This window comes from Vanellus vanellus, assembly GCF_965231255.1.
Source record: "Vanellus vanellus genome assembly, chromosome: 6".
In the NCBI taxonomy this organism is placed as follows: domain Eukaryota; kingdom Metazoa; phylum Chordata; class Aves; order Charadriiformes; family Charadriidae; genus Vanellus; species Vanellus vanellus.
The window spans coordinates 65,476,527-65,548,615 of NC_138911.1; the positions used below are offsets into that span (position 1 = coordinate 65,476,527).

At 45.8% G+C, this 72,089-nt stretch overlaps 1 protein-coding gene across 1 annotated transcript; it reads left to right on the forward strand.

Moving 5' to 3' along the window:
* Positions 1 to 4,014: 4,014 nt before the first annotated feature.
* On the forward strand, positions 4,015 to 53,752 carry PRIMA1 (proline rich membrane anchor 1; the record flags this gene model as incomplete). Its single annotated transcript, XM_082485598.1, has 4 exons — positions 4,015 to 4,107; positions 10,348 to 10,498; positions 34,320 to 34,449; positions 53,653 to 53,752. The coding sequence occupies 4 exons, from the start codon at positions 4,015 to 4,017 to the stop codon at positions 53,750 to 53,752; spliced, it is 474 nt and encodes a 157-aa protein (XP_082341724.1).
* Positions 53,753 to 72,089: the final 18,337 nt, after the last annotated feature.

A 72,089-nucleotide genomic window follows, 5' to 3' on the forward strand; every position in this document is an offset into this window, starting at 1 on the left:
GCATTAGGTATATGGAGCAATAAAAATATCTTTAAAAGAATATAAACAAAAGTATTTTCAGTGCAAGCCAATGTTCAAAGGGCAGCGACGCTGTACATTTACCAGCCTATTGATGGTATTTTAGACTCAAACCCCAAAATTGGCCTGAGAGAGACAGTGCTTTCGGGCTGCACGAAGCTTTGAAATCTCAGTGCTGAAATGTTTTCCATCTGTTTTGGCTAGCTTTTCACCAGGTTGGACACTCTTCTTGAGTTCATTGACTTGCATCCAGAAATGTCATTAGCAAAAAAAGCTTAAATGGATTCTCCCTAGGCCTGACTGACCACAAAGCTTGAGAAGTGGTCGCCTTCGCTTCCTGTGCCGGTGGCTCCAGCTAAAAGCCCATTCCCATGTATCAGAAGGCATAGGGACAAAAATCTACCTAAAGTCAGATTGGTGACTATCTACTGATTGTAATGGTGTTTTGACAAGTCAGCCTGGAAGAGAACCTTCTCCCGTGCCCTCTGAACACTTGAATACATGTTGTAAGCTCAATCTATACTGACAAAACAAATAGCCTCTTAGAGTCCATTATAACCATTATGGCTGCTTAGATTAAAGGAACGCGATAATATTTGTTTGTACAGCTAATCAGTGTTGCAGTCCTTACTAATGTTTCCTGAGTAGTTGCTGTATTGGAGTGTTAATCATGGTTGTTCTGATTATCAGCAATTGTTTAAAAAAAAAACACAAAGCAAACACAATAAATACTCTCAAACCAAAGATGAAAGGGAAAAAGAGTAATGGTCATCATTCTATCGTGTGTTAATATTCATCTTAAATTTTTGACAGACTGCTTGGATGATACTGTTGGGGGGGGGTCTGAAAACAAATTTAAAAAATCTTTTCAAATAGCTTAAGTTTTTATTTTGAGCTGTGACACTTACTTAAAATGCACTTTTCATCTCCAGAAAGCTGAGCCAGAGAACGGACCTGTGCTGATCACAGCAGCGAAGGACCTGGCTTTGCTCCTGATTTCTGTGATGTCCTGAATGCATCGTGGAGGACAGGACCCCGTTACTGCCTCCGCCACCAAACACACCGCTGCCTTCAGGTAGCTGGGTTTGGCCATGCCATTTTGACGGGCAAGGGAACCTGGTGCCGGTGTGCCCAAGGCAGCAGAGGAAGTCGTGGCTAGTAGGGGGACTACAACCCAGGAACCCCTGGTTGTGGTTCAGGGATGGTAGCCTTAGCCAACATCCAGCTCAACACTGCAGTAGTGTGACCGCTGCAGACAAACCATCACGTTCTTCCTCGCACCAGTCCTGGTGCTACAAAACACTTAATGTGTTATTAAGCAAAACATATTTCAAGCCTGTCATTGATTCAGGGTCTGCAGTCTTACAAGCACCATATCATTTATCTTCCTTGTAAGCGGGAAAAAATCCTGGACTCTGTTTTCTCTCCATAGAAACTACAGAATAGAAGCCAACGCAACTAATGAAAAGCGCTGGTGTCATGTGGGCAAGAACAGGGCACATATTCGGCCCTTTCTTCAGCCATTCAGTCTAATGGGAAATATGCCTGTGTGTGGACCGCATGACTGGGGCCAAAGACCGGATTTAATATATCCGCAGCCCAATCATTTTCCCAATTACCAGCATGAAACAGAAAAGATGCTGATTACCTGGGCCAAACTCTGCTCTTGTTTGTGTCAGAACAATATCCCTGATTGCGCTCGCTTCCGTGCGACTGCAGGTCAAGTTTGGCCCTGTGTCCTCAGTTCCCTGGGTTGTCTTTGAACCACAGGAACAACGCTTCGAGACGGCTACTTGGTCAATTGCTAATGGCAGGAAAATCCACAGTTCTTCTGACATTAAGGCATTGTAAATACTGAAAGAAAAGGAATCTGTGTTGTATTTTTCCGGCGTACAACGCCTAAAGCCTTATCTCTCATTCTGTCAGGAACCAAGAACTATGTATACAGATGGTGCAATTTATTATGTTCTGTACTGTGACCAAGTGCTGAAATACCTTCAGGAAATCACCAGAAAGCCTGAAAAGCTTTGCTGTCTCTTGTGACTCCAGCTCACTAAAACTATAATTGAATGAGCACAATATTTTAAGCACTGCATGTTACACAGTAGACTTACAGAAAAGGACGCCATCTTTTTCAGCATCGTTACAGACAAAGTATTTGCTGTAGAGTTACTGCCTGTACCCAAGGTCGTAATGTCTCTGTCTCTTTATATTCTGCCCTTACAAACCCAGAAGGCAGGGACAAATAAATGCCTAGGCTCAATGGGTCTCCCTCGACTCAGGTGTAGCGCCATTAAATTCCACTATGCTGGTCTCACTTGTAAGAGGTTGCTGGCCCTGATAGTCCTGATATTTAAACCGGCATCTCTCAGGGCTGAAATGAATGGAGGTTGGTGTAACGGTGGTATGAAAAGAGAATTTTAGCCCCGTATCGGCTCAGAAGTTAATCTATTTCCATTCCTGCTTCACTGAGCAGATTTTTATGAAACTTTGCTCAGTGGGTGCCAGAATTACAAAGAAAAACTAACATCAGCGTCCTCAAACTCATTGATCTCTGGGTATGAAATATAAACCCTAGGCCTGATATTTTGTGCAAACCCATTTCCTTACTTCATTCAGAACACTGGAAACAGGACCCCTGTGCCACTGACCCAGCAATAGACACTTATGGGCATCCTGGTACACACCAAGCCCAACTTGCAGCAGCGACCATCATTCACAGAGCAGCTGTTTTGCTCATTAACCACTTCACTGGAAGGGAAACCACCTTCATCTTCGATTTTCTACTCTTCATCTCTGATTTTCTACTCTTCTTGATTTTCTCCTGCTTCCTCTTTGGGGCGAGGCCGGGCTGCGGTGCCTTGATATTAGGGGGTTCTTTATCCACTTCCCCGCAAGCGCTGTTAAACGTTCCCACGCGCTTTGTTATTGCACAGAAACACGGACACCACGAAGCATCTTCCTTATGACATCCCAGAGACACCGGGCTGGGGACACAGACCCGACAACTCCCGTCTGGCACAGGACAAGCCCTCGCATCACTCTGGGGAGAAAGAAAAAAAAAAACGAAAAAAAAAAAAAACCACACTAAACCAAAAATCACCTGGTTGCAATTTGGGATGACGCTCCTCCAGGACACGGGGGTACCGATGGATCTCTCGCCTCCCCCTTGTCCTCGGCCCCGCTGCCGGCTGCGGGGAGCGGGGATGGGGCGCCGGGGGCGGGTGCGGCGCCCCGGGGACCCGCCGGAGCGCCCCCAGAGTGGGCCAAACCTCTCCGGGGCCGAGCGGAGGGAAGCCGCCGCCGGGAGGAGCCCGAGCGGGGAGGGAGAGCCGAGGGGAACCGAGGAACTGCCTCGATGGGCTTGAAAAATCACTGCAGCAGCGGCGGCGGCGGCGGCGGCGGGCAGCGGGGAGAGGCGATGCCCGGGCTGCGCCCCCGCGCCGCTCTCCCCGCCTCTCCCCGCCGGCTCCGGCAGCGCCCCCCGCAGAGCCCGGGCCCCCCTCTTACCCCCGCCCCCGGCTCCAAACTTTTTCCACCGCCCGTTCCCTCTCTTCCCCCGGAGGTGTGAGGGAGCCCCGGGCTCAGCGGTGAGCCTCCCGGGGCCGGCGGCGGAGCATCCCGGGGAGGGGGAGCCGGCGGGGCGGGCAGGGAGGCAGGGAGGGAGGGAGGGAGGGAGGGAGGGAGGCGGGCAGGGCGGGGGGTGGAGGCATGTCTCCCCGCTGAGGGAGCCGGGACTTGCAGGGCGCTGGGTTTTCCCGACCACCCTTTCCCCTCCCCACCCGCCCATCTCCCTGCCTCTCTTCTCCCTCCCCCCCTCCCCCCCCCTCTTCCTCCATCCCTCCCTCCTTCCCTCCCTCCCCTCCAGAATTAAAGTTGGGACAGTCGCGCTCCGGGGATGGGTGCGAGCCAACGCCTCTGCTGCCGGCTCGCTCTGCTCCCCCTCCCCAGGTCGCCCGGAGCCCGCGCCCCCGCCCGCCCGCCCGCCCAGGAGGGATGCTGCTCCGGGAGCTGCTGGGGCTGCTCCGCTGCTGCTGGCCCTCCCTGCTGCTGCACTGTGCCCTCCACCCGCTCTGGGGCTCCTTCCAGGTAGGGCCGCCCCAGCCTGTCCGGACCTGCATGTGGGAAGCCGGGGGAGGGCGAGGGGGGGGCGGCGGGACCGGGGCGGGGGGCGGCAGGCAGAGGGACGCCCCCCCGGCAATGCCCGGGTGGCGGGGCGGGGGTCGAGCTGTTGCTCTCTATCCCCTTCATCCTTATGGGCTGCTGCGGGACGGTGCGTGGGAGGGATGGGGCGGCCGGTTCCGAGCCCCCGGCAGTCCCGGGCTCGGTGTGGGCTCTCCGAGGAAGGATGTAGTTGAGTTTCTTCGGCGCGCCGGCGGCCGGAGGGTTTGTAAGCGCATTTTGCTGTAGGGGGCAAGATGCACCCAAGAAGCGATGCACCGAGGGAAGCTCCGGCAGGCTAATTTTGGTCATGTTTTGCCGTGGGCTTTCGGTGTTGATTGCCAGTTTGAGGATTCTCTGGGTGAAGGGCTGAATCAGCTTTTGCCAACTCCGGGGCTGCGATGTCGAGTGACCTTGATTGTAATGTGGGGTGACCAGCAAGATGGACCGGGAGAAACGAGTGTACGGTGAGGGAGAGCGCCCTTCCAGTTTGGAGAATCGGAAAGGCAGCAAAGCTCAACTCAAATGCGTCACTTTGATATTTTAAAGTTTATTTATAATATATGTCTTCAGAGGAGTGATTGATGAGCCAGCCAAGTGCTATTCAAGAGCGGTACAATTACAGTTTCTTGGAGAAAACACGGTGGAGACTCCACGTCTTTTACTCCCTGTTCTAAACTTAGTGACTCCCAAGAGACTAAAGAGATGTTGTTTGTTGTAGCATCTTGTCTCTTACCGGGAATGACAAAGAGATTTGTGCTCGTTACAGATTAAAATGAACAGAAATACAAGAAAACCAACCTCCTTTAAACCAATGCCCTGTCATAAAAATCTCTGCCAGCGCTACCTTCCTGCTGCCCTGCTCAAGTATTCAGGTAGCTAAGCTTAAGTTAAAACTGTAACTGTGTTTTTAAGGGAAGCGCCACCGTGTAGAAAGAGATGCCTTCTGCAACTTCTCTCCTGTAATCAGTCAGTCAATCAAGCAGACACAAAAAAAAAAACCCAAAACTTGCATAAACATCTTTCTGGCAAACTACTCAGATGATCTAAGCTGATCTTTCAGAAATAATTACGTATATAAGAATTGAAACAGGCTCTGAGAAATGCAAAAGCCAAGGGACCCAGCCTTTCCTTGCAATAATTTGGAAGTTTTGTTGTCCCATTTATCACCTGTACTTGTGCTATTGCCTGCTCTTCTGTGGAAGGGCAATCAATAAATCTGCTTATACTCAAGGTTATTTCCAGCTCTTCCAAAACTGGGATGTATCTAAGGCTCCCATCAGCAGGTACCAATGGGATGGGCAGGTGTGGAGCACTCACTGGCATGACTGCCCTCCTGTGATTGAAACTCCCTCATCTTTGAATCCCTCCCATGACTCCCTTCCCCATACTAAGCCATAGTCCTTGCTCTTATCTTCAAAGTCTTGCAAGCCATACTTTCCTCGACAAATTCAGTAATGTCCCATCATGTCACTCCCCTGCCCCTGCTCCATCTATAGCAGCCGTTGTGTTGTCTCACGTCTCTTCTCCCAGCCCCTCTTCATCCATTCGTCTGTGTGATGACTTATGTGTGGCATGGCCTTTCCTCCCACGTCTTTGCATTCCCTCCTCAGGCCCTGCCTTGAGGCACTTAAGAGAATCAGTTAGATGCTAATCAAAGGAGAAGCATTTATCTTATTAAAACATAACAAACAAAAAAAAACCCCAAAACCCAAACTCACAATCTTTTCTTATTAGCGCTGCAGCCAGCACTGAGACAAGAAGGAAGGGACTATTCTGTCTGAGGCTTTTGACGTAATTAAAAAAAAGAGCAGTAAGTGTCATGATAAATAGCGGGGTCACATTTTTTCTGGTTTCGTAAACATGGATCTGGATTAACTCTGATGTGAATTATGCAGATCTGTCCTGGGATTGACGCAGCGGTGTTGAGATCTCATCTTTGTAGACTGCTTCCAAGAGACAAAGCTCTTGCCACATCAGCAGGCTTTTAGAGGTCTCTGTGCCTCTTCAGTCAACTGCGCTTTTCTTTTCAAGCTTTCCTCCTTTTACCTGATTCAAAAAAGTCACAAGAGGGCCACCGTCCGGGGACTGTATTAATCCTCTTTTCCCGTCCCACGCTGTAGAAGCATGCTCGTGGACTGCTGCAACCCCATGGGACTCTACTGAAATACTAAACAGCTCTGACCACATGCAGATTTATTCTTCCACTGTCTGCAAAGCAGGACTAGGACCACTGTTTCTGAAGGAAACCTTGGATTAAGAAGAAATATGTCACAGGCACGAACGTCAACACAGAGACTGCAAAAGAAAATGACCGGTTACCACTTCCTGTTTGCTTTTCCCTGGACATTTGTGGATCAGAGTTTCATCTCCATGAATATTTTAAAACATTTTTCCTTTTTGCAAAGCCTGTTCGTATCAAATGGGCAAATCCATAAAGTCAACTCTATGTATTTTCAGAGCAGGGCAAAAAATGCATCAGCTTGAAGTCCAGGCAACTCATGTGTCCAAACCCGCCAACTGCTGAGTGTGTTAAGAAAGCCACATGCCAAACAAGCAACCACGTTTTAGACAGGCCAAGGAGACACGGGTTCATGGCATCTCGGGCACCTGGAGGAATGGTGGAAGGTGCAGAAGTAACAACTAGGGAGCAAGCCCTGTGTGGTCCATCTCCGGAGACGAGCCCTTGCCAAGGCAACCTTTGCGCTACGAGCTGCCTGGCAGCCCGGCAAGGGTCTGGTTAGTCATTATCTGTGAAGTGCTTCCAAAACCACTCTGGGGCCATGGTAGTGTCCGGCAGAACAAACAAGCGGTGAAGTTTGAGGGCAGACTCGAATTAGCACACCAGGCCAGAGAAAGATTAGGCTCTTTCAACATGCCTTTTTTCTCCTGCCATCTCCTGGAAAGGCAGCTTACCTTGAATTGCAGGCAGTAAGAAAGAAACATGGAGTAATTTATTTCATCATCCTCTGCCAGAGCAAGAATGTTCCCTAAAGCATATTTTCTAGTGATTTGTTCTGCTTACCTTTAGAAGACACAAGTAATAGCCTTCATTCCTTTCATAAGAAGACTAATAGACATCAACAGTGGGATTTTTTTTTTCTTGAAAAGGAGCCAAATGTCTTTTCTTTTTTTTCTTAATTCTATCTTGCTACTGTTAGTTAATCTTCTTGCAGCAGTCCTTGACTGTTTCTCTCCTCCTTGAGGCCCTCAGCCTCGATTTGGGTCTTTCCTTTTCCTGCCACCTTTCAGCCAACTTACAATATCTTAATTATTTTAAACTAACCCTCTAAGACAACCCCCTGGCAAGGCAATATCTGTGTTCCTACAGGTATCTTCTAACAACCAGACATTTTACTGAGTGATGAGGGAAGTGAAACAAATAGGTGATAAAGCCCATGCTTTTATATGTCAGTTCTTTCCCGACCATTTAAAAATTATTGTAGGGGATTTTGATAAAGTTTCAGACTAAGGTATTGAGAGACAAAGCAACTTTTTGTTGTTCAGAAAGAATATTTTACAAGTACACAGGAGCAGGAAGTGACTGGGAATGTATAGGGTTAATCTTGTCTGCAAAGTAATTGAGAAAAATATCCACTGGTGTCTGAGGGCGCTCTATTACCAGCCTAAGGTAGGAGAGCCTCCAGGGATTTAAAAGCAGTCAATAGTTCTAAAAAAAGACAGAGCAAGCCTTTGGTTCTGGTTGATATTAAGTTAGAGCAATAAGTCAGTGTAGCTTCTCCATACCAGCACCATCTTCAGACTTATATACACAAAGCTGCTTCTGGTCTGCAAATGAAGCCGGCTCCAGGTCTGCTCAGTGTTATTCTGCCCTGTCTCTACCCTCTCCCATTGCACTGGCTCCTGCGAGACTGTAGCGAGCCGTAGGACTCGGCAACCGGGGAACCAGGTAGGGGAGGGTAACCGTAACTGGGAGTGAATAGTTGCTTCCTAATCAGCTGCCGGGGCCAGTGGGGAGATGTTACCCTACCTCCTCTGCCAGCACAGTACGTGTTGTCACACCAGTACGACTGGGAGTTGTACTCCGGGTGCGCCACTGCCACCGCGCTTCCTTCCTGTGGGGCTCCTCTGGGGACAGTCCCTAATGCCCCAACGCCACCGCGGGAACAGCATTGGAAGAGCTGGAGCAGTATGAAGGATATTCTGCTGCCTGTGATCACTTACTTTAAAAATAAATAAGCCTGCTTAGCAGACAGATTTATTACCAGCCACGAGGGATTATGAAGCCGAGTCACTTTGATTCATTAGCGCGTTCAGAGAGTTTGTGTAAGTTCCTGGAAGCTGTCTGGGATGGTCTTTAACCATCCTCTACTGTTACCTGTTGGTGAAGGGGAAAGTTGGAAAGCACTCGTGCCGAATTCGTTTTTCCCTGTGTTTGGTAATAGATTTTGACAAGCTGTTTAAAGAACTGAGCCTTCTGACTTGTGCTGTGCAGAGCCGTCCTTCCAACTCAGCTACACGTAGCCTCTTCTATTCTTTCCTCCCTCTCTATAATATTTAATCAACAAAGCCTTACCTCCGTTTCCCCGAGGCCAGAGCAAGGCATCTTTCTGCATTTAGAAACCTTCTACGCATGTGAACGCGTCCTTTGTGCAGTGATCTTGTTTTAATTAGCCGCTTCTCTCTTTTTGGACAGAAATACAGGAAATGACTGTGTACAGCTTTCCTGTGGCCAAGAGGCAGCACAGCACCCTTGGTGCCCAGCTGCGGGTGGTGGGAGAGGGTTGGAAGGGGAGAGGAGACAGACTGCGTGCCCGGAGCTGGCAGGGGAAGGGAGACAAAGCTTGGGCAGGAGAGAGGAGTGGGGAGAAGACAACCCTGGGTCACCCTGGGGATAGGCAGGGAGGCAGAGGAGGCCTGCCTAAAACAGGTCAGAAAGCATGACATGAGGCATCTTCTTTGTAATGACCAACACGCCATGGAAAAGAGCTAATTAAAGAAGATGATGTTAAGCCAAAAATATTAGGACAATAACCCGCCCAAGACCAAACTGTACAAGGCAACAGTTGAATGCTAGCATAACTATCCTTGGCTTCAGCAAGACACAAGTCAGTCCTAGGTGGTCTTCTAATCCTGCATTCAAAATTCTTGTTAGATAACACACTTAGAAGTCTTTTAGGCTTTGTCTCCTTAAAATTGTATCCAGTATTTTCCATCTAAGTGTCAGTCCATTCAAAAAGAGCTGGCCTAGAGACCTCTGAAGTTAACACCTTTCAGAAGCTCCTGTGATGGTCAGCCAGTTTCCTTTTCATCAGGGACTTACTGCTCTTCATTTCATAGCGTTAGATTAGGAATTTTACTGAATATTCCTTAAATCCCTAGTCATGTAAATATTACTGATGGTAAGAAAAATATGCTGTTAATAAATGGTCCTTGTCATAACTAGGTCAAACTATGGAATATATTGTATATCAATATCAGCTAAATCATTGTCCGTGGCCAAGGGATGCCTACACTTGGGTTCTGCAATGCTTCATCTTCATCTTTATTACCAGACGACACTGCAAGCTACGGAGGCTACAAGTCAGTTTGTGGCATTTCCATTTTGATCGTGTCATTGCTGTAGTCCACAGATGAGTAAAAAAAAATGTGGGCTCCCTCTCCCCTTGGTGGGAAGTGAAACACTCCGTGAAACGCTCTCTGAACATCAAAGCACGGCTGGCAAAGCAGAGGAGAGATCTCCTCTGGCTTTCAGTTCTGCCATAAGGAAAATGAACATAATCCTGACCCTAACTGTCTTGTAATTTTTATTAGCTCTCTTTGGCTTGCAGCAATGACCCCGTGAATAATGCATGCTGCTAGATGGCTTTCCTAAGGAAAGAAGGCTTACGCAATCATATTGTCTGCCTCTACCCGCCTTCTCCTTAACCCATAATAACTCAGAAACCATCTGGCCAATTTTGACTGAATGTGACAGAGGGAAAGAGGTCTTGAAGAGATTCTGTTAAGTAAAAAAATTAAAAAAGAAAAACAAGTGAGGACGATGTAGGGAAGAGACCTCCTCGTAGTGACCGTAGTAAGCAACGTGAGCTCAGTTCTCACTACAGATCTGAGGTGCTGCTCGGGTACTCAAGTCCAAGAAACACATTCGTGGAAAATCAGTTTTCACTGTTTCTGCTGCTCATGCAATGACTTGTTTCTTCACAGATCACTCACGGTGAGCCGCAGAAGTCATGCTCCAAGCCTGTAGCAGAGAAAGTCACAGAGAGCTGCCAGCAAATTTGCCAGTGCAGGCCACCTCCACCGTTACCACCACCTCCTCCACCTCCACCGCCCCCGAGGTTGCTAGTGGTGCCGAGTAAGTAGCCGCTGGTACGGTTGTAGTGCGCTGAGGGAGGGCAAAGTGACGGGGACGACCGGACAGATGGAAGGAGAAAGGATGTGGGAGAGGGCACAGCTAGCTCATTTGTCATTTTCCACTTAGCAAATGGAGGAAAAACTGTTCTCAGTAGAGACAGAGAAGTGTTTTCCGATCAATGAATAACGCTTGACTTTTGGAGGAAAGCCAGAGAAATTCCCTGCTTTCATTGTATTATATATGATTCCCTCGTTTTAAATGGTTCCCTAAAGCCCTAGCCCTGGGAAATGCTCTCCTACACAGACACAGTGCTGTGCTTCCCCTGGAGTTACATGTCCTCCTGTTTCACCAGGTATGTGGCTCGAGGGTCTGGGCACCTCAAGACAAATTGATTTGTAAGCAGGGAAAAATTCAAGCATTCCGCCTAGACCATCCTGCGGGTTTGGCTGTCTTCAAGACACCGGAGCTCTACTGGTTTACCATAGCATTGAGTCAGGTTCACTGGTTTTAGTTGAATTGCTTCTAACTGCAACAAAAGTCAGAGGCATGTCGGGAGTCAATGGCAAGTGAGCAGTTTTCCCACTAATGCACATACTCCTCTATTTCTCTTCATACCAATCAGTGCTCCTAAGTCTTATCCAGCCCACCTGAGCTCCTCTTAATTTCCAGCTGTGTGTCCCCACGTCTGGCTAGCTCTGCCAGCTTCCTTCCACATCGGTATTCCATTCCACCAATTCCTCTGATCCCTGACACACGGATCCTTTCTGGAGAGCGATAGCTGTGCCGGTGGTCCCCAGAGAGGCAGTCCTGCCACCACAGTGGGATGGACCTCACCGGTGCTACCTGCGCTGGCTGGGTGTGGGGACATGGGCTGGACCCTGTGCGGACACTTGTAGGTCCCAGGGATTTGGTATCCTGGCAAATCTCCTTAACGCTTCTCTATTTTCGCAAATTTGTCTCTCCCTAAAAGGCTGCCTATTAATTCTTCTCCCTGCTTAGATAAACTCCCTTGGGAACAGTGTTGCAAAGTATATCTATTATCCTTCCCTGCGCTTCCCCCAAGGGAAAAAAAAATCATTAGGTAGCATCATTTGGCCGTTTGTCTTTATCAGCGCCATGCCCAGATGTGCAGAAGACGCGAAGAAGGCTTCTGCACAGCTTTTAGCCGGGCAGAGGACAGGCAGAATTTTGCAGTGCGTTTTCTGCCAGGAGCGTGCTTTGTATTTGTGCCACACTGCAGAAATTTAAGGCAAAGGCAGGAAAAAAAAAAAAAAACAACCATAGGGAAACACTTGGGAAAGGAAGTACAAAGACAGCTTGGAAAGCAGAGATGAAGGTTTTTAATAGAGGAAAAATCTCTTTCAATGTTCAGGAAAATGTCAGGGACAGTAATATTGAAAATTCCCTTGATCTTTGTCTCACAGTCAGAAAATAAAGTACTTTGCCACTTTGTTTTCTTGTACCTGGGGTACCCCCTTGCCCTGAGGGAGCTGCTCTTACCCACCTGTCCTGGTTTGAGGACAAGCACGCGAGACGTGTGGCACAGGCACCAGCCCCACGGCTCAGCTGCCGGGAGGAGGGCACCGCTGCCAGGCTGCTTCCCATCGGGCAGCTGGTCTGAGTGCGTGGATTTGTCTCCTGCGAAGTCGGAAGGAAATGGTATCAGAAGAAAAGCACTCAGTCACAGGTTGCAAAAAGAGGAAAGAAAAATCAAACGGGCCTGCGACTGGGATGGCCTCATGCTTACTCAGGCTAGATTGCCAGGTGCTAACCCAGTTCGAAAAATGAGCTATATAAATCCAGATGACTAATATTTAAACAAGTTATTTCATTTCAAATGCAATAATAAAAAAAAAAAAAATAGATTACACATTCCTTTCACCAGTAAGCTGTAGAGTAGCAATCAAGTGCCTCATCTGGAAAGATGCTTTCATTATTATCAGCTGTCTAGGCACTGATTTAGCCCACGTGTACAGCAATCCCCATCCTTGTGAGAACGAGCAAGCCTCGTGGGTAAATATTGATGTTCTGGACACCGCTTTTAAACGGCATATCAGAGGGGAGGGCAGTAAAGGGACAAGACAAGCTATTATTAAGTGGTGGATGCTAGACTTGCGCTTTGCACTTTTTGAGTGGTTAAAGTTAAGTACTGGAAAGACCTCTGCAAAAAAGCAGCAGCCCAGGAGCTGCAAGTTTTTTACCTTTACGAGGTACGGTGTCTGCGCCATGAGGCACTTCATAAAGATGCTGGCATTGCTGTCAGGGCTTTGTGAGCCACAAAAGGCTGCAGCCTGCTAGGCGCTTGTCCTTAAAAGCTCTTTTTGCAATCAAACTGAACATTGTTGGAGGTTTAGCTCATCTCTACGTCCTTCTGAAACAGCTACTGTGGTTTAGCCCTGATGATGGAAGCCAAGAGATACAAAATTCCTGCCCATCCAGTTACTACAGGCACTGACAGCTCAGTGTCTGCTAAATGAAGCCGTCTAGTGCTCTTTGACATGTCCTATCCGGTCTCCAGCTGCTGCTGTGGAAAAGCAGGGGACCCTCTTTCTGTCCTCTTTAGCAGTCCCTCCTGAATGTTTTGCAGACCCTACTTGGATGTATGGGACGGCACTGGGTAACTGTTTGTGAGCAGCTGAATCACTCCCTGAAAGGTTTTTATTGTGCTTGAGGACAACTCAGGACTTTCAGGAACAATTACAGTGCATTTAGTGTCTCTTTAGACATTTCCATACCGACAGGTTGATCCAGTGACAAAACTTTAGCTCTCCTTCCTGCAGGTAGAGTTATACAAAATCTGTTAAAATTTGTGAGTTCCAGAATTCGTGCATAATAACTGGTAAATGTTGTGTTTACTCTGAGGGGCAATAAGCTAATTCCCTCCACAGAAAATGAGTAGAATCACACACAACTTAGCCATCAGTCTAAATACATGAGCGGTGGTAGAAACACCAACTTTCCGGGTTCTTTAGGAGACACCTCGCTATTATAGTCACGTATTTACAACAGGAACGTGTGGGGTGTGTTTCAGTGAAGCCTGAGGAGGCGTATCATTTGTTCAACAATATGAAGGTGGGAGATTAATTTAGATCATGTTGCCCGTATATTTCCAAATGTGGACCACAAAATTTTGGACTTGTGAATTCAGTGAATGCCTCTGCCACCAGAACTCTAGACCCTGGGGAAGAAAACATGGACTGCTTTTGTCCTTCTTCAGCCATGACCTCAGGCCTCCTTTTCCCACATTTCTAACTCTTTCGCACAGATCACTGGTGTTGCTGATGTCCTTTCCAAGCCCTGTTCTTGCCTTCACTGCATCTACTCTGCAGCTGTCATGGGGCATTGCCTCATAGCAGCATATCCATGTGCCACCTCCTCGCTAAGCAGAGGACTCCTGGTCTGCCCTGGTGAATACATCTGCTTTACAGTGTCTAAATGAAGGCTAGGGTCAGCCTCACCGGTCCCCGGGGGTGCTGGTTCTCTCAGTATTGCTAGTCCAGCCTTGTCTCTTTCTGTAAAGTGGCACACATGGGGCATTTCAGTCTTGAGTTTCCGGAGCTTCATTCCAGATGCAGTTTGTTGGCATCCCACTGAGATACTGCTGTCTCGTTTGGTGTAGATGTGTACCTTACTGAGGGCCTTCAAGGCAAGGGACTCCAGCCCTTGTTAGAAGTAACTAGGATGGTGGGGGACTATGTGACAAAGTAGTGGGGACTGTGAGGAGACGTGGTCCCTCAGCCAATTGCAGTTCCTCCAGACGGTCTGGCACATTGATGTTTCCGCAGGAACTCTCCTTATGCAAGCAGCAGCCTGCTCTTTAACCCCTGCCTAGAAAACTGCTCCTTGATGAAGTGAAGGGAAAGCTCATGAGGCTCTGAGGGGCCTAAGGCCAACTAAGCTTTGATGCTGACAGCCAAGAAAGGAGGAACTTTCAATGAAATTAAGTAAGTTCCCTAGATGTGGCTGTAATGACCTGAAAGAGATAGAGATGCTCAGAACCTGGCCTTTAATTAACTGTTTCTTTCCCCCCCCCCCATCTGCGTTCCTCCTTGTCGCTGGATTTCAGCCAGGACTAAGGCAAGGTGGACGGAGTACTTGTTTAGGCAGCGTTTCTAACCCAGCTTCACAGACCCATGAGATTAAGCTAGTTCAAATGTTGTTGACCCTTCAAAATCTAAAATACCGCTGTTGTCAACCCTTAAATCCTTTGTGAGCATGCAGGTTTCTGCAGGGGCATTGCAACGAAGAAAAGACTTTGTTTGGAAGCAGCAGCTAGGCTGCCAAAAGAGGAAAGGGTTAAAAACTAGACATACAGTGTAGTCAGAATCAGTTTTAACCTGTGTAACGTTTGAGGAAAAAACATTTCAGAAGTGACTTCTTCAAAATGGTAGAAGGAAGAGAAAGGTTGTTCAGCATGATCTCCTCACTTGCTGGCTGGCAACATCTGCTGTCTCTGCTCTACCCATCTGCCACGTTGGATGAGGAGCCCGTGGTACTGCCATTCGCTGTCTGGATGATGGAAGTGTCCACTCAAACATTGCTTCAGTCAAAATTTAGAGGAGGAAACTTAAATAAAAGTTTTTATCTGAGATCCTTGCAAGCTGTACTAGTACAGCTGAGTCCGGATATGTGAACCAACCTCTGACTTGTCGGATGCTTGTGCGTAGGTACACGGTGAGGTCTTTACAGCTCCTGACCTCAGTGAAAGTTTGCCCTGAGATACCAGTTGAGATAAAGCGTAATTGAGTCAGTGCAAAGCCAAAGTGAATGACATCACTGCAGAGGACTCTAATCTCCGGGCTGTAATTGTGTGATTTTGTTTTGCAAGGTGAAATCTTTTTCCTTTATCTTTGGAGATAGTGCATCTAATTAACTAATTATTTGGGCTGGTGAAAATGCCAAAATAAAAATGACCAACTGCAGGAAGGGTGCAACTTTTTGGCAACTATATGAGGACAAATATATAGCTTAATTTAGGAAAGTGTGCAGGGTCCCTTCAGTGCAAGTAGGAAAGCTAAGGACACGTGGCTCTTTTAGGACAGATGGTCACAATGTGTGTATATAGGCAGGAATCTGAAGTACGGGAACAGTCTGGAACTTCTTAAACTTTGAGTAGGTTTTAAAGCAACTAAAATTCGCAGATTTGGCTTGCTGACTGTTAACAACATCGCCTTTCACAGCAGGAACTTGTTATAGAAATAAAAAATGTATGGCTCTGGGACATAAAAGAACAAGAAATGGTTTTTCCTTAGGCTTTTCTACGACCTAAATCCTGGTGGCAGAATGGATAGGGTGATCCAGCGTGGATCCAAAGCATGAGTTTGAGCCTCGTGCTGAGCACTGTCTCCACATGGGCGCTCAAGCAGGGGAGCTGAGCATGGCCCCGATGCTCACTGCGTCGCTTCTTGTACTACACGGTACAGATGTTGATGTGCTTGCCTGCACAATGCCAAGAGGCCTTTACCTACCACCCTTCTGCCAGAAGGACCGGTTCTGAGTAGTTTTGAGCTATTTGGGCACACGTGAGGAATCTTGGATTAACTTCTCCCAAGTGCTGATACTCAAAAGAATAATATGGGGAAGATGTTTGCCTCCATACTTCATACAACCCAGCAACTACCAAAACTGAACAGTAATGGAAGAGAACTACAGTAGCACCAAAATGGAAGGGTATGCGTTGTCTCCTACACCAAGACATTTATGGTAACGACAGCTACTGAGAGAGAATACTGTTTTACCGCAAGTCTGGTCTAGACAGTGATCTTTTTAAATGCGAGCAGAATGCTGAAACAGGGAAGCCCTTTCAGTTTTGGTAACACAGCTGTCATACTGTGAATTACAGTCTTCTGAGAGAGCATTGTTTATAATTTACAAAGCAAACCCAAAATTCGATTCTTGTCTTCTCCCACATACACTTTCATTTTTCTGGAGGATTGTAACTCTGGGCACTGGCAGTAGGATTTGGAGGCTTTCAAACCTAAATTGAAATCCAGCCCTGCAGCTGGGAGTCATGGATGATGGCACATGCAGAATCTAGTCCAGGTCCCCATCGTGTTGTTTTCACATCACAGACACTACCTTCTCTGTTCACACAGCGAACCCAATCATTAAGCATCCAAGATGGGATATAGGCAGAATTCACCCACCTAAATCAGAAATGCAATGATTAGATCTCCTGCCTCAAACTGCACGCGCCTCTGATTTTATCACTAAAGACACAAAGACCTCAAAATCCTGATATTTTTTGCATTTAGTACAGTTATTTCTGGCATAGGAATAAAAGTTACAAGTCCTCACCTCCCAGTCAAAATGAGAAAATTATTTAGGGTGAGGAGATTCATTAATCAGCAATCAAATATGAAGTTTGAAATAGTTTGGACATCTGGGATGTTACATTAAGTCTGAAGAGCTGGATTAGTGACTGGAAAGCGGGTAAGACTGGAAAGGTTCATGCTAATGCTTTGATGATAGGATTGTTCTGTCACTCGTGCACATAACATCTCATACTGGGCTGTTGTAAACTCCCTGTCTGTCTTTGCAAAACACTGGTTAGATCAGACTGTCAGTCACAGGTCCCATCGCTTTCCCAGTTCACAGTTTTTCACCACAATAAAAATAAATTCTGAAGTGTTTTGTCAAGGCTAATTTTTATTTAGGCAAGTGATGAATCTTCTCCCTGCTCTGGGACCTTGCAGATTTGTTTTGAATTTTTCATGCAGTAATAAATCCATATTATGGAAAAATCCACTCTCTTGAAAATGCACTCGTTCATACAGTTTGAAGTATTTAAAAGTAAGAGCCTCAGGCCAGATTTTGCAGTGCAGGAATCAGTGGGAGTTCTGTTATCTCTAGATTAAAAGCATTGTCTAATTTTGAAAAAAAGAAGCATCCGATATTAAACTGATTCTGCAGTAGAACAGTCCTTTCTACTCTGAGATGCACACTCCAAAAGCTTGATTTTTTTATTTTTTATTTTTTTTAAGCAAAAGGAGTTGGCTAAGCTGAAGACATTAATTCCCTGTATGGATGGCAGTCCATTTGTACATGCCTACCATTTCACTGATTAAGAAGATAACAAATCTTCAGTGAAATTACTGATGAGTCAGAAGCTGCTGATTTACAAGTAATTGTAGGTTCCCCTGCCCGCGGCAGCAGGAGTTGTGCCTCATCTCAACAAGTCAGAAGTAAATTCTTAATTGGCACAAGCTGTTCTAACAGGGAGGGTTAAGCGGCTGACCTTGGTAAAGCAGACCCACAGAAATACATGTTCTTGTAACGGTTTTGGTCATTGTCTTTGTTGTAAACACAAGATAAAGGTGTCTCACTGCCTGTGTAATTGCAACTTATGGGTCGTTTTTAAGTTGACGTAGCAGATTGAGGAAGCAGCGTGGACATTCGGGGTGTTATCCCAACGTGAGTACATACTGTGCATTAATGTAGTACAAACATAGGTTAACAACTGATGCCACTGCCAAAAACGGTTGTTAATAATTATGCAAGTTAATCTAGCACTTCCGCTAGTAAATCATATCACGTCATAACCACGTATCTATAGTAGCAAATTGTGAATTCTGAATTGTTGTTAAAATGAATCGGCTTATAATTTTGAAGTGTCTTTTAAATGGAGCTGATGTTTCATCCATTCATTGGTTAGAAATATTTTACACAAAAATCTGTTCCTTGACGAATGCTGCTGATAAACTGGGCTTTTACCAACGGAGCAGATTCTATTGAATCATCCCTGGACATTTTCCTTTCCTTTGGAAAATGGAAATGACTTGCCAGTGAAGCAAAGGGAGGGTTTGGTTTAACGCGGGGTTTGATTTGGCAAGCCGCAGGTGCTCTGCCTCAGCTTGGCGGGGCATCGCTCTGCAGCGCTGGCTGCCTACTGCAGGGAGTGATGCTGAGCAGCATCTCTGCAAAAAGCTCGCCTACCTGTGCAGGTCCGGACTTCTGCGTAAAGCCCGGGGAAAGTGCAGATAGCAACCAGGAACCAATTTGCTTGCTTTTGTGACCGTAAGGTAGCCTGTGCCTTGTCTTTTAGCTTTCAGAGAGTTACAAATGTACTGTGAGCGGTGATTGAGGACTTCAAGTTGGGCATTTAGCGGGGTGAAATGACTTGATGTGTTAATGTGATGTAATTGCCATTTTAAGTATTCTATATTTTATGGAGACTGCATGAAAATTTATCAGTTGATAAATGTGATTTTATTCTTATTAGAATTAAATTTACCCTGGGTTTGGAAGGCATTTCACACTTCAGTTCCATTTTACTCTGGTGGGTCATCCATTTTATTTCCCTTAAGTTGAACCTGAACACAATTTGGAAAAGAAACTTGAGTGCACTAGGTATGGGAATCATTAATTGGTCTTCTCAGGGCCATTTTTAAGTGATAGCTGTAGCTCTTACTTCCAGCAATAACTGGGCCATTGAAGCGATAGTAGGAGTAAACTATGTGACGTCAAACAGGAGGACTGTGTTTATATAGATGCCATACACTAACAGAAGTATCTGCTACATCATCAGCTGGCTGTTCCCTAAACTCAGACATACGACTTGCAATATGGCTTTCTTTGTAAAGTGAACTCTTTAAAGCCATCTGTACTCACCAGTCTAAAGTGTGTGTCTATTATAGTCACTCTCCATATAGTGTCTGAATGCCCAATAGGCAAACCACTAATTTTTTAGAGATGGACACAAACCAGTGCCTTAGAAACTACTGGTACTAACACATCAGGAAAATATTACAAGTATTTCCAAGTCTCCCACAATCTGTGTTAGGAAATTCCATCTGCAGTTGGCCTAAGCTGGTTCTGTATCTATCTGCCTTCCCTGAAGGCACTAATTTTGAGAAAGTTTCAACTCCAAGCTGCGAGGCTTGTCCAATCTTTGCTTTTATCTGGAGGTTCCTGAGCTCTTTAAAAACCTGCTAAGGATCTAAGAGATATCCTAATCATACCAGTAGCACTGAATTTTACTCACATTTCATAGCCTGTGACTTTGATGGCACCACTTGTGAATACCGTTCAGCCTGAAGAAGTTGTGCAGATTTGGACCTTAATTCAGTCTATATATAGAGCTTTATACCAAGAAAATCTGTCATCTTTCCGTGGGATTGAATCTGCCAGCCCTGAGGTATCTTATTAATCATTTGCTGGCAATAGACTGGTCATCAATGCAGGAGCTTAGACTTCCAAAATCATATTTCAGCTGTTTGAATCTCAGCCTATATCATCCCTCCTTTGAAGGCCCGTTCACTGCGAGAGCTGGAAGATGGATAAGCTTTCAGAAGACTTGATGGTGATGTACTGTGACTCCCACAAAGGAGGCATCTTGCCCACCCTGTGCAGAGTGGTGAAAAGAGAGCTGAGGGTGCTGCTTCTCCCTCTGCCCCCGGCCTGCTGGGACCCCAAGAGAGTCAACTACCCTATCGGCCGCTCAGAGGTCATATCTGAAACAGAGGTATTTTTTCACCTCTGTAAACTGGATTTGAGGCTACTGGATATCAAGTACTGAAGATCATTATTATTTTTAGGCTCAAAAGTGAACGGTAATTGCTGTAGAATTGATCAGGTGTGTCCTGTCCTACGTCCTCGAAGAGGAGGCCGCACCACCCACCACCCAGCAAGGAGGATAAAGCGTTCCCCGTGACGGGAGCAAGAGGCAGAGCCGATGGCCATGCCATCACCGCATGGTAATGAGCGAAAGGAGGCAGTCTGAGGGGCATGACGAGAACCCGTGGTGTGAAACAGCACTATGTTATGTCTTATTTCACCTCTGTCAGTGATGTTACAGCTTCAACGAGACCCTGACAAAGGAGCGTATATCAGCAGGTAGGGCATTAACAGGGTAGCCTGGAAGGCTATCGCTGTATGTACTTACAGTGTCCATATGGGTGCCACTACCAGAGCACCTTAACAGGCTCACCTGTACCTGCCTTCACAGCACCTCTTGGGGCATGGATTTCATCCAAGGGTGCCTGAGGCTCAGTCAAACCAAGGGCTAGCTTTTTACGGGCTTTTATCCCCTAAAAATGCCAACAGGTGCTGAATGAGGTCTCCGAACCACTTAATTGCCAGCAAGTGTCCTAAACCGTGGCCCACTCCGCCTTATATTGGAGAGGATGCTTTCTATGTGCTGTTTACTAAGCATTTCCTCGCTGTTAATCTGAGGCGAGTGGTGGCCAGCAGGCCACGAGGGAGGACGCATGAAGGATAAGGTCAATTTTCTACTCATGTCTTTGCTCCTTGGCAGTCACTTCTTCATAAGATGCCCTCTGCAGCTGCACTGTCCCGTGTGGGAGCACGTCTCTCCCTGAAATACCTGGTAGCTGGCGTTGAGCTCATCTTCTGCCCTAAAACAGCCTTTGAAACAGCGTGAAAGAAAGCCAGCTTGACTTGGGGAGACAACTGTCCAGAAGACTCATTTCTCTTCATACCTATCTTACTGCAGTGGATCTGGGACGTGACATTGGCTGTATGATGGAGGAGGAAAGCTCTGGTGGAAAATGCATCTCCTATCCCCAGTGGGTTCCAGTTTGGAAGTGACCCTTTACTTCTTTCACTGGTCCCTACTTTGGTCTGATGTCGAATGCCTCAGGGCACAGTGCCAGAAGCCTGCAAGCAGCCCCGTTCCCAAGAAGCTCGAAGAAGTCTCCACGTGTTTGCATTGCAGCAAACCTCCTACCGCCTGTGTTGAAGTCGCTCACGCCTGTACTGAGCTCTGTGGGCCTCAGCGGGCAGAGGGCCTGCCACAGCAAATGCCGAAACAGAAGCTTCGGATTTCTTTCAACCTTGGTATGAGAGGCAGCGAGGATGCCAGAGCCTCACACAGCGGGGTGGCCGACCTGCTCCTCGCAGAAGTGACCACGGGACAGGCATACCTGGGACATGCTGGCAGGGGACGGGCTGCTGCACTCACTTGGTCTGCAAGGCTGATTACAGCCTATTACAGGTGTTAGGTTCATCCTTAAAACATTTTGGGATTTCGCTCAACTATGTGTATCATATTCATTTTTAGATCCTCTCTAGGAAATCTGTGCCGGCCAAAGCAGAATAGGGGAGGGACATATCTATGTGTATGTATGTGTGTGTGCGTGCGTGTGTGTGCTTGTTGAATACTGATGGAAATATGCTTTCAGAGCGCCGAAATGGCAAAGGCAGCCTTGGCGTGAATGTTCAGTGTTTTCAGGCCCCTTTTCTCCAGGATGCTCTTGTCAGTGCCGTAACGTGACGAGGTCCCACAGTTTGCTGGGGCACGCAGCTCGTCCTCAGCACTGATTTTTTTTCCCCCGCTGAAGAATAGCCGGTGCTCTCTGCGCGCGTCGCTCGCCGCTGGAGAGCCAGACTGTGTGTTTGTGCAATGAAGTGGATGGTACTGTGCTGGCGCATCTCCGTGCCTCTCAGTGGTGCCTCTGTTCAAAAGAACTGAGAATTACTGTCCCCAGGTCAGTGCCATTCTGCTGTTGTTCCGCCATAGACCGTGGCCTCGCTGCTGTGTTTGCTTGAATAGGTAGTTGATGGGAAGGTCAGGGAAATACAGCTAATTCTTGTAGAAATGTAGATGGAGTACATATGAATTTACCTATTTACCCTATTAGCGAATTGGGAATTGAATAACAAGAGTGCTGACATGCAGCCTGGTGTTGCACTTTTTATCCCTGTATCTTGCAACCGTTTGGAAAGCTGGGACTGCTGTCCCCATCCTGGAGAAGGAGAAACAGAGGCTGGGGGTGAAGATCTTTCCAAAATCACCCAACAAGCAAGGGGGAGAGCTGAGGCTGGAACCCACGTCCTGAGAGGAATTTCTGTCTCCTACCCACGGGGACGCTCTGCCTAGGTAAAGAGAGGTTAAAGCCTATATCACAAAACTCAGAAGATCGATCTTAAGGTTGTATATCTAACCCAAGTTACAGCATCCTGGCTTTCTCAGTGCTCAGAACCTCTGTAAACCAGGTCACCTTCTAAAATAAATTCCAGGGTACTAATTCAGCAGTAAATTTTCAGACACTTGTGACCCGTTTCTCAGAGGCACCAGGTACCCACTAATCTGATGGACGGCTCCTGCGTTTCGGGACGCAGGCCTCCAAGTACGGCAGGGTTCGCCCGAGCGATGGCTCTGGTGGGGAGGCAGCGCTTGGGACTGTCTGGGGGTGTCACTAAGACTATCTCGGTGCTGCCCAGCCCGGCGCTGAGCCGGGTCGCGGAGAGCGGGGAAACGTGAGGGTGCCCACGAGGGTCTCCAGAAGGACCGTGTCGCTGCGAGGGGGAGGCTGCCTGGCAAGGCGCAAGGCTTCATTCAGTTCGTGTTCGCTCGGGAGAGAAACCAGTAGGGTGTGATTTAATCGGGGTAAAAACAATTCGGTCCTTTTTGCTGAGGGAGAGTCAGATGGTGAGGGAGAAACGGCGTCTCATGGGGAGACTGCTGGTTAGAAAAACACGTGACAAAGTCAGATCAGAGGGCAGCAGCTGACGTGAGCGTCCATTGTAAAGATAAATGCCAGAGCCGAGTGTTAACACAGAAACTAGCTATGATGTAATCTCCTTAAAAGCCTTTTTTCCACGAGGACTTGAAATGCTACCGCTTCTCCAGACCACGCTGTAGAGAACAGACTCTCCCTCTGTGCTCGCCAACCCCACTCTCCTCCAAAGGACCTTGGCGGCTGAAACCATGTTTTGCTCCTATTTGCGGGGTCATACCTCAGTTCTGGCGGGTCCCGTCAGCTTCACCAACAACCTAATAGGATTAAGGCTGGCAGATCTGGCCCTCAGCCTGTCGATCATTTGGAGCACAGACTTTCCCCCCCTCCATTTTTTCATAGTCCGTTGCCTGCCCTGCTCTATGCATCATCATCCCTCCATAAGCATGTAGGACTCTGAACTGGAACACTAGTTTTTCTCTGCAGCCGTGCAAAACCAATACAAGTTATCCCACAAGCTTAGCATCAGCCCTTCCTGGGCACCTTATGGGATCCCACCTTGCTTCTGTCCATAGGTCTCAGCCGCACAGAGCTCGCGGGCACAGCGTCAGCGTGCCGGCTTGGGGCACAGATCTGACGCCTGCTCGGGATGTCAACAAGGGATTTTGCTGCTTCCACCCCTGTAATGCAGTTATGGCCAAATCCAGTTTTTGAGTCTACTCCCAAGGAGGAGGCGACACGATCCAGAGGGTAGGACTGGCCGGGAGTCAAGAGACATTTTGTTTCCTGGCTTTTTCACTGAGCTGCGGCGACTTTGTACAAGCCGCTTCCTCACAGTGCGCTTCACTCACGCCTGGGCGACCGATACTTTCATCTGCTATTGTTTTTATTTTGGCCCTAGTGATGTGTTCACTTTCTAAAGGACTCTCAAACCTGCCAGGGAAAAGCAGCTGCGCGAGACCTACCAAGACAGCACAGCAACGTGGGGCTTTAGTAAAATCCACTGCAAAACCCAAACCTAAATGTGTGCAGGTTCAATAACCTCTAAAGCTTAGATCTTAAGCACCACGCTTAAAACTCCCCCTCCCAGCTCCTCTCTTTTTCTCTGGCTGTATCCAGGCTCAGGATTTTCACCGGCGGTGCCAGTCCTGTTCCTTGCAACGAGCCACGCACTCCTCTGCCGCCCACGACTTTCAGAAAACTCCTGCAGAGCTGCCCCTTCCCTCCACCTCCTGCAAACTCCAGTCTCCAAAACTAAGCACAAAACAGAGCATGGTTCTTGTTTCAGAAGTATTTTTAGAAAGGGGGAGAAAACTAAGGAGAAGAGGGAACCAGGAGTGTAGAATAACAGCGTCTACAGTGTAAAAGCTGCGGGGGACGGAATTTCTCCAGCATCATCCCACACATGTTTTTATTATAGCAGAAGTTCCCACTGCGTAGTGATTGCAGTATCCCCCTTAAAAGTGTAGTAGGAACATATGCACGGAGCAGCTGCATGATATAAACTTGCCTGCGACATAATGTGGTAAACAGAAGTCTCATCTGCTGCAGGAATAGCTGATTTCCACCAGTATTATTTAACCTAGCTACTCCAGGGAGGCAGTAAATCAGGACAGGCTTTCTGCTGAGCACACCACTATTGCCAGGTAGTAGTTGTTTACCCGACCAGCCCATGGCACTCTGGAAATGCCCCTAAGTTTACAAGCAACAGAAAGGGCACAGATCTATAAGGAAGTAAAAAAAAAAAAAAAAAAAAAAATAAAGAAAACCAACATAGATTTTTTTTCTGGATCAAAATTTGCTCTAAAGTCAGGTGATTCTTATTTTCTTTAAGCCAGTCTATTGCACGTGGTATAAAGTTACAGTCATGCTCCAGAGGTGAGGGTGGTGGGATAGGGTACTGCTGGTCTAAAGCAGTTCTTCCGTCTTTCCTCGCTGTGTAGCATCTTCCTCCTGTGCCTGTTCTCTGTGGCAGGATCTCAGGGAACAGGTCCAGCAGAGCAGCTTTCTGGGTCACTGCTCTTTGGGGACTGCAATAATCCAAATACTTTCCATCACGTTTGGATTTACTGGAAATGAACTCGCCCCAAGTGGACTTCATCTGTTATTGAAGCTGTCATCCATTCCTGCTTTACATTCCTGCCGGATCGGCCCGGTCCCTTGAGTTAATGATGGCTGTTAATAGACCTGGCTTTCTGTGCTGCACATCCTGAGCCCTTTTTTCCCTCGACTTTCTAAACGGGTAGCAGTGTGTCCATCACTTTGAGCAGGACAGCCATGGGAAGCCACAGTGCTGTGGGAATCTTGTATTTTATTGTATTTGTTTGATTTAATCCACGCGACACCGCTTTAGTGTTTGGAGCTCGCCTTTGGGGCTTGCTCTGTTTCTGCTTCTCAGGGGGGAGCAAGGGCGAAGCAGCAGCAGGGCCAACCACTGCGCCCAGAAGCTGCAATGCCAAAGCACCTCCATGTCAGACATTTAAACATCATGGAACAACAGAATGGTTTGGGTCAGAAGGGTCATTTAAAGTTCATCTAGTCCAACCCCCTTGCCATAGGCAGGGACATCTCCCTAGTTCAGGTTTCTGAAAGCCCCATCCAACCTGGCCTTGAACACTTCCAAGGATGGGGCAGCCACAACTTCTCTGGGCAAATACGTGCAGGCATATGGCAGTCCATGTGACACCGCCTCGCTCCTTCTAGGTGGTCATTTCATATATCCCAGGAGGACGAGACTGTAGCTGCCATTGGGGTGCCAGGAGGAGGGCAGTCTGTGCCCAAAGCCCTCTGGCCAGCGGCTAGATGGGTTTAGCTACGACCGTGGCTTTACCATGGGGCAAAGAAGTTGCGCCATTGCAGCTGTGGGCAAATCCAGTTTATCTTTCTTCAAGGTTTAATTGTGCGTACACGCACCTGGTGTCACCACCAGCTCATATGGTTGAGGCTGGGCCTGCTAGGACTCTTCCCGTCTGGGATCCACCATAGTTGAAATCTAGGAATGCCTCTACCTTCCCCTCCCAGAGTCTGCTCGCATTCGTTGCTCGGCGTTTGCTGTGTGGTCTGGAGGCAGAGCAGAGGAGGATTGTGGCCTCTTGCAGGCTGTCTCCGAGGCCATGGTGGGCCAGTCGGGGAGGGGGGCTGACCCAGCCCCTGGGCTCCTGTTGATATCAGCATTGCCTTTGGCGTTTGATGTGATGTGCTCCCGCATCTCCCCTTCAGCTGTTCAAGCGTGGCCGGGTGTGTTGTCTGCAGGCAACAACTGTGAAGGGAGGTTGATGAGGTGATTTTTGGACCTGCCAGGGAGACAGCGAAGTGCATCCATTCATATCTTATAGCTCCTGTATCTTCAAAATGAATTATTTCAGACACATACAGTGGTGCCCCAAATGTAAATGTTTGCCTTTAAGTGTTCAGCCAATGTAAGGAATCTCAAGTGCGGGGAAGACGGAGAAGAAGGAAAGGAGTTGGCAGAGCTTCTCACGTATTCTGCCACCAACAGTTACTAATTCTTCCTGGGGAGCCACTCAGAATGCAAACACGTTTAACAAAACTAGTGGCAGCAGTTTCATTTATATGGATGCAGAAGTATAACCCTTTACATACATACATTAAATAGATATATATCTTTTCTATGTATATATGTGTGTTTATACACATGCATATACATGTATATGATGCATATATGTATATACATATATATATATGCATATATATTGTGTGCATATATATATACACACACACAAACACCAGAAAGTTCCTCTCACAGCGTGCAGAAAGCTGACACGTTTAGACAAGCCTCTTCTTCATCAGTCGGTGGAAAATGGCGATCCTTCCTTCTGCGGGCCCGTCTTTGTACCTGATCACCAGCCCGAGCGTTGCCTTCTGCGGGCAGCTGTGGTTGCAACGGGACCGTGAGCTGAGGTTTCCCTCTGGCCACGGGCAAGCCCCAGGGCCTGGGGGCAAGAGAGGCGTGAGGCTGGGGCCAGCGGAGGGGCGGCTGCATGGCACGCATGCACGCACGGCTTTCTGCCGCAGGAGGAGGCAGCCGGGCCTCCCGTCGCCTGGTCAGCCTCCTCTCCCCCATCCTCCCAGGAAATTTTCCTCTCGACTTCAAGAGTGTCGATGGATACGGTTCGAAGGGAACACATACTTTGCCTAGCCCTGAAATGCCTTTTAGAATAACAGCTGAAGCGCTATATTTATATCAAGGTCTAGCAGTATCACAGACTTCATTGGAAGGCTCTTTTGAAGGATTTGTTTTTCCCATGCTGGCTGCCTCTCGCTGTTAGCAGCCCTGGGTACACACGTGGTGTTCCTGTTCCTGAATTATCCAAACACATCTGTAGCGGTTCCTACGTGGTGAAATACAGCAAACAAAGAGGGGACGCTTGAGCTGACACTGACTCACAGTTCTCCACATCGTCCTGGGTTAAGTAACAAAACCCGCATCCGGAGAGCCCCCAGCCTCCAGCATTCTGGGGACTGAGCTCCCGGCCTTTGGCAAAATTTGGAGCAGTGCTTATGAGCATCATCACGCAGATGCTGGGACAAGGTCCTCAACTGGCCCCAGTCTCACAGCTGGGTGGACTTCTACTATTTTCCTAGAATCATAGAGTGGTTGGGGTTGGAAGGGACCTTTAAAGGTCGTCTAGTCCAACTCCCTGCAATGAGCAGGGACAGCTGCTAGTTTGCATCACTTGAGCTCTTGGCCCTTTTCATTAGCTGCCCAAGGCTTCGTTCTGACGTACAATTAAGTTAATCAGCATTGAGTTAATCAGCACTCACTTTGGGGTGAATTTACACTGCTGGGGGGGTGATGGGCCTTGCATGAAAGTAGACAAGAGACCTCAGGCTCAGCACTGAAATTGGCTTTCTCAGAAAGATGTGGGCATGTGATGGAGGCTCTCCTTGTTTCCCATCCCACAACACAATGCTTATAGAGTAAGTGTCCAAGCCTTGGTGTCTGTGCATGTGTAACTGTTCCTCTGTAGGGTTTCTCCTCCCAGAACCCAAGTTATTTCACATTAATTGGGGGATTCATTGAATTCCTCTATTCCACAGGGGGTTGGATGAGACACCTTGTTGTGAAGAGACCCAAGCTGCAACAGATTCAAAAGCCCTCTCCATATTTCACTAGGCATGGAGTGTCCTGGGAGTCTTTTCATATACCTTGACATCTGAAATCACATCTAAACCTCTCCGTGTTTTCTGGACTTGTTCCTGCATCCCAGTGTGATAATAGTTGTAGGAGCTAGTGGCTTCCCTCTGTCTTGCAGATGGAGATGCCAACATGCAAATTATGTGAATATATCAAAATAATAAGGCAACTAAGAGTGAAAAGGAGACTAGAATCCCAAACCCTGCCTTAGCCAGCAGATCAACAGGTCTCTGAAATATGTGACATACATAGAGGTTGCTAGGAACACATTGCCTGCATCTCCAATTCCTTTTAAGTTCCAACCAAGGCTGATAAAACACTTGAGGCCCTTGGAATATGAGCCTGCATTCAAAATAAAATCCAGTCTCGCTTCCTAGCATGCTAATTAAAAGTGCATGGCTGATTCAGGCAGCCCTACAATAGCAGGAGGAGTGCTGCAGGCGTAGAGATGGCAGGGTTTAGCCGGTTGTGAGTATACAATATTAAAAACGGGCAGATGTCTCATAAAGATGATTACGCCAGCACTCTTGACCTTTCTGCAAGAACAGGAATAAAAGCAGGAGGAAAAACAATAATCAGTTTTGATTTAGCTCGAAACCGCTCTTCCTTTTTTAGGCATGAAGTTACTGTTGTTGTAGAGAGGTGAGGGGGGTCGCTGTCACCCTTCCACTTCACGTCAGCGCACACTCACCAGCTGCTTGGGACCGAGCCTGTAAGCGGGTTGTCACACTCAGACCTCGGTCAGAGGCACCTCCCCAGGGATTGCACATGGGAGAATGGGTCAGTGCCTCCCTTAGATGTTTTCCAGCTCATCCCCGCGTTTGGTTTGTTTTGGTTTGCTCTGTTTTGGTTCCTTCTGTTTTGTTTAGCTTTGCTTTGCTTCGTTGGGCTGAGATGCTTTGCTTTGCTGCATTGGGCTTTGATGGGCGAGAGGCGGCGGAAAGGGATGCCCTGATGCAGGCTCCCGGCCTCAGCATCCCCGCTGGGGGCTGCGCAGAAGCACCAACTCAGCCCAGCCGAACCCCCGCGATGGAACGCTGACTCTCTCCTGACAGGCTCGATGGTGTTACTTTCTAATGTCCCGGCATTCCCATGCGGAGAGCCATCAGCCTACAACCCGTATTGCAGTAGAAAGTAGCGACCCTAATCAAAATATAAATGACAGGAGTACAAGATTCCCAAAATCTGAGCTTTATAAAGTACAGCCATGACCACTAAAGATAACCTGTGGGTGCATCCAAGGATTCCGAGTCCTGTTTCTATATTCTGTGGCAGGCGGTACAAGTATGTCACTTTTATAACATCCACAAAACAATTTAACGCTTAATCCCAAAGGCTAAAACAGCTTCATCAGTGCTTTTCAGTTTTGGTAGCTCAGGGCAATTGTGAGAACGACCCACTCTGAGATTTGCTAAAAAGAAATTAGAGACTTCTTTGTGATTTTATGGAAACTTCCTTTCCAGTGACACCACCTCTATTTTTGTGCTGGGGCATTGAGGGAAACCCTCTGTAGCTGAGCTTATCTTTCCTGGTATGCACATTTCTGGCTAGAGCTATGTGTCTGCAGATACCTGCTAACATTAGAACCGGAGCTGTGTCTTTACACTGAGCTTTCGAAACAAATTTAGTCAAAGAAAGCAAGCGTGTGAGATTTTTGTGGCGCTGAAATAGTTTGCAGGATGCCTTTGCTCTAAAAGCACTTTGTCGTGAATTAGTTTTCAGCGAGTTGCCTCCAGCCACCCACTGTAGGTCTGAAATGGGTCTGGTTATTCCTTGCATTTATTTAGGCCCGGTGCTTTTGGGAATGGGAGAAGGTGTTGGCCCTCTAAGAGTAAACCTAATCAGCATTTGTACTTCGTATCGTTGAGGCCAAGAGCAAAGAGGCATTGTGCTCATGTGGACTTCTCAGACACAGAGCATTTTCTTTACTTACTTAATTCTTATTCTGAGTCCAGTCTCTTTAGCTGAATTTAGACTTCTTTTAGGAGAAATTAAAAGTCTACCTTAAACTAAATTTCTCAGTTAAATACTCTAGCAGAGCTGATAGAGTATTGTAATGGATAATTACCCTTAATGATAGTAATTACCCTACTTCTAATCTAAATATGCGTAGTCTCCACTTGCAGTGGAGTACATTCCTGAGTCATTTACAAACTCTACCGGTATCCATCACCCTATTTTGGGGAGAGTCACTGTTAAAAAACACATTCTTTCAGTAGTGACTGTCGATTCATAGTTGCGATTTTGAGACATACCAGTTCTCTGGCTTTTAACTCAATTCATGTGTGTCACACTTACTGTAGCTTTATAATTTCATAACCCCAACATCATGTGGAATTAAGTCAAATGTCATACCAAAGTCTGAAGTTATCACACCAGCACTAATACATCTATTTACCAAACCAGTAATCTTTTAGAAAACATCTAGTTAGTCTGACAAGGTGTGTTTTCCTAAACCTATGCTGTTTAGCACCAATTATTTATTTTAATACTTTATTAATTGAATAAGATCATTATTTTGGCAGGATTTCTGCCAGGATGACAGGCTGTGATCGCTTAGTTCACCTCGTTTATTTTCTTTAAAATGTCATCACTTTCCTACCACTTTCCACCCAACGTGCAGAATGACGCTTCAGGGCTTCGGAAGAAAAGCACATTTGTTTTGCACTGTGAAAATCACTTTGTCCATTCAGCTGATTTTGAGACGGGTGAAGAGGAGCCAGGAATGAGCCAAACCAGGAGGCAATCGCGCTCTGAGCAGCTGAAGCTGCCCACACGAGACCAGTGATGGGCTGAGGGAGCGACCGCCGTGGCCGGGCTGGCCAACCCTCAGCTCTCGGTGGCCCTGCAGTGATGGCTAAGGGACTCCCTGCGCCCAGGGATGTCCTCCATTCCCCAAATACACCGCTGCAAATGACAGCAGTACGTGGCTTGCTGTTTCTTTACACGACAAGGGAAAAAGCATAATTTGGTTCTGAAACCGTGCAACTTTTGGGGGTTTATCATGGATTTGAAAGAGGTCATACTAAGAAGGAGGCAACCATGAGAACAGAAGTGTTTTCCTGTATTTCGTCAAAGGTTTTGTAAGACAATGAAACAACTGGACATTGTCGTTGTTATAGGTAGTGTGGGACATCTTCTGCTCAGTCTTTTTAATAATAATTTCTGTATCTCCTTAGAGGAGGGTTTGGGACCCATGTCTTCCCTCCTCCAGAGAGTGCCCAAGAAATGCATTACAAAGTGGCACAGCTGGAAGAGGGTGGTGCAGGTGTCCTCACCACAGGATAATTTCTGATCATTGAGGGCAAGACGCATGTGGGCTCAGCCCCTCCCAGGTGCAACCAGTTTTTTCTACAGTGGGGACGATGAGCTGGGGACTGGGACCCAGGCAGAGGATGGAGAGCCTCTCCAGCCCTGGGCTGTCCCTGGGAGCAGATCCATGAGCCCCAGCCCAAGGGGATGGAGACATTAACACCTCCCTAACATAGAGACATCAGTGTGGGACTCACCAAGAGCCATCTCCCTGAGGACACGGTGCTTCCCAGGTACTTTGCTGCCTCTTTGGGAGGTTCTCCTCTCAGCTGACTTTCCCAGCTGCACATGGAGGCATCTGTGCAGGCCAGGGCTTGGGCTTCCCATCAGCACAAGGGGATTAAAAGCAGTTCTGCCCTTCCTGAGAGGAAAATTGTGAGGAGAAGTGCATTAAGGATGTAGAAGTGCCACGGTAATGAGGGCTATGTGAATGCATACCAAGAAAGGCAGAAAAGAGCATGCTACTAGGAGCTTATTGGAAAAAGAGTGGATGTTTCTAAGGAAAACAAGATTACCTAGCACTGCAATAATAAGGGGTAGAAATAGAAAAGAATTTTTAAAGCTGTATAAACCGACCAGACACTAAGAAACAGGTTTTGATAGCTTCCAGTGTGAGTTCTCCTGCTTCTTTCTGAGTGCCTAATCTGGAGCAGTGGGGAAGGGAACTGAGCCGGCTGGATTCGGGGTCACCTCCACATCAGCGATTCTTATTTTCCTGTCATTAATAACTACATATAGGCTATCAGGAGTCATAGTCGCTATTCAATCCCACATATATTTGTTTATTCTCCATGTAAAAATACTGCGATAAACCATCAAGGAGCACGAGGTGCACAGGTATGTGAGAAGCCTTGCTTTATACCCTGCCTCTGCCATTGCCACTCTCATTTGCTGTGCTGAGGAGCAACTCAGTACCACCATCTTATTTTTGCTTTACAACTGGTTTGGTTGATCCTGCCTTTGAGGAAGAACACAGACTAGATAAGGGTAACCATATGTGCCACATTTTGTATCATCTCATCTCATTTTACATGGCATCTGCAGATGGATGTGTTTCCTTTGATTTTACTGCAGCCTTTTGTGTTTGTCAGGACAACACCAGGAGAGTGGAGTTGGCCCTGAGACTGCCTGCTCCTTCACGCAGGCATTTTGTGATCTTTGAAATGCCTTCTGTTCTGGAATCTTAGAAAATAACAATATTGAAAACTTTCCGAGAATATCCAAGACATTAGCTTTATCACCACACAATAAATCATCACAACACAATAAATACATCACCCACTGAAAACTGACTTCTGCAGTTGACATGGTAATAAAATAGAAGTGCAGTTGCTGAGATAACCTGGGAGCGGACGCATTGTCAAAAGAGGACCCAGGACCCATGAGTTCTTCAAATCACTTAATTTTTCAGCTTTATTTTTCTGTCTGTAGGAAAAAAACCCAAACACACAACCCCCTCACCCTCAATACATGTACAATAAATTTAAGGCAATATTTGCTGGACAAGTATGATCATAGCGATAGCATGTGTTGAAGGCTGATGTGTGTGAGAGAGATGTGACTTCTTGTGTGGCACCAAATGCTGAACTGCCTATAAATTATCAAGCTGTTGGCTTTATCATTTTGATTGCTTCTTATAGTTCTTTTCCTAGTGGTTTTCTAAGGTGCTCCTGCAGATTTGTCTGAGTGAATGTTCCCAATTCTTCTATAGATCGTGCAACTGGAAAAAAAGTATTTTCTCAGTAATTGTGTACTTCAGGATTTTTACCTAGTGAGTGTTAAACACAAGAGTATGCGTATGACTTTTCCTAATCAAACACAGGAGGCACAGGAGATGTCAGCTCACACTAACTGATGCAAGTGTGAGGACATATTTTAACTTGTGCAGCTATTTGTGATGTGTATAACAGGAAGTTCAGAATTTACGATATATCAGATCAAATAATTAGACTAAAAAAAAAAAGCCTTTTGCTATATTTAATGCTTTCCCCTACTTAACTGAAAATGTAGATTTAGACAGTCTCATTGACTGATTCATTATTAGACTTCATTTAGGGTGACCCGAACTCTCATAGCGTTTATGTGGCTGCGTACACTGCGTTAAGGGTCTCCTCCTGCTCTGCAGTACACTGGCACCGCTCGTGGCATTGCCTGTTGCTCGCCATCCTTCAGGAAATGTGTGTCCCCTCAAAGCATAGGGAAAGAAATATGGCCCTGAAGGAAAAGATTTGAACTAAACACCACCGGTATTACTCCTGACATAAAATACCGCTTGTTTTGGGTGGTACTTACACAGACAATCCTAGCCCTTAATCGACTCAGAAAAATGTAATGATAATTGCTTATATCATCATGGGTTAACATTCCTTAATGTTGACGTTTCTTAGCTATTGGATGTACAATTCAAAGGTAATGTAATGGGAAAGAAGCTTGTCAACTGTAGTCCTCTAAAAGCAATTAATAAATGTAATAAAATTCCTGTCCTTTTAAAACAAATCGCCATTCCTCGCTCCAGGGCTACAATGATAGCAGCTGCGAGACGGATTGGTAGGCACTGCTGCGGCTCCCCGATAAACCTCCCCTAATGGGGTTCGAAAGCCTACCGTTATCAGCATCACATCTCTCTCTCAAACTAAATCTGATGCGGCAGGAGATGGCAAATGCAGAGGGAGGTAGCAGAGCTGAGCCTTTCTCCTTCCCACTGAGCACCGGGTTGTGGACAACACTGACACAGAGGACTTGGTCATCTGGGGGCCGTGACAAGAAATATCTAGTACCAAACTGGTGATTGCTTGGGAAAAAAATGGGTCCTAAATGTGAAATATCCTCTATGCACGTATCTGTGGCCCTGGCACAATGCTGTTGCATGGGTGAGTGAAGCGTATCTGCTTATTTGGGAGAACTGATGTATTTTTCCACGCTCTTTTAACAGCTCCCAAGTCTACCTTTTGTCCCACTGAAGAGACCTGGTGGCCAGGCCTGGTTATTATCATTGCAGTATGCTGTGCCACACTAGTGTTCCTCTTCGTAGTTGTCATCATTTGCTACAAAGCCATAAAAAGGTAAGTCTCCAGATGCTTTTACTGTGCTTAGGGCAATGCAACCCCACAAAGGTTGACCCAAGACTTGGCTGACGCCTTCTTTTGTTGAATGGCACCCCAAAGGCAAAATGCATCCTGTAGGCAATGTGTGTTTTCATTGGAAAGCCGCTGTGGGTACCGTATCCCGCCTGCGGAAAGGAGGAAGTTTAATACATGGGCATGGGCATGAGGAGGAGAAAAACTAGAAATGGGACAGGGCCACAATGTTCAGATTAATGTGAACTCCCCAAAGTCAAATTGCTGCAAGTTGCTGGGGAATGTCGATAGCTTTGGCTTGGCCAAGTGTAGAGGTGGGAAACACTGTCCTATCCAGTTCTGGTAGTACTCAAAATTTACACATGGGATGTGAGATTTTTGGCCCAGGCACATGACTAATTGTAGCATTTGAGATTGATGCAAACTCTTTTAACCCAAACTCTAGAGTAATTTGTGTAGTTTTTCATTTGGAGACTCTACTTTTAATTTATTCTTGCTTCAAAATTACGGTCTACAGAATCCATTTCAAAACCTGTCTCTTTTACTTTAAAAGTCTATGTGGAGCCTGTGTACAACACGATGCCTAGTAACTATTTCAGCTTTCCTACCACTGTCTTTGCCATAGATGTGCTTGCATAGGCCTCTGGTGGTTAGAAATTATTGACTTCAATTACATAGAAAAATGGGATTTGGAATAATTTCTTCACCTAAATAATATTTTATATTTTGAGCAGAAAAAGTAAAAACCCATTATTCTTGTGAGATACTGCAGTGACATCTGAATCACAGTTTGGATTATATAATGATTATTCACCTTTGGGATTTGGGGGGGGGGGGGGGGGAGGGCGGGGAGAAATACCTTTCATGGAAAAAAGTTATCTGCATGCAAAGCAGCTGCAAGATTTTTGATGAGCCTCAGCAGACATATCGCAATGCTGGAGCATTGCATGTGCTTTGTGGTTGTCTGAAAAATTTATGCAGGACTTGAAGGGTTGTATATGCAAGAGCATCAAAAAGGGAGAATTCAAACAAGACAAGTGTGTATCTAATTTCTTATTAAATTTACACAAGTACCTCTGCTGTTCGAATTTATCTAAAATGAATGCTTATTAGCTTTGAGGAGTTGGAAGACTTTCACTCTAGCTGCTGTACTTCTTAAAAATCATCTACGGAGGACTGAAGTTGGAGTAGAATTGGATTGGTAACACAGCACAAAATTTAGTTGTACTTCCTAATCTACCATTGGCTGCTCATAGGGGATTGCTCCAATTCCATGTGGAAAGTTGTATTTGTTTCAAAAACGGCTATTGTATTTGTCTGCCTGGTGCCAAATCGTGAATGATTTCTGCCGAGGCTGCAAAACCTACCTAGAGGAGCAGTAACTCTCCAGGGCAAATTGTGCCTAACGAGGAATTGCTCTTCAAATCTGCTCTGATGCTGGCAGATGGGAGGTACAGAAAAGAAATTGAAACAGGCAAATTTAGAGCTGCCTTGAAAAGGCTGTGGGAATTCACATAACAAAGTCTTATGCTTCATGTCTGTGAAGAATAATGTAGATACTTGATGAAGACATCCATTATTTGTCAACATTGTGAATATCAACATACAAGTCAGCCGCTTGAAGAGGCATTAGGCTCAGAGAAAAGTGAAAATTCCTCTTAGATCTTCTTATTGTTGACATTCACGCTGCTGACAAACGCTAAGCTGAAAACTGCTCAGATGTGAGACAGACAGCTATAAAAGAAAATCTTATTAATTATATTTTTAGAGTAACTAGAGCATTTCTTTTCATCAATGAGTCTTGCCTAAAACAGCTCTGTTAAAAGGATGCCCTAAAGTGCCTGGCAGCATTCCTCGGTAGTTCAGGTTCCTTGATCCACTGTAAAAGATATCTATTGATAAACGCTGGGAAATAAGATAAGATGCTTCACAAGAAAAGCATCTCTGCCTTCGACACAGAGTATTATTTCATATTGTTGAGCTGAATTGGCTTTAGCTAGTGTGAGAAATCCTTCAGTCTCTTTTTTGCTGGGAGGTAGAGGTGGCTAGAGAAAGAGTGAGGGGATTAATCTGGGTGACGCTGAAGCCGAAAGTTCCTTCGGTGTGTTCCCAGCCTCTGACTCCATAACCGTGCTCTGCCCCGTCCTTTCTCACACTCCCATCCCACCAGATCTCCTCTGCAGTCCTCCTCCCAGGCCCTCATTCCTGTGCATCTCCTGGAATTGGGTCCTCTGTCATTGCAGCATCTCTGACAAATCTGTCTCCTGCCTCCAGGGCAGGGTGTTGTCTCTTACTAAGAATGTACCCATCCCCTTTAGATGTGAGTGCCACCCGCTCATCCTCCAGCCATGTCTGGGTCAAGTTGTAACCTTGATATGGCACCACCCTCTTCATCCAAGGAAAGGCACACGCTGATTGCCTTGATGTAGGAATCAGAACCCAGCCTGAAGAGTCTACCTTTGCTTGCCCCGACTCTTCATTAGCTCTGGGTGAGGATATCGTTGTGGCTCACCACTGAACAGCATTCTTTCCTTCTTGTACCATGTCAGTCACATCTGCAGTTTCAGGGGTGTCCCAGCCCCGGTTCCCTGCTGTCGTGTAGCTGGTCACTGCGGGGGGAGACCAGGAGAATGGCAAAGTATGCTGAGGATGGGACTGTTCACAGTGCCCAGCACAAACTGACCCTCAAAGCCCTCTCCTGCTCGGTTTCCTCTCTCTGAAAGCGTTTGCCTACGTCTCAGAGGTGTCACTGAGGTTCATCACCTACTGTCTGATGAGCAGCGTAAATGTGAAAGTGGCAAGAATTATTAACCAAACACCCCCCCTGTAAAACCTTGCATGAGATTGTCACCCTCCAGCATTTTTAGACAGCAGGTTTTTTACCGCTTTCTGAGGGAGCAGGGGAAGGAGATCCATGTCTTCACATTTGGAAACCCTCATTTTGATGAGAGCCTGGGGTGCGACAAAAGCTGGAAGTGCCAGTAAGCATGAAAACTGGCTTGGCAGCAGCAGATGGCTCATATCTTTTTTTTTTTTTTGGTGCAACAGGAACAACATGTAAAAATTCTCACCAGCCCATCAGCTAAAAAAGGTAAATAAAAACAAAACTTAAATAAATAAAAAGAAAAATAAGGAGAACATACCGAACATGATTTCAGATCGGGTGATAGTACTAGTTTTTCCCATGAATAGATGTGTCCTATGTATACATCTATATCCTGTGTATCTTACCTATAGTAGATCCTATGTATCTCCTGTAGTAGACATATATGGTATATATCTCCCACTGACAAATCCATAAGTATTACAGGAGAGCATTGCAAAAACCTAACTGGAATAACTTGATTTTTCTGCTTGTTACTCTTCCAAACGAAGTGATGTTTTAGAGCCTGACCATCAATGCTGTCTATATCCTATTTAGCCTAAAGCATACGGCTCAACTTAATTAGCAGTATAAGCACTAAAGAGATGCTGAAGAGTGAAATAACAGCAGTCATCTGATTGTAAGGTGTAGCAAGAGTTAAGTGTTTTAGTAGGAAAGCGCAGGCAGAGATTTACTTGCACAGAGCTCGGATCTGTTGTATTAATCCCTCACTTTCATAAGAATCAAATTTGAAGTAGAAAGAAAAAGAAAAATCCTATTGTGCTTAACTTAAAATCTCATTTACTGGTTTCAAACAGCCAGACCCGATCAAACTCTCTCATGTCTGCTTTTCTGTAGCAGGAAGAGAGAGAGTGACCATCCTCAATGTATCATAACTCAACTGGTTTTATTCAATCTGTATAAAACCTGTTTCTCCTGGGGTGGTTTGTTGTCCCTCGTAAAAGGTAAAACTTTAGCATATCACCAACTTTAGGCACTAAGGCTTTTCGTGATAGAATAAAACCTAGTGGCTTGGTGATTCTTTGTGTAAAATAACTACCAGAACCAAGCCAGCATGTTGCTGTCTTCCTCCCTGCATCTCCCCTGGAATTACTCAGGTTCTCCCAATGTGAAATGGTCATAAGAAATACTGAATTCCATTCCAGTGGATGGATTTGACCTCTCTGGTCCATGAGGGAAATAATACCAACATGTGTCAATCATCAGCTTTAAAACTCAGAGCACTGCCAGACAGGTTAAACCCTTGGGAAGATCCATATGGGGCGATGCTTTGAAGGGTCTGAAAGCAGCCTGTGCATTTCCTGTGTGCTGCTGGTGTCTGCGGTGTTGGGCACTGCGTGAGCAGCACACCAGGTACAGATGTGTGCTTCTGCACAGGTCAAGCACCAGAGGAGATCCTGTGTGATATCGTGTTGTGCCGCGGCATGGTTGCACACATGGTGACAGCACCCTCAGTTTGGCTATTTCCTCTGGTCTTGGTGACAGAGGGCTAATTCCTCTTTTAAAAAAAAATGTGAATTTTCTCTTAAGAAACTTTTCCATGGCACATTAGAAAAACTTTTAAGGATTGGCACTCAGGGCCGGCAGCAGCCACAGCCTGTGACGTTTGCAGATTTCTAGGACAGGCTTAATCACTCGCTGGCCAGGGCTCAGGCCCATTGTACGCAGTGGGACTTTTCTGCTCATTTTGTGGATAAGGAAAGTGATCTCACAACCAGTCATTTCTGTAACACATAGCAAGAGCAGACAAATAACTGGTTCAACATCTGGAACACCTCTGTGTATTTCTCTAGCATTTCTTCATTCTCTTTCCCTGGAAGACTGTCACCAAGAAGTGAAAGCAGGAAGCCCAAGGACAATTCATAAGCTAGCCCAGGCTGGAGGAAGCTTGATTGTTTCAGTATCACATGGTTTGTGGACTGGACCTGGTCAAGTGCACCGGGAATGCCAGCAGCTCTAACAAATCTTCATCTGGTGTAAACCAGTGCAGATACAAAAACAATCACTGGGGCTCAATTCATTTTAATCAGCTCTGGGGGTGGCTGTCTCTTAAGGGTTTTTTTTTTAACATCTCCAAGCACTTGAATCATAGCAAGACAGTAAAACTGGAGGGAAGTGGGAGGTAAACACAGTAAAGAGGATTAACGAGAGTTGTTTGGTAAATAAGTAACTGAGATGGGGGAGAGAGGGACCTGCAGAATGTAATCCTGTTTCTGCAGTTCACTGGTGTGTCGGTGTCTGTGAGAAGAGTAAGATATTTACATAAAAGGGAAGAATAAATCCCTGCCTCCCTGTATAAAATTAAGATACTGGAGCCATCTCTCAGGCCTCGAAGGGGAAAGCAAAGCTGAGCATCCCGGTCTCCGTGCCAGCTGACGCGCCAGCTATGCGACCTGGCAGGAGGTGTTTCACGTGGCTTTCCAACATGTGAAAAACCTGTATTTAAGATCTCCAGAACATCCGTGCGGTCTGAGGTGACCCACGAGCAGCCCATCTTGTCCAGGGATGTGATTCCTTGGCTCTGCTGGATTTTAGGTGGGATGCATACCTCTGCTCTCAGATGTACCACAGGGTTTGCTGCCAAAAAGCTCTCTTGCTAAGTCAGCAGAGAAAGCAGGTTGCTGATAGCAAAGTTTTGCATGATATACCTTTTACTCACTACTCTAACTTTGTCAAGGCACAACAGTTTTGTGTGTATCCCATAGCCTGAGACAAAGGTACCATAAACGCCTACATATGCACTTCCTTAAATAGGCACTGAGGTCACCTTCAAATAATAACTAAATGGAAAAAAAAACATTGTACCGAAATAATATGTCAGGTCATATTTAAACTGTCTTAAAATTGATTGCTCAGGTTATTTTCTAGGGTACTCAGCATTAGCGTATGATTTATGGACCCTGTATAGTGCAAGGTCTAGTTTCAGCAGCGGGAGCGAGGTTCCGGAAGTTGGTTTTGTTTAACAAAATGAGGCAGGAACTTGAGAGGGGAAAACACCGAGGCTTGTTTAAGGAGGGTGAAAAGCGGGATCTGGGGCTGTGGTGAGCTGCTATGTATGGAAAAGCGTGTCCCATGGTGCGGGGGTGTACGTCCTGCTCAGCAGGCCATGGCCCCGCACCTCTCCCCCAGCCTGTTTCGTACCACTCTCCCCCAAAGAGGGACCACTCTGTCGTCCTCCGCGTGGCCATCTCCTACGAGACGCACTGAGGCTGAGCACAACCTAGTCCAAAATCATTATTCATGGCAACAAAACAATGCGGGAAGAGAAGACAGAAGAGTGTCCTAAACTCAATCACTTTGAAGTGGATATTCACGGCATGGCTGATGACAGGCAGGTCAAGGTGAACTGAGATTGTTAATCTCTTCTCCCTGATGCGTAAGAAGGGTTTGTGCTCAAATGGTGCCTTAATTCTCAGCAAGTGCCTGGAAAGACAGTAATTAATCAGAAGATAAAGTAAGGTAGTTGGTGGAGAAGCAGGGTTAAAAAGTACTGTTTGAGTGTGGGACGCTCAAAGAGAAGAAGAAAAAGGTCTGTGGGGGCAGATCTGTGTGTCTAATATAAGTTATTGATGTCAAACCAGTTCAGCTCTGCAAAAGGGGTCAACCCCTAAGAAGTGCCATTCAAAAGGGAATATGCTCTTTGTCGGGAAGACCTGGGAATGTCACTGAGGGCAGTTGAAAGAAAGACAAACTTCAAAATTTTGGAAAAGCAAGGAAAAAAGACAGTCACACTGTAGCCTGGTTATCTTTTCCACTGGCTGAATGTTGATGCTTATCAACAATAGAATCAGCATCTACCACTGAGCACCACTGTCCAGGTCTTCTGTCACCTCTAATCAAAGCCCAACGTCCCCATGTATTGCTTAGCCTCTGTGCCTAATCATCTCCCAGTGGTGAGTTTAATCCCATCCTTGGAATGAGGTTGCAGATGGTCTACTAACAACAATTTAAATACCCTGAGCAACCAGTCTTTCTGCAGGAGATCCCATTTTTTAACCATCAAGAAATGAGTTCATAGAATCACAGAGTGGTTGAGGTTGGAAAGGACAGCTTGAGATCATCTAATCCAAACTTCTGCTCTAACAGAGTCAGCTAGAGCCGGTTGCCCAGGTCTGTGTCCAGCTGGGTTTTGAATATCTCCACAGATGGAGAGTCCACAACCTCTCTGAGTCCTTGTTGGTTTTCTTGTGTTCTTTCAAAGCTATCACTATTTATTAAACTCAATGTAGCCCTGCTTGATGAAAACTAAATGCTAGTACAAGGAAAATCAGTTGTTCTTCTAAACAGTATTGAAGTCTGGGTGTTGATCATGCAACAATTTCCAGGATGGTATATAGGAGACAAGTTGTTGAACAGCTTTACGACCTGACCCAAGCCCACTGGAGATGCTAGAGCTCTGCTGTATTCATTCTGATGATTCAGTGGTATCACTGGGGATTTTGGACAGGGGACTAATAGCTGGCGCTGCCCAATGTTTTTTGGGTGCATCAAGATGAAGAAGGGTTGGCCTCATTTTTTCAAGTAGAATAGCAAAAGTATCGCTACTGCTTCTTAGCAGGTTCACTTGACAGATCAAGGGCTGATGAGTGTGGTGGATAAAATAGCCTTTCATTCAGAGAGAGGGCCAAACGAAGCCGCATGGGCAGCGCTGTGCAGGAAAGTTTGCTTTGCCATTGCCTGTGCAGTACGTGTTGGTCAGATAAGCAGGAGGAGCTGCTCTTCAGAGCTGTCAGTCTGGGATTTTGATATAAGCACTACATGTTTGCATAGCTGTTATAGGGCAGAAGTTCTCTGTCTCTTTTAAGTTACACCAAAGTCACATTCTGCTAGGGAGAAAGTTTGCTGTCATAAATGGATAAAATGCCCCACTGTTTCTCGTAACTGGGAACACTGGAAGCCTTGAGGAGGCTTTAGTCTTTAGCGTAAAACAAGTGATCCAGTGTTTCACAGAATACTCTCCTATGGATCATTTTTCACTTGTTCACCCCTGATTAGTGATGTATTGACAAAGTTGCCAACAGAAATGTGTAGAGCATTATGGCCTATCCTGTGATCAATTAACTTTGCACTGTGACCAGAAACAAACTTGCCATTTTTCTGTTTTCTACTGCAGATGGGGGTACCACAGCAAATGGGCAGAAGTCTTGAAATAGATTCAAGTACTGTAGTTACTGCCTCAGTGCAACTCTGTAATAGTCACGGGTGGATTTTACAGGCTCGTGCCAAAATATAATGCTCATGCTGGTGTAATTGCATTGGTTGAAATATTCCTGATTTACCCCAGCGCAATTAGAAGATACAAGTGGGTACTGAAGCTTTGAAATATATAGGAGAGTTGCCAGGTTTGCCATGAGTTTTTTATTACATTTTTTCCCAAAGCCATAACTTCTGAAGAAATCTGAATAAATATGAGATCAGGGTTCTCTTCACCTACTAGTCCAAAAATTTACTTTAAACTCAAGACTTTTACATATTCAAAATCCTGTAAGGCAAAGAAATGAAGTTTTCTTAGAAATTCATATAATTTTGAAGACAATCATAGTTTTTACAAGCTGACAGGAGAGCACTTCTGGCTGTCCCTGCTGGTGAAAAGCCACAGCTGTGGCTGAGATGTACCCAGCACAGCGTGCAGGGACATTGGAAGAAAGTTTTTGGCTTGATTATCTGGAATATCTGAGCTTAGGAAGAGACTGGGGAACGACTTTTTACTCGGGCATGTAGCGATAGGACAAGGCAGAATGGCTTTAAACTGGAAGAGGGCAGGTTCAGATTGAACATTAGGAAGAAGTTTTTCACTGTGAGGGTGGTGAGGCACTGGCACAGGTTGCCCAGAGAGGTTGTTGAGGCCCCATCCCTGGAGGTGTTCAAGGCCAGGCTGGACGCGCCCTTGGGCAACCTGGTCTGGTGGGAGGTGTCCCTGCCTATGGCAGGGGCGTTGGAACTGGATGATCTTCAAGGTCCTTTCCAACCTAAACCATTCTATGATTCTATGATTAATTTATGTGCATTAGTTTCATATCTTTGTCTAATTAGTCACAACTTAGTGTGCAACCAAGACCTCGGCTTTTCCCTGCCCTAGCTGAGAGCAGGTGTTGGTAAAGCATGGCTCATGGGTGCTTGTCCATACCAGCTGGTTTCAGGGGTCCCCACTGCTCTGAAGAAAGGTCACATGAGACACACACCCCCTGCCTTGCTGTGCTGTTTGCTGCCATGCAGCCACACTGCCTGGGGGGGGAGAAGGGTGTGGACAGGGCCCCCGTTTGCAGAGCTGCGATGCTCCTCAGACGCGCATCGCTCTCTAGCAGCCTCCCTTGAGCCCCTTGCAGCTGTGCTGCCACCACTCGCATGGCTCCATGGTCTGATTTCTCTGATCTTCCTTCTCCGCACCCCCCTGGACTAACTGCTAAATATTTATCGTGCTGCGGGGTTGCTAAGCAGCGCACAGCTCCCCGCGCCGGAGAGCCTTGCCGGGAAGGCGAGACGCGCAGTAGGTCAGCGTGGGCAGAGCTGGGAGGTGGGAGAAGACGGCATCTGCTGGGGTGGTCCTGCTCCGCCACACGCTTACCTCGCTCCAACTCCGGCATCTCCTCCAGCAGCAGGCACGTGGCCACCCCCTCCAGTATGGCTGGACTGGAGAACGATGCTCTGGGTTTGTCCAGCTTGGAGAGTTGTTGGCTAAATCATAAAATCATAAAATAGTTTGGGTAGAAAGGGACCTTTAAAGGACATCTATTCCAACCCCCCTGCAATGAGCAGGGACATCTTCAACTAGATCAGGTTGCTCAGAGCCCCATCCAACATGACCTGGAATGTTTCCAGGGATGGGGCATCTCCCACCTCTCTGGGTACCTGTGTCTAACACCCTCACTGTAAAAAAATTCTTCCTTATACCTAGTCTCATTTTACCCTCTTTTAGTTTAAAGCCATTACCCCTCGTCCTAGCACAACAGGCCCTGCTACAAAGTTTGTCTCCATCTTTCCCGTAGGCCCCCTTTAAGTACTGGGAGTCCGCTATAAGGTCTCCCCAGAGCCTTCTCTTCTCCAGGCTGAACAACCCCAACTCTCTCAGCCTGTTCTCAAAGGAGAGGTGGCCCATCTGATCATTTTTGTGGCCCTCCCCTGGACCTGCTCCAACAGGTCGATGTCTCTCCTGTGCTGAGGGAACAGCTGTGTCAAGGGCATTTGTGGAGATGAGCTATCCTGAGAGCGCCCCGGCAGCCATTCCCCAAGCTAATGCCAGGGGATGGAATAAAGCATTAACAGGGGGTCTGATGTAAAGGGTCTGATCCCAGCTGTGTGCAAGGCAAGAGTGGAAGAGTGGGAAAATAGGGTCATTCCTCATTCTGGCCTTTTCCTTAACCCAGCCATGCAAAGAGGTCCCAGGTGGAGAAACGGTGCCACCTTTGGTGTCTTCTTTTCGAAGCAGTAGCATAAAACCTTATGAAAGGTTTTAATACTCCCAAGCAGCAGGAACTGCAGGCTCACCTGGCTCTTCCCTTCAGTTGCTCCAAGCCCTGGGGAGCCAGTGTGGAGACTGGCTGAACTCAAATCCTTTCTTGGAAATTGTTCCCAGTTACAATTGTCTAAACACACTTAGCTCCCAAACTGCACGAAACCAAATCTCTGTGGAGGCATCAAAGTGTTCAGGACTTGCTGGTAGCTCTGCCTCTGTATGGACTTGCCCAGTTACACTCCTGGAGCATGGGGAGGCTGGGACCACCCTGTGCAGTCCATTTACAGTGGGTTTGCATTGATCCCGCAAAGAGAAGGGTCTGGCTCCGCAGACCCTTTTTTGTGAGTGGAGAAATTCAGAAGCAGTTGCTTGGAAATCAGTGGTCTTTAGCTGGTGGCAGAGACAGATTGCCTCAAATGCAGTGATCTAGATAGTTGCAAAGGTTAGTTCATTTTACAAGTTTTAGGTTTTTTTCTCCGCTCCTTGCATTTCTTTGTGTTGCAGACACTTTTCTATTAAATACATTTCTGTAATGGAAAATCTGCAGAGAATTTTGGTTCGTCTGCACAGAAATTTACCATTACTATCTAAATAATTTTGTGAAATTCTATCTAAATGATTCTGTGAAATAGCAGTAGCCTTGTTCTTCTGTATGGATTGAGTCCATCTTTCAGGTTTGTGCCTGTGTTTGCAAGGGATCAAATAACGAGGTAGTTATCTACATTCAGCAAAAGTCTGGGCACAAAGTAGCACAGAAGATCAACTTTGGTTTGCAGATGGAAAAGTCCAGTGCCTAAAATGGCAATATCTACAGTCGCTTGTCTGGTGAGAGACATACGGTCCTTCAGAGACGGCAAGAGAGCAGTGAAGAGCAGCCCTCGCTCATCTCCTCTCTCTGCCCCTTATTATTCCAACCCCGCGTTTTTGCCGTGCTGATGGCCACCCTGACCCAGAGCACAGGGCACCAACAGCCAGCCAGTCTGCAGCCGTGGTGGGGGATTCCTGCACCTTTCCCTTTTCCACTTCCCCCTCCAATATAGGTGTTTTTTTGTAAGGACATATACATGTTGACAATCCCGGGCTGTTTCTGCATCACCTGGCAGACCGTGGTGCACCACGGGCCGAGCTCCATGCACGTACCATAGCTGTTTACACTGCTCTGGGGCAGGACAGGCCTTTGAGGAGCAGGAGTGTGCCCAGCTTGTCCCCCAAGGACACTGCCAGCACGTAGCACACTGCCAGGCACGGCCATGGGTATGGCCTTCCTCCAGACATGGTTTTGCGTTGTTCGAAGCAGGGTGCCTTCATACCAAAGACATTTAATATTTAGAGGAGAGCCACAAGGATGATCCGAGGGAGCACCTCCCCGATGAGGAGAGGCTGAAAGAGTTGCAGCTGTTCATCCTGGAGAAGAGAAGGCTCCGGGGAGATCTTATTGCGGCCTTCCAGTCCCTAAAGGGGGCCTACAGGAGAGCTGGGGAAGGACTTTTTACTAGGGCATGTAGCGATAGGACAAGGCGGAGTGGCTTTAAACTGGAAGAGGGCAGGTTTATATTGAACATTAGGAAGAAGTTTTTCCCTTTGAGGGTGGTGAGGCACTGGCACAGGTTGCCCAGAGAGGTTGTTGAGGCCCCGTCCCTGGAGGTGTTCAAGGCCAGGCTGGATGTGGCCTTGGGCAACCTGGTCTAGTGGGAGGTGTCCCTGCCTACGGCAGGGGGGTTGGAACTGGATGATCTTCAAGGTCCTTTCCAACCTAAACCATTCTATGATTCTATGATTTTTTTTTTCATTAGTGGCTTTTTGCCAGGCTGGGAGGCTGGCAATATGAGCTCATTTTTTTACATTAGGCCCATTCATTTTTTCCCTTTTGTCATCAAAACATATCGATGATGTATTCTGCACTGAGAACACCCAATGGATAACGTCAGCTGTAATATCCCTCCAGTCAATAAAACCTTTTAAAGATCATTATAGGGAATGCAAATAATGGGTTGTAATGTGAGGGGTCACTGAAAGTACTTTTATCAGTTATGCCGGTTAATAGTCCAGTGTCCTAATAATAAAGCTGCTTCTCTTCCTTAAGACTAGTTTTGTGTAGGAATATAATTCTGAAGTTAGCTTAATTGAAGACCTAGTAGGAAATGTGATTGCATCACCTGAGTCTCCCAGGGACAGCTCTTCCTTTGTAACATCAGAACAAATCCTCCTCAAGTCCACCAAAGTCTGTGGAATTACTCTGACTTTGCACTGCTGAAAATAAATGAAGGCTAAACTCCACTTCTTAAATTTCACGTGTGGCTCAGCAATCTATTTCAATTACTTGCAATCTGAAGAGGCCAAATCCTCCCTTCTGATATACTTCAGCAGGCTGGGAGAGATGAACTTCTGCAGAAAGAGATCCGCTCACCACATTTTGCACCTGAGTGCACCAGCTCAGGGAACCTCTAAGTGCTGATGAATGGCTGCAGAGCGGCTCCATATGGATTTATTTTATTTCCCGAAAGAAGCACTCAGCAAAGGGTAGATCTTCAATCTGTGCACAGCAAGAGGGATTTGGCTATCACAGGGGAGAGTGAAACACCCCAAAACAGAAATCGCCCACATGCCTGCAGGGCTTGCTTAAATATACTCCAGAAACTGGTCAGCTAAAAATGGCTGTGAGAGAGAGCTGAGTTAGCCGTAAGTTGCAGGCTTGAAAATGTTCATGCGAACAGCCAGGAAAGAAGAAACTCTCCTTAGGAGACGGTGTCTCAGGGCTAGATCAAAGCCTATTGGTGCAACATGACTTGGAGTGCTGTGAAAGAGACTTTCCCGTTTTGCATGATGGTCATAGCATGTGCACTTGTACAGATCTTCTCCCCTTCTCCACACATGACATAGAGACAGAAAAGGTCTGAAGATGTTAAAAATTGTGTGCTTGCTTTCTCCAGTAAATCTGATTTATCAGCTGACCACTAGTTTTGTTTGGCTAAGACTGAAGTACTCAAAGGTCTCTAGGGAAAGAATGGCCTTTTCTGATTCACAAAAGACACATCTCTTTTTCCCCAAGGAGCAAAGGGGCAATGCAGCTTGAGAAAGGAGACCTCCACCAAATGTCCAAACCTGAAAGTAACCCGTAGTCCTTCCAAACAGTGCAGGTAATATCATTCAGGTTACCCATCAGACTTTCTAGTTTGGAAGAGTAAGTCAAAAACATCACTTATTGGGATAGTAAGTAATAAACCCCAGGGCAAGACAGTTTGTGTCTTTTAGATGCTGGACTATCTAACTTACCAGACTGGAGATGGAAATACAGGGAATGCATGTAAAAGCCTTGGGAGACTGAGAGTATTGAGCATTGGTCCTTGACAAACACTGAGCAGTAGTGAGTGCGTTTGCTGAAAGTTTTCCAAATGGAGCTGCTTTTTATTATAACTGTGAAACATTTGCTTTGTACGTGGGAGGTAGTTGAGCCAGTAACCTCTTCCTATGAGTAATGAATAGTGTGCTGCTTGTTTTCTGGACAGAGAGATGGTCTGCATATGGCTGTTAACTAATTTAATAGAGAAAAACTAAGATTTCAGACAATTTTCATCATTAGGGTTTCTTCTTTGATTTCTATCTTTACACTGTCAAATAAAAAGTATCCAGATTGAATTTTTCTGTTTCCTCTGCGACAGTCAAATGGAGAAATCTCTCTCTTTCCATGACTCTGAAAACTATCTCAAGAAGTGTCCTTCTTTAACATGGGCCCCATAGGTCTGAACCATAGTGCCAGGCTGGCCAGCCCAGGTTAGTCATTAGGCAAGGCTCGTGGTGGGCAGCTGCACACAAATTTGATGTCTGTGTCCCAGAAATCAACTGTTGTCCGTGCACTGAGCCCCTCTAGCAGGGGCCCTGTTCACAGACCAGTCTTAGAAAGCAAGTTCGCTTCTCCCACCAGTTGCTATCACGGGAACTGCTTCACGTCTGATGGCTGATGGCCGGCATGAATCAAACAGCTGTCTGAGGATGACCCACAGTACCGAGATGTAAACAGCCTCCACTCACATTCTTTATGTTCTTATAAACATTTAGGTTACTGGGAGAGATAGTCCTGTAATTGAATAACATTACAAAATTTATTCTTCCTTTCCTATCTTGTATCTGCTAAATAAGGATGTTTTTGAAGTGTGACTAACCCACACATCATCTTGGCTGGGCTTCCAGCAGCGAAGTCTAGCCAAGAGCTCTAAACATAGCTGCCATGGGTACTGCTAGCACCCTAGCCCAGGAGACGAAGCTGGGTGAAAAGATACCTACCAGCTATTTACCCTGTTCCTTGGACAACTTTTGTAACCCAGGAAGATGCTGCTGCGGTTGGATCTCTGCTGGTATGTAGGTAGCTTGGATATTTCTGCTGTGCACTTGGGGGCACATCAGGGTAGACCAATCCTATGAAGCAAATGGGTGTGTCGTATGAGACCCAATTTTATTGAAAATCATTAATTTTTATGTGTTGATAGCTAATGAAATATTCATCGGTATGGAGAAGAGCTTTGAAGTCGTTGCACGTATAAGCAATACATCTTCAGCTCTCTGATTTGCCTCTTCCCTTCTGCTGCTTTCCCCCTGGGACCAGCAGACACACACGCGACCTGGTGCATGCCACCACCAATGCAGGAGGGGCGGGTGAGCCATGGTGATGCTCGTCGGTAGAGCAGCTCGCTAGCTCCTTATCTTTCCCCATAGCACAGCCCTGTGCTGTGACATGCAAAAGTGTGGCTCCCCACAGAGCTCGGTGGCAGCTTTGTTGATGGTGGCAACCATTCCTCAGGAAAGAGTGTAGTCGCACTGTGGTCTTCTGAGCACTGGACATCTCCAACAACGCACCGCAGGAGGGGAAAAGCAGCCTTTCCTCCTCTAACTGCATTTTAGAAGAAGAGTGACACTCTATTGCCATTTTGTAAGAAACAGGATAGGTGTTTCCTTTGGAGGATAATTCAGGGCAGCAAACCCCAAGTGGAGGCAGGCATCTCCTGGCAGTGCTGGGTAGGGTATGGGGGTCCCAGAAGGAGGTGAATTTAAGATCCCTTCATTTCTCTGCTGCCAGCCCAAGGTCACCCCCTCCTAGCTTGGCTGGGTTTCCCCGGGGCCCAGCCTTCCCAGATGCTGGCCATGGTGCCCTGGCACTCAACAGAGACGTTGCTTTGGAGGTAGGCAGTAGGAAACAGGTTTGCGATGCTCAGGCTTGTCTTATGAAATCAGGTTTTATTCTTAACTCTCATCCCTTCCAAGCTCAAAGCACCTTGAAAAGTATGAGCAGGTGGATTGTGTTGTGTCGTTTAAACTCTGTTGTACTTTACTCTTCTGGACAAGACTTCTATTCCCATTTCTAGGTGATCTTATCCTCCTCACAGCTTCAGAAAGCCTGTAAATAACAAGGCATCATAAAGTCCTGATTAAATGAGTAGTCTGCTTAACTTTTGCTTGATTTTGTCTGAAAAGTCATATATATATATAGATAGATTTTCTTAAGTGTGTACAAGTGAGACACAAGGTGAAACTCTCCCCTAGTACTGTACCACACAACTGCCTTACAGACAGTCGGTCTATGCCAAATCTACACCAGCAGCCGAAGCTGGCAGGGAGGGGTTTGTCAAATGTATCAACTGAGTTTCATGCCTAGACATGATGAAAGGGCAAAAACTGTGCCTCCTCTAAGAAATTTTCTAAAGACAACTTACAAATTATGTTTGAATGTGCATCATTTCGTTGACCTTTACACAGGACTCTGCAGAGAACTGGGACAAGCCAGTGTGACAAGCCAATATGAATTTCTTTGCTAAATCAGATTTATAAAGTGATCAGAACCTTATCTGAAACTGAAGCTTGATGTGTGAAATATGCTGTTAAATGGCTGTTTGATGCTTTCTTGATTTTAGGACTCATGCAAATTAATGCATGCATGGTGGAGAGGTCATTATGGACTCTGACGCATCATTTCAGGCATGTACTAAGCTGTACAGAGTTGCGTGTGCCTTTCGCTCGCAGATGTTTGGCGTGAAGAGTACACCAATTTCTTTGCTAAACATCAAAGCACAATGTGTAGCAAATCCTACTGTAAAGCAATGCAAACCACTTGTTAGCGCACAGCCCGTTTCGCCTGCCACCAAGTGAGTATGTATGTCAGATACGAATAGTTCCCTACTTGTTCCCTCACTAATCTGAAACATCCGTTTCACCACTGAAGAGCAACCCTGGAATGGAAATGCATAAATACGGGGCCACAGCACTTAGCTGAAAGGGGGTTTTGGAGTATTACATGTGGGACGATCATGCATAACCCAGTTTATCAGGCAGAAAATAGGATAAAAGGGTTCCCCTTGGTGCGTAAGAGGAAAAGTTGAATGCTTAGATCTCAACAGTCAATGAAATTTGGGGTAAAAAAAGGGAGTGACACACGGACCTAGTAATGGAAAGAAAGCTAGTTCCCTAATGCAAAAGGGCAGTTTAAAAATCACAACAGGTCAAGATGACTTTGCATATCTCAAATACATAGGTCGACCTTAATCACTGTGACAAGCGCATACAAGTCCGCCAAGCCAGTGATTCAAATGGTGTTAACTGAGGCAAGTTTGACCCTAAATCCATGCCTGACGTGCCTGTGGAAACAAATCGAGTCAATGAGTTAAACAGAGCACTGTCCAAGCCTGAACTTTTGTGTCTGCCAATAAATAAAGAAATAAATGCCTCAAATAGCCATTTCATTGAGACCCAAGAAACCAGCTGCTCTGCTTCGCTGGCAGTAACCCTGAGCAGGTGATAAGGCAGAAGCAGAACCCTGATAAAATCTCCATTCCACTATTTGCAGGCTCTGAAAAAAAGGCACTTTGAATGCATGTTAGCACCAGTGGTGTAATATCACCGGCAGCCTCTCCCCCAGTGTCTCCAGAGAGGTCTCGCCACTGGAGGAGAGTCTCCGAACCCCCCAGGTCTGTGCTTGGAGCCCAACCTGGGGAGGGGAAAGAGAAAATGGCTACTCTCGGGAAGAGAAACTAATGCGAAAAAAGGAGGAGGAAAGGCAAAAGAGTTTCAGGAGGACTGAAGAAGTTGGTCGTGGAATCACTTCTAGAAAAAAGAAAAAAATGTAGATTAAAATGAGATTAAGACTTTTTTTAATATGAAGAAAGAAGAGGAAGGAAAAGAAAATGGAAGTGGAGAGGTGCAGAAACACACAGGAGAACAAAAGAAAGAAAGAAGGGGTAAACAGGAGGCAGATAGCAAGTAGAAGTGACCAAAATGTGTTCATTTTTTCACCATTCTTAGAACTGATTGCCAGGGTTGGAACTGGAGGCGGGGGTGGGGGGGATTTTTGAAAGCAGCAGAGAAGTTAAAGACAGCCACATCATTTTTCTTGTGCAAGAAAAAAATCAGAAAAGTATTGCCATCAAATTCTCCGTTCCTCTTGACAGGGATGTGGCGGGGTGGATGGGCGCTTTGCAATGTCACGAAAGACAGAGCTGCAGGAGCTGGTGTCAGATACAAACAGGCACAGCATGTTAATGGCTGGAAAAGGGTTCAACAAAGCTCTTAGTCTCCCCTTCCCTTCCATTTCCGTTCTCTAACAGCTGGAATCACAGCCAATATTAACAAGCCTTAACTCTTACCAGCTAAAGAGCAGCATAAGATGTCACAGTCACAAGTATTTTCTATGAGATTGCAAGCAAAACAAATTTATCTTCCTGTAATCGTCCTCCATAAATCTTTCACTAATACTTTGCTGAAAGTAAATGTCATTAACTATTTTTTTATTAATTGTTGTTTGGTTTGTTGTGTCACACCGCTTTTGAGGAGAGAAGTTGTGGGGGAAACACTTACATGATGTAACATAGTCTGTTATGGGTCTTATGCTCAGGTCTCCCTTTTCAGAGTCACTTTAAAATACCAGATCTGATGATTTTGCTCCATGATGTGCAGATGCTTGTTAGATTTCTGCACTTGCTGGGCATTTCCTGAATCGCCTCCCAATTAGCATTGGTGGTCCTGGCCTGTGTTACCAAACGGTGCCAGTGGCCACCAAACAAAATAAAAAGGAGATGCTTCAGTGGTTGGTGCTGGGGGACTGGTAGATCACAGCAGGTACCGTGTTTCGGTCACCTAACTCAGACACCTAGAGGATGGACATCTGTGTCTGGGTCAGTAAACTAGCCTTCCTTCACAGGCAACACAGAGAAACACAAATGCCTTGGGCACAAAGCATCTGACATTTTCGGTATCCACTTTAAGCTGTTCTGAACAGTGTTTTAAAAGCGCTTGTGTCTCTCTGTGAAGGTAGTCTGGGGTGGTCACCACAGATGTACAAGTCTATACTGGTCAGGTGAGTCCTCTCCTAGTGACCAAACATTGCGGTTTTATGGTGACTGGTGAGTGAGTTGAGTCCTCCAGTGGGCACAGCTGGTCATCCCAGTTTGAATGATGTTGCACTTTGAAGAGAAAGGCCCAGGGCTGCCCCAAGGCAAAGCCTGACCCAGCGCCCAAGCCTCTATTGCAGGGGTGAAGGTGGTGGTGGAGGGCTCTCCTTCCAGCAGCCTTTGTCTCATGCAACGTGCAGGCCTGTATCTACACACAGGCTAGCACCAGGAGACCAACAGCCCATCAGGAGGGCTTAGTCCCAGGCCCCTCATCTTCCAGGTGGATCATGAGGATTGACCAAATTTATCTGCTGCTTTGACCTATGTTGAGAAAGGGAAAACAGAGAGGAAAAGTTCAGTGTTATGATGCACCTTACATGTCCTTGCTTTCAATCCGGATTGACAAAGAAGATGTTTATCTCTGTCCTTTCTTCTCCCCCCACCCCGCCTGTATATCACCGAACCTGGCATCACCCAAGGAAACCAATGAGAAAAGAAGAGAACGGAACCAGTCGGGCTGAATATGCAATGACCTCCTCCCAAAACAACAAAACAGTTGATAACAATGCGGTCGTATAATCCCCGAGACCCCGCCGAGGCGCAGGAGGTGGTAAACTTTCAAAGCACACACACGGAGTATGCGAGGTGGGTGAAATAAGGCGGCGAAAGGAGCTCTGTGGCCAAGGACTTCATTTCAGAAATAGCGCACGCATCAGTGATTCAGAAGAGAAAAGCAGGCTGCTCTTCAGGCTTGCTGCTTCCCCAAGGGAGGATAAACTCGCCCACCTGGGCTGCCCGGAGGAAAGGTCTCACAAAGGCATAAGCATTGCATGCTGCATCTCGTGAAAGCGATGTCGCGATGCCTCCCGCTTTGTCTTCTTCCTCTCTTCCCCACCCCCCCGCCCCAACCTTTTCCGTTTGAATTGAGTGTCCAAAACCAGCTGCTTAAATAGGATCTTTCGAGGAGAAGGTGATCTGCCAGAGTAGCAGCAGCTTATTATAAGTGGGTCTGAGGGTCGTGGGTAGGAGGTGTCACCTACGTGCTTCTCCAGCCCGTGCAGGTTTTGTATGCAGTTTTAGTTTCATTCTAATCATTCTTATTATTTCATTATTAAAAAGGGAAAGATTTCTGTTAAGCCATCAAGCAACCAAAAATTGCATGAACTTGTGACTTACCCCAGAAAATTCACCTGCGGTCTGGTGACTATGCAATTTCCATGGCTAAAGACTTTTTAGGCAAAAGAAATCAAAATGTAAGATTTTAGCAATTAGCATTACTATTGAAAGAGAGTTACTATCACGAGGTGCTTTGAACATTATTACTTCATAATCAGCTTCCTTTTTTGCCTCACACTTTATTTTTTACCTTTAAAAAATTCTTCCTTTGTGAAATTCTACACGTTTCTCTGTGTTTGCATCACACTGGTTCCCCAGGGAAACCCCCACAGGAAAGATGTTCTTTACATATTGTCATGAGTATTTGGGCGGGATTGTGTCGAAAGGACTAGCAGCCCTTTGAAGTCCTCTTCATTCACTGATTAGTGTTGTTTCCCAAAAGCGTCGAGTCTCCTGAACTGACCCACCGAGGACATTGTAGGTCTGGCTTGGAGGACCACTTTTGAGGGTCTGGTAAGCTGGTTGTGCCCTCGTTAACTCAGTCTCTGCCTCTCCTGGGCAGAGACTGCCAATCGTGCCAAATTCAGCGTAACAGCTTAGCGTTGTACTTTCCGTGACGTGGATTGCAGACTACTTAAAGCAAAGCCGAATCCACCCAAATTCATTTCACGTAGGATCTCAGGTTAGACTCAGTAAGTAACCCTTAGGATAAAGGCGATGAGACTAGCCGAGGCGCTGGTCTTTCCCCCCGTCCTGAAAACCTTCCTTTGCGTCACACCTCCACGCGTATGTCTCCGTTTACCTCTGCGCTGAAAGTAGTGATGCAGTGAAAGACAAATTTCCACCCTGGCTTCCTGTCTGGACGTCAAGCTTCCATACCACTCGGGCTCCGTGTCCGTGAGTAACTCCCAGGCGCCGACCCAGTCTCGCTCCGGGACGTGGCTGCCCCCCGGCCGTCGCGTCCCTCGGTACTGCAACACACCGATGCTTTCAGTTTTGTATAAGGATGTGCCTGAACTGCAGAAATCAGACCTTGATTTTGAACGCGTTCCTGTCTGCGGTTGGTCTGTCGCCGGGACGTAGAGTTTGGGCTGATGGTAGAGGAAGACGATGTTCTGCAGACCTTCCCCGAAAAAGCTCCGGGATGTTCAAATCAGGAGTTTCAGCTCAGGCCCATCTCTAGTTTTCTATTACCTATTGAACAATAGGGTGTATGTAAATATAAGTATCTTTTCAATGATAAAATGAAATGCTGCTATATACTGCTATTGAGGAATTTACGGAGTTATTCATTTAGCTTTTTAGCCTGTCATCACTATGTAGAAGTTTAGCTACATGAAATAATTATTTTTTAAAGGCTAGACTTTCTTGAGAAGTGAATGCGATTACAAAAGTGAAAGGGAATAAGTAACCCTTTGCCCACGAGTGCGATCGTTCCCTGCCATATTCATGCTGTGTGCTTGCACAAGACACAGTGATATATATGTTCTTAGATCCAAAGTGGGATTAAAATGACAGAATTTACGCTTTGATTCTAGTATCCCAAATGTCAATTGCCTAAAGCACTTAGCCCCTAAATACTATAATAAAAATATTGCAAGTATATTTCTAGAATATTTTTTAAGCGATAACATTTATTTTGGTGTAGTTACCTCCGTTTGCCTTTCTTTTTTTACTCCAGTTGTTTCTGCCTAAACGTGGCATAGTTTGAGACTGGTTGCATGTTTAGCTGACAGTATAAAGTATGAATGCAGATGAGTTTAGCATGATACGGGCTCAGGATTAGCACTTTCTCCTAAAGGTTGTTGATTTTACTTATTTCCTAATACAGCTTTAAAAGCATGTTCTGTAAGGCCAAAATCACAGAAGGGATTTGTAACTCATTATGTCCATCAAAATGTGTCTGTTTTTGCGAGAGAAAGTCTAAAGAGATGGTCATCAAACACTCTGTGATTTTCAGTGATGTCAGTGGTGAAGTGTCCTCACTAGAGAAGACCCTGGTGCATGACATAACCCACGATCAAACCCACCCCGGGCCCCCTGAGGTCTCCTCAGGAGAACATAAACACGAAAAACGTGGTGGAGAGCGGGGAGGCAGGGCATTTCGAGGAGCAGCACGTGAGGACTAGGGTCTGTTTTTAACTCTGCCACCGATCTGCTGTTTACTAGCAAGTAATTTTGCCTCTCTGTGCCTCAATTTACCCACCTGTATAATCAAAGTAAAAAACCTTATCAGCTCTGTAGCAGTATTTTCGGAGATATAGATGTATCCTGTTTGCATAGGCAGATTCACACTATCACTATATGCAACATGCTAATATTAAATAAACATATTTGGGCACATCATCACCATAGTATTTCTGAAACAAACATGCCCCAGTGTGGTTTTTTAATCCGTTGGGCGCAGAAGAGCGGCAGCAGACGGGCTGAGAGCTGCTCTTCTCCGTGCCCAGAGCCTCTGCTCTCACCCTCGCACGGCCGCGCGGCGGGGAGAGGTGGGAAATCCTGCACGGGGTAGTTTTGCCATTCGATTCCTGCCCATCTAAGTATAGTTGACTACATCGTACCAAAATTTAAGGGGATCTTCAGAAAAGCTCTTGGAGAAGTACACTGGAAGGAGAAGTCTTCAGAAAGGAGAGGCCAGGAAGGCAGTGTCGTTGGGGAATGATTTTTGAAGTTTTCTGATATGGTTTAAGGTTGTGTTTAACACTCTGCAGACGACTTGCAAAGCTTTTATGAAAGAGGCTTCTGTGCTTCCTTATTGTACTATAGTTGAATACAAAGGGAAAGGAATAGGCTTGATGGATGAGGGCCTCACTAAGCAGTGACCCTGGACCTGGGGAACCGGCAATCCAAAATACAGCTTTACAAGTATTTCGGGTTTATTTTAAGCCACCAAAATATCAGGCATAGCAAGGTCCTACGTAGCTCCGGTCACAAAATAGCCAGATCCCAGGCAGATGCAAAGGTGGCCAATTTCTATGCAGAAGGTAACTTCTCTGCTCTGACCACCACCAGACAGACCCAGAAAACTGCTGTGGTCAGTCTGAGGGAGAGCATCAACTCAAAATTTCTTCTTAAGGCTCACCACTAGCAGACGCAAGCAGAGAATGCACTTTAAGGGCCCGAGCTGCGAAGTGTGGAGTTTCCTCAGTGCTCAGCAGTGCCGGGAAGGTGGAGCTGAAGCCCCAGCCCTGCCGCCCTGCCGGGCTCAGGCCTGACAGCGGTGGGACCAGGAAAGCATCTCTACCTTGGATAGATGCTGCAAAAACAGTCATGGAAGGAAAGAGGAGAGTTCTACTAAGTATAAGATATAAATATATTGATATGTATCTATACAGAGACCTAATTATCCAGTCTCGCATGCCATATGGTCACAGCACGTGAAGCGAGTGTGGGCCTCCTGCTCCAGCCAGGTCATGCCCAGAGATGCTGCCAAGCAATGGAGAATCAGGCCTGTGGTAGATATATATTTCCAATACTCCCTGCACCTGTACAAACAAAAATATATTATTTTAAACTGCAAAATAGTGTGTTTAAATCAATGCATGAATGTAAATATTCTAAGATCTGCCTTCTTGACTGTGTACCACATGTACAGATGAAAACGAATATTGTTTATAGGAAATCTGTATCAGTGGTTAAATGACTAAAGAGAAAAAAAATATCAGAATTAATGTTGTCATGTTTCTCAAACAAGCCATTAATATATATTTAGTATTTAAGGATATTGCTCAATAAGTATGTTCCGTACCAAAAAATGTGTTGCATATACAGATTGTGCAGTACCCTATTTTAAAAAGGCACCATAATTAATTTTTATTTTAAATAAAAATGTACTTGTAAAAAGTTTCCTGCGTCCTGTCGCTTATGTAGCTGAGAACAGAGTCTACACGTCGAAGAGAAACGCTGAAGGGAGGAATTTCTGCAGTGCCGATTCAGGCACTTCTCTTACTGCCCAAATTAACCCTGCTTGCTTCCACACTTTCTGTTCTGGTTTGGGAGGAGCCCGTGGCTGCTGCTGGTGCCTGTGTCCGGCTGGGTTCTGGTTCTGTCTCATCTAACCCTGCAGTTTTAGTCCCCGATAGGTGCACTGCTGGTGCTTCATAAATGAAGGTGTTACACTCGTACATTCCTGCAGCCCTCCAAAGCTCAAGAAACCCCTTCTCTTTATGCTGTAACTTCCCCTAACAACATACATACTCTAGTTTTAGAGTGATTTTTTTTTTATCTTTTGCATAATGCTCCATACCTCTGTTTATTTGGTGCAAGAGATAAAGTGCACCCTTTTATACCCTAACCTCCCAATGTGGACTTCACCCTCCCTTTCTCACGCAAGAGCAAAAGCAAATTACGGACCAGTCCTTCAGCAGATCGACACTGATTTATGGTAGCTAGCCCCCGATGCTTGGGCCGGGGCTCACCCCCCACAGGCATACGCCTTTACCCAGCAGGGGTGAAGAGCACAGGCTGTGTGAGGTCCCCTGGAGCCACGGGGCTGTCACAGCCTCAGCCCTCCTTCACAGCGGGGCTCTTCCATCCCCAGCCTAAAGTAACTCCCCGGGGACCTTCAGGTGCCCAAGTGAGGTCAGCCGGATTTGAGCCAGGGAGGGTGGGATTCTGTTTTAAATGTGGGGGGCATCTCAGTTGCCATTAATTCCCAGGTCAGGATTCCCTCACGGTACAAAGATCTGTCTGCCTGATTCCTGGTGCTCAGCAGTTTTCATCGGACCCTTGGGAATGATTTCATACCCCAATTTAAAGAAGCCCTTAAACGGAACAGGCCAACACTAATGCAAAATGATCAGGTGGCAGTTTAATGAATTACAGCAATAACCACACACATACTATGATATCCAACACACTTAAATATCAGCCATGTTTTGCAAAAGACAACTTCCACATTAAAATCTCCCTGTGACCACCGAGAAAGAAAATATCTCTGGAAGGCATTGGCACCCGCTTCGGGCATCAAAGCTGCCGAGTCAACATCCGTACCTCCAGTCTGTAGCAGAGGAAGAAGGGTGTCACTTCGAAGAGGAGACTGCCACGACTGGGAAGCGACCACTGGGAAACCAGTCAGCGGACAAAGGTAGGGCACAGCCCTGGTGAAATTCAGGTGAGATCCTAGTAACTGTAATAATGTCACTGCCGTTTGGCTGAGCTTTGTCCGTGCTTTAGTCATGGTGAGATGGTCACAGGAACTAACTCATGAGCATGTTAACAAGTGACCCAAGTGTTTTAAGCAGAGCTGGAAGCATTGCTACATAATATGAGACACAGCAACTTGCCGTGCTGAAGAGCTTGGCGTTGCCTGGTGTGCTCTTCCTCCACTGCCCCATCGCTGGGAACCAGCCGTACGATACCAAGAGGTAAACTAGATCACCAGGTTTTAAGATCATTTGGAGAGGCAGCAAGAGATTTGTAATGAGAGGGATGCGGTGTATTATGTGATCTTGGTAATGCACAATCATTATCAAGTGCATTTCACTGGTTTCATCTGGACACGTGCACTGCCAAGGTCTACATCATTTTAATAGGTGTCCAGTACAACCAGTTTCAAATTACAGCTTTCTCCATTTCTGAAAGATGCTCTGATTTGAGTATGCTTGAATCATGCAAGTGTAATGTTCGTCTCCAAAACAATCAGATGTTTAAAAAAAACCCACAACTGATGTTTTAGTTACTGAAGTGTTAACATTCTTAATATTAATAGATATTTTCTTCTATCAAAAATATGCCTTCAGAGCTGATCTTCCATTTAATAAAGATTTTCTCTAAGCATTTTCCTTAAGGTCCTTTCGTAACTATTATGTCTTCAACCATTTTTATAGCACAGAAACAATTGTCTAATTGCAAGCTAACAGAGAAGTTGCCCTTGAAAGTGGCCTGAATCTAATAATTTTTTTTTTTTAGTATTCAGGAAAAAAATACTGGGAATATTAATACCGAGATTCCTGGCATGTTCTGAACTTGTTTTATTTTTGGTTCCAGTTAAAACAAAAGCACTCACTGCCACATTTGAACACTTGTCCTGCTGCTCCTGTCTTGCACCGTGTCACGGTTTGGTGTATCCGTTGGGAATTAGCAATTCTCCTGATTAGACTGAGCATCTGAGCAGTGCCTGTGACAATGCCACCATCCTCCCTGCCCAGCCCAGCCCGGTGTGAGCATCCATCCTGTGCCGCAGGTCCTGGAAAGGACTCCTTACCTGATGGGCTGACACACAGTGCACAGGAGGTCTTGGCAGCCACGGCAGGAGGCAGCAACGCCTGGGAGAAGTGCGCAGCCCCCAAAGGGGGATTTTTTGGGGAGAGCGAGGGATGGGGCAGCTGCTGGGAGCAGGATGCAGCAGCAACACCGCTTTTGTGTCCCCGGTACTGACAGCCACTGAACAATTTAAGGTACAGCAGCAAAACAATTGAGGGTGAGGGTGGGTGGTGAAACCCCCTTTATGTATATAATAAAACGCCATAAAAATAATATACTCATGAAAGAAGTGTTATTACACTAACCAGAGTTTCTGATCAGCCTCCAGTGCCGCTGGGCAGGGGGCTGGGCAGGGTGAATGTGATGCACAGAGACTCAGCTCTGCCTCCCCTAACAACTTATAAAAGAAAATCCTACAGGCTTTAATTTCTACCTCACTGTATAAAAGGCAAGGCTTTACCAAGCTGATTTTATTATGAGTGCTGGCTAGATACATCAAATCTTTCTGGCTTGTTGGTTTCCTTAATCTGTGTGTTCTCATTAAAAAAAAAAAAAAAAAAACCAAACCCAACAGTTAAATGGTATTTATATATATCTGCCTGAAAGTGTTTTATATTATATATTGCTGTGGCTGCAAGAGAAAGGAAGTTTCTTTGTAAATAGCAGCTGGCTGCTTTGCTTTCCTATGCATTGATATAAATTTCATGAACTCATTTTCCTGCAGCACAAAAAGAACTCGGAGCCGGAACGTGAATAAATTTCCCTTTACGTTCGGCATCGCTTCCCCCTGCACACGCAAACAGAAATGCTTCCAGTATTTAAGGTTTCGTTTAACACAGCCGTAGTCGGAAGCAGAAAAGAAAATATAAAGAAAAGCAGCGGTATGGCAGACACATCCCAGTGAACGAGCCTGTGAGCCAGAGACAGCCTTTCCTATTTTGATTTGTAATTTGAGGATAATTCAATTAGACATTTCAAGCAATTTAAACATTCATGCATTGTCCAGCACCAAAGCATGAACTGTTCAGCAGCAAACTAGACCTGACAGCCTTAGCAGGCCGAGTAAAAATCCCAATGTGTAAAATGAAAAGCCCTCACCTAATTGATGCCTACCGGAAAATTAAAAAAAAAAAAAAAAAAAATAAAGGAGGGGTGCAAGGGAGGACAAAGAGGGTGAAAGAAGAACAAATGGCAGAATGAGCCGTATATCCTGGCTGGGGGCTTCACACCTCATTTGCAGCCATTTGCTTAACAGAATATTCCAAGGCTTGTATGTTCCTTTTAGAGGGAGATTAAAATACCAACGCACCTGATCGCCCATCTGCTCCACCTCTCCGGTGGTAGCTGAAAGTCGGGCAGGCGTTTGGGAGCAAAATAGAAGGGAGCTGCCGCTGCTGATGAAAGCCAGATCCCTCCTGCCTATGCTCAACAGCATCCCAAGGCATCACCAAGGTCCCGGCACTGTACCCACGCAGCAGGAGGAAGTCCTGCCCGGACCTGTGACCGGCTCAGAGAAGTCGGAGAGTAGGAAAACCCATCACTGTTTCCCATTTCACACACGGGGAGGCATTGCACAGCCCCTTTGCCCGGCACCACGTGCGGACCCATCCCGGCGTCCGCTGCCGTGCTCTCCCAGCTGGCCACCAGCAGCCAAAGCCCTGCGGGGATAACCGGGGGGGTGCATGGCTCGATGCCCACAAAACACAGATATCTGCTGCTTGGGTGACAGCCTGGTGATGTCCAAACGCTGTGTATAATAATAATGCAAGGATTTCAGGGGGAATTTCAAACAAAGAAGTTTCAGAGCCTCCTTTGCTTTAAAGGCAGTGTCCCTTCTCACCTCCGAATCCAGGGGAGGAAAGCTGTTTGTCTTCTCCCCAACGAGCTGCACTGGAAGCAGAAGGTCGCGCTAACCTATCGACCGGCTGGCTGGCAGGCAAGGCTGCTTTCATGGACACGGATTCGGGCTGCTCAAAGTCATTCTTTTGGTAACGACTTTTAGAGGCAGGTGATGAAAGCATCATGAATCGGCAAGCAAAACTTTTCCGGCAGGCTACGTGCCTTTGGTGTCCCTTCCATGGCTCCTCAGAGAATCTCTGCAGCAAAAAACTCACTTGCAAAGCTTTTCAGGAATGGATCACACCTATCCCCTCTTCAGTTTAAGCATTATGTGGGACCAGGTTTGGATGGTAAAAAACCCAGAAAGTACATAGAGTACATGTGGATGCCAGATACAGTGGTAATTTTCCTTGAGCCCTTCTATTTGAAGACCCAGCGTCCAGTGTGCTTATAACCTATTCAAGTGTGAACAGTTCGTGCTGAAATTTTCCGTGCTGTCTGCTGCAAGCTGACCTTTGCATTTGCCTGGGACTTGCGGAAGAAATATTCTGTTGCTTCCAAAGATGGTATTTGGAGAAAAGATATTAAACCAAAACCCAACGGTAACTTCCAAAGGCTTTATTGAGAATCTCTAATTCCTCCAGTCTTTGGAGGAGGGATTACATTTAACAAGGAGATGGTTGTTTTCATTGCCTTTCTTTACAGGCCACTTGAATTGGACAGGTAAATCCTCTGAAAAGTCTGTCTGTAGTGAGATTGCTCCACCTCTGACACTCCTGCTAAAATTAAGACCCTGAATTTCAGTCAGTTCTTGTCCGAGAGTTAATCAATTCAGTACCTGTGAATAAATTCAAGGGTAGAGCTGAATAAAAGTAATTCAGCTCATTTGTTTTAAAAACTCTAATTTTACAGGTTCAAAACTATTTGGAGATTCAGTTCAAAATTAGCAGTGAATTTTACTCATAAAATATTTGCAATAGTTAGAAACGGAACAAAGAAGACGGTACCCTGAAATGGCAAAACGTTTATTTGGGGCATTAAAATACGTCACAGACTCAGACACAGCAAAAACCTTGAATATTCCAACTCCAAAATGTTCAAGACTGGCCCAAAATACAATCTTTTGATTTTGCCAAAAACAACCCCACATTTTATTTTGGTTCTACCTGAACACACTTCCTTCTATTTTTAATTTTTTTTTCCCTAATTCTACCAACAAGTTAAAAACACTATACTTGCCCATGTCTACCAGGGAGCCCTGAACATTGCACATTTATCTCATTACCAAAGCAGAGATTGGATTTGTTCTTCTCATCCTCTCCTCTCTGCCTAAAGCAATGAGTGAATTCCAACTTTCAGAGGAGCATTGCCTCATCTTCAGATATTTTGGTAGAAAGAGACCTTAGTAGAAGAGACAAACCACTTAGAAGAGATAAGCAGAGTCTCACCAAAGGAGAATCGTCCTACTCACTGTGTTAGTGGGAATGAAGGATATTTTCAACGTATCCCAGTTGAAACAGGAGACGCGGATCACGCATGAAGGTAGAAACAAACCCTCAGCCTGAGAAATCCTTCAGATGAATGACCACATGAATGGACTCCAACCTTCCTCTTTCCTGGTCCCTTGGGCAGTGCTTAGACATGGCTACAATGCAACAGCTATTCAAACCGGCTTCTGGGTGCAGGCACATGGACACACATATGGGAATACATAAACATATGGTGTCTGTCAAGAAGTGGGCAGCAACTATTTGCAATTTTCCATGACAATGCGGTGTAAACTGTTTCAGGGCATCTTTGCACAGAATCATAGAACCATAGAATGGTTTGTGTTGGAAGGGACCTTGAAGATCATCGAGTTCCAACCCCCCTGCCATAGGCAGGGACACCTCCCACCAGACCAGGTTGCCCAAGGCCACATCCAGCCTGGCCTTGAACACCTCCAGGGATGGGGCCTCAATAACCTCTCTGGGCAACCTGTGCCAGTGCCTCACCACCCTCACAGTGAAAAACTTCTTCCTAATGTTCAATCTGAACCTGCCCTCTTCCAGTTTAAAGCCACTCCGCTTTGTCCTATCACTACATGCCCGAGTAAAAAGTCCTTCCCCAGCTCTCCTGTAGGCCCCCTTTAGGGACTGAAAGGCTGCAATAAGATCTCCTCAGAGCCTTCTCTTCTCCAGGCTGAGCAAACCCAACTCCCTCAGCCTCTCCTCATAGGAGAGGTACTCCAGCCCTCTGTTCATCTTCGTGGCCCTCCTCTGGACTCACTCCAACAGATCCATGTTTTGAAGTGAGCTTTTCTCCCTGCCCCAATCACCACGGCAAAATTGTTATAATCTGATTCTCCTTTGAAAAATGACAGTGGGAAAATGGAGATATCACTGGGTTTATCCTTTTCCTAACTTTTGAAAGTACTGATGGTGCACATCTGAATTACTGAGGCTTTATGGGGGTGGAGGAATGTACCTGAATGAAGAAATTACAGATTCAAGAGCTATGCTATTTTTTTTTTTCATGCCTCATCACCTACAATATGAATTCAGGTCTCCAAATTGGGTTTTCGGCTGCATTTGAGCACCTCATCATTTTCAGATTATGATCTTTCTGACCTGCATCTGTATTCAGGGAGGTTGTCCAGGAAGAAAAAAAAATGCAAATTTAACAAGCAGTTCCCCAGTTGAGGCATCAGACGGTATGGTACCCACAAGGTCACCCGCCAGCTTCACTGGCCCTGCTAAAAGAAGTAGAACTACTCCATAGCAATAGGCATGGAAAAAAAGCACCAGAAGTTTATTTCAGTAATTATAATTACATGTAGGAATTGTGTTGTTAAGATACCGCAGAAGATGGAGCCAAGTACTTTGTAGAATTAAAATTTACCATTTCTGAGAGAAAAAAAAAAAAAATCTCTGAAATGCTATTTAGTGTAAAAACAGGAAACTGATCCATCATAAGTTGAGGGATGCTCTAAATTCAACATTCCCTTCAGGGGAGTTTTAATTTATGAAAATGGATTTGCAATGAAATTTATACAGTGCTGGCTGCTGTATAAACACAGTGAGAGACATTCTCTGCCCAACACTGTGTAAGCTGAACAGGCTCAACTTTTGCCGCCAGGACCTTGAGGGACATCAATAATACTGCAGTTTCATTTGTCATATGGGAGAATAGGTTTATTCTCGACACCCCTGATTTAGGGAGCCTGACTTGCAAAGCCACTGAATACCTCAGGCAGGACTCCTCCCACCTAATTTTTACCAAACTAAAAATATGGTGGCTAATATATTTAAATTATCTAGAATCTTGTCATCAGGGAGAAAGACGGTGCCTCCAGATGGCAAACCATCTTACCCTGAAATAAGGACCTACGCCTGGGGGGCTGAACGGCCCCAGCCTGTTTGGCTGCACAGGGACAACGGCTGCGAGTCAGGACGTGGCTCCCAGGGTCTGAATTTATTGACGGTGAGAGGGCAGATGCTGCTGCACGGAGGCATTTCAGCAGGGGGTTATCATCCAGCCTGATGAGGTAGACGTGCCCATCCTAGTGGGAAATAATGTAAAATTAAGTAGCAGTAATAACAACAACAACAACAACAACAATAATAATAATAATAATAATCAGAGTAGGAACAGTACATCTAAAATTGGAGATATCCATACAAACTTCTACAGAAAATCCAACCTTATTCTGGAAAAGATAGTGGATTAGCTAACACAGAACAAGACTTTAGAAAATGTGAAGAAAAACATCATGTGTGTGTGCACACATGCGTGAAATTTAGTTCACCCTTAGTAGAAAAATGTTATTCTGGAAATAGTAATTCTTGGGTGAACAATACTTTTGAGGTCACTTGTGCAATCTGGTCAGGCATCCACTGAACAGGATGACTGAAAAGCCTGCGGCACATCCTCATCACTCCCAGTTAGCACCAGCACGCCCAGTGCAGGTTTCTACAGCAACTGCAGGGCTGTGGCTGCTCAGAGGCTCAGCTTCCCTCTCTGGAGACACAAACCCAAACCTGGACCTCATGGGGGTCTGGAGAGCACATGGGAGAGGAGCCGAAGGTCCCAGCCCGGCTCTCTGGCAAAGCCATCTCTCCTGTGCTGACGTGAACACGGAAACACAGGTTACAAACATATTAAAACATAAAACACCCCTCCTCAAAACTCGTTTTCTTTTTTTAGATTAAGCAAAACCGCGGTGGCTGCAGGACAACTCCTTCAAATCTGTTTTTCCTCCTGTTTGTGAGCAGTCCCTCATAGCAGACGCGTAAGTGAGGAAGCGAAAGCCCTTTGAACTAACTCGCCTCTAGGGCGAGGGGCTGCAGCGTCTGTCCAAGCTGGCTGGTCACACGCTGTTGACGGGAATGACCAGAGGTGCCCGAAAAGCCAACTCATCCCTTCTGATGGCTGCAGTCTGTCACCGTCGCCTGAATTCAGCAGGCATTGCGCGGACGTGCCCTTTCTCCGAGGGAACGGAGCAGCTGAAAGCAACATGACACTCCATCAGCTTAAGCAAGCTTCAAAACAATCAGCACTGAGTTTGCATCCAGGGGGTTTCAGGCATTTTCTGCCTTGGCTTACATTTAATCAGCAGAAATAAGGAAAAATAATCTCAGAAAAATAAGAGAATCTGAAATATACCAGCTACCTATCCACCTTCCCCAAACAGCTCACAAGCCCCATTTACTCCAGTAAAATACACCTTTATTCCAGGAAAGTTCCTGCTGATGTTATTTGTAGTATGAACAGAATTGTTTTAAATAGCTGTTTGTCAACTGTTTTTCAAACCTGCTCGCTGCTCTCCTGTTTACACAGACAACTCCTCTGTACAAGGGCAGATCCGCTTCAAAAGAATTTCTCTTGGTCGGATCATGCATCGGTACCTCCAGAGTTTGCCTGGAAAACAATCATAATTTAAAATCTTGCTTTGACCCGTGTTAATTTTCAACTGTAGCTGGATTAAGACAGTGACCTGTAAATAATGTGTGTGATCCAGGAGACAGATAATCAGCTGAGGCTGCAAAGCCTTGATGCTAGGTTGGAGCAGGGGAACCCAGCTAGCAAAGGTGTTGCAGAAAGTACCGTGCCCAGCGGATGATCCCAGCTGCTAACAATTAAGGATCTACAGATGCTGCCAGACCTGAAGAACCGAGGAGGGAAAGCAGAGTTGTGTGATTAATAGTTTTTATAGGGTGGTGCACTACGTGTACTGATTTCAGTGGCTGGGCTCCCATGGACTTGGCTGGTGGTGGGCTCATGTTCAGGCTTTCAAGACCAAAGAGAGAGCGGTCGCATTTTGTGCAGAGTTCTGGGGTTTGAAGTAGATAAGAGGATGTTTGTTGAAATCGAAGTATAAAAGATCTGTCTGAAATTTCCTTTTGCATGAAGGAACACGTTTTAAAATGACACTGGAGACAAACAGTTATTCCATATTATGTTCTGTGCACTTTATCCCATGGTTAATATGCCAGGAGACAGACCAAGGAGATGCACAAGTGATGAGATTCTTATTTGCTGGAGAGGGAAAAAAAACCCTCAGTAACAAAGGCAGAATTCACCCATGTATCATATGATAGCGATAACCAAACTAACATAAATTAGACGTGACATTTGGATGCTAAAGAAAAACCTACATTCTGCATTTGTTGTGATGATTCACAGCAATGAACTTGACCCAAAAAATGCTACGTAAGTGCTCAGTGTTATTAATAATAATCATTATTCAGAGAATTCCCAGATGGATCAATTCAACTTCCTTTTTGCAACAGCTCCGGTCTCCTTTTATTCAGCACGTTCATTTTATTCCCTTCTAATTAAATGTGATTTTCTCAGCAGATGCCTTTATTTTTTTATTCGAATATTTGACTCAGCAGAGTCATCCCTCTCGTCGAGTTAGCGCTCCAGCTCTGCCTCGCAGCCCCACGCGCAGCATCCTCGGAGAACGGCACAGCCCTGGAGATGCACTGAAGGGAAAAGCTGTCACGTTTTGACAAGGCCCACGGTGCAGATCGTGTCCTCCTCTTTGGATTGATGTCAAATGATTATCACAAGGCCAGCCTGTGCCTTCTTGATATAACTTTTAGAGAATCAATCTTATTGGTATGATAAATGAAATAGGTATTGGGTCCTTGAAAACCCAATCCGCAACTATTCTGAAAAAGGGAGGTGTTTTTTCTGGTTCTTCATCTTCTTGATTCAAAATGATTCAAGAAAAAAGATAGATTTTTAGCTAAAAGCCATATTTTCAGGCCAAATTTAAATCTCCCCTGGCTGCTTTTATAAATGTAACTGTATTCCGATGGCCCCCACCTGCATGCACAAACCAGCCGTGGACCTTGCCCAGCAGCTCAGGGAGCATCACCAGTTGTAAGGAAAGCGAACTTACAAAATTAGGGACCACGGCAGGAGCTTTTCCCCATGATTCCTGACAGGCTGGTGGGACCTGTACAAGGCTGTAGAGATGCGTTCTCCCGTACCCGCCTGGTGGCACAAGAGCCTGTGGACAATGTCATGCTCTGATGGGATGCAGGCACCCAGATGACCATCTCCTGATACAGCACCACAGCTCACACAAGCGTCTGCTGCTTCTTTGCTGGTGGCCTACCTGGATCTCATCCCACAGATGGCTGCATTTTTTTGTTTGATTATGTTTTTTTTTAAGGATAAAAGCTTTCTGGATTCAGCTTGTACTTTAAAGCTTTGGACAAAGGAAGAATCAAAGCCTCAGTTTCTCCCTGGACCATGTGGGTGAAAGAGGCAACAGGCAAATCCCTTCACGCTGAGTTTGTATTACCCTTCACAGCCCACAGGGAGTACGACTGGTCTCTCTCTTAGCCAGAACCAGTGAATATAGTCTCAAAGTTGAAGTAAACTGAGGCAATAAATTTGGAGACAGCAATGCAGAGACTGCAAAAAGCATTTGCTGGAGTCAGGAGAATTTTTTTCCAGCGCCCTGAGGAAGTAGAGGTAGTTATTATTGCATTTTAGATGCACCCATCACCTCCCTGAAGGCATATGTGACTCCTCGGATAGATCCCCTTCAGCTCCCCAGTGGGGACGTATACCCTATGTTTACCAGCAGTGAGTGCTGTAGAAAAAGACAAACCCGGCAAAAGGTCCCTATTTCCCAGTCACTAAGTTCAAATGACAGAGGTAACAGAACTGACACCACTCTCCAAAATTTTGTACTCTTCAGTTTTCTCTTTCCTCTCTTTTGTTCAACATTTGAATTATTTACTGGTCAAGTCTGTTTTCATGAGTGGGGTTTTTTTCCCCATTACATTTTTTTTTCTGTGACCTCCTCAATACTGCCATGATGTATAGCATTTTTTTTTCTTCACTAAAAAACAAGGTACTGAAAGAAAGAACTGTGTTATGGGTCACTTATCAATTTCTGATAAAGAGTCACCCAAGAACAGAAATAATGAGCAGTCTCGCCCCACTAATTGCTGCATGCTGCAATCTGTCTGTCCCATAGAATTAAACTATCATCTCATGGAAAATAGAGCAGCTGCCATAAACCTGTCCATTCGTAGAAATGGGCCGAGATCTTCACCTGGTAAATAGTCATGTAGACCCACCAGAGTCAAAGAACTTCAGTTTTACCAAAAGCAAAGATCCATCTCCCTTGCTCCCTTCACCAAGATGCCAGGAAAAAAAAAAAAAAAAAAAAAAAAGCTGTCCCGTTGTGAGCCGCTATTTGCCTTTTTCCCTCTCCCCATCTGTGTTGACTGTGGTTGCTCCTGCACAGTGCTCTGCCCTCCGCCTGAAGCTCGAGGACGGCTTCCAGCCTCCCAGAGCTTTTAATTCCCTTATCTCCATTATTTAGACAAATGCAGAACACTTCTCCAGACATGTTGCAGGGCGCCAGTTTATCTGCATTAATATAATAATGAGCCTTTATCCACAGTATCCAGCTTCTCCTTAAAAATCAATCACTGCCTGATTAACGTTCTGTAAACAGAGGGATCTCCATGCTGCAGTACTAGATGTACTGCCCTCCTCATTTGATCCTCCTCAGCTGTGTTTCACTGCTTTGCTTCTCGTTCTCCTCTTCTGACGTCACCTGGCCACTTGCTGTCTTAATGTTTATTGTTAAATAACCAGTTTGAAGAACATTCGTGGTCTGTTTAATGGGACCCGTGTCACACATTCAAAGGAGTTTCGCTCTAATGCAGTTACCTCGCTGGTCGGGGGCAAAGGGTAGCCGAGGTGTCCCGAAGCTGTGACCTGGTAATGACAGCTGTTATCTTTGTCTCTGTACAGCCCATGAAATCATGCCGTGGTCAGGATGTCCCAGGGCTAAGCATGGTACCATGTAATTACGTGGAAAGAGGAAGCCCATAACATTTATTTTGTCCTGGGAACTATGTGAAGCTATACTGTAACAAACTAGTCAAGCGGTGACAGAGCTTTTGGGGTGACATACTTATTTTACATGGGGTTTTGAGGATCACTTATTTCTTTTAAATGCCAGGTTATAAAAAACTATCAGAGAAAGACAAAGATGTGTGTTTTCCTTATGCTCTGGCTTCCTATAGTTTTACAAAATACAGGAGGGCTTCTCAGACACATAATCCTATAAATGCAGCCTTATGCGCACATAGCATTTTGAATGCCGCCTTCTGCAGGCTCCAGTGGTGCTACTTGGGACAAGATATGCTTTTTATGCTATCAAGAAACCTTGGCAAGAAGTAGAAAAGGACATTGTCTTTAAAAAATGTGGCAGGTCACCACGTTTCACTTGAAACACATAGGGTATCTAAGACGTACTAATCTAATATAGATAGGGAAATAAGATGGAAAATGGCTTTCTTTTTGAGTAAAAGACAGGGAAAAGGACCTATAAGAGTCAGTCCCAATTTTATGACTCATCTATTGGAAAAGAAGTTTCATTCACTGCAGAAGGATAATTATCTTCTTCCAGCTCCATGTATGAATTTCCATCTAACTACAGACTCTGCCTCATCACAGGTGGTCATATCAGGAGAGAGGTCCAGTTATGCTGAGCACTGTGCGTACACATAACGAGAGATCTTCAGTCTCCAAAGAACTGAAGAGAGAGCAAAAGCTAGGAGAGCTTGATAAATTTTACTCCTGAATGAAAATGGGAAAACTGTGGGACACAGTGGCCTGCAACAAAAAGGAAAGCTCACAAGGAATAGCGCAAAAGCCCACACTTCTTGGGGTGCCCACAGCACCCACTGAAGCGGGGAGGTCTCAGCCAGAGTGCGGGAAACCGCCTCTGTGCTCAGAGTCTAACCATGTCAGCGTGGCCCTAAACCCTCAGGAACCGCCTTTGGGGACAGCTACGCTCTGAGCCATAACGACCCCTATTCTGTCACTGTCTGTGGTGTAAATTGCTGTTTTTTGATGCTGTTTTTTCCTTGGCATTTTTCCTTTTGGAAGAAATGCATTGTTTCTTTCAATGGAGAAAGCAGTTGAAAGGCAGGGTATCTTTCCCTAACTTTCCTAAAGAGAAAGAGGAGGTCATATATGCTGGCATTTTCTGGTAACCACTTTAAACATCTGCAGACCCTCATGGTTTGCTTGTCCAAACCAGTTAAGACTGGAAGGTTTCTATTTTTCTTTCTAGCTGGGGAGAAAGTTCATAAAACAAAAGGAACATGCCTCAGAGCAGCATTTCAAACAGAGTATTATCTACCCTGAAGATGTGAAAACCCATTTTGCTATATTTATCAGTTTCATAGCAGAAAAAGGTCAAAATGTGAATTTATCCAGCAAAATC